The 71587-nt window shown below is 45.5% G+C and overlaps 9 protein-coding genes across 9 annotated transcripts; 4 read left to right on the plus strand and 5 right to left on the minus strand.

Annotated features, from left to right (window-relative positions):
* Positions 1 to 17112: 17112 nt before the first annotated feature.
* Positions 17113 to 19292, minus strand: MYCFIDRAFT_115582 (uncharacterized protein; the record flags this gene model as incomplete). The annotated part of the gene is made up of 3 exons (XM_007932177.1): positions 17113 to 17690; positions 17761 to 18727; positions 18825 to 19292. Coding segments are annotated over 3 exons (2013 nt in total), but the record flags the coding sequence as incomplete, so codon positions are not given.
* A 1391-nt stretch (positions 19293 to 20683) lies between these two features.
* On the minus strand, positions 20684 to 20929 carry MYCFIDRAFT_8946 (uncharacterized protein; the record flags this gene model as incomplete). The annotated part of the gene is made up of 1 exon (XM_007931399.1): positions 20684 to 20929. A coding segment is annotated over one exon (246 nt), but the record flags the coding sequence as incomplete, so codon positions are not given.
* Positions 20930 to 23929: 3000 nt separating this feature from the next.
* MYCFIDRAFT_183798 (uncharacterized protein) lies at positions 23930 to 24691 on the plus strand. The gene has a single exon (XM_007932178.1). It carries the CDS (start codon positions 24053 to 24055, stop codon positions 24239 to 24241), a length of 189 nt encoding a protein of 62 aa, XP_007930369.1. The 5' UTR covers positions 23930 to 24052; the 3' UTR covers positions 24242 to 24691.
* Positions 24692 to 25277: 586 nt separating this feature from the next.
* MYCFIDRAFT_199400 (uncharacterized protein) lies at positions 25278 to 26757 on the plus strand (the record flags this gene model as incomplete). Its single annotated transcript, XM_007932179.1, has 3 exons — positions 25278 to 26340; positions 26394 to 26631; positions 26751 to 26757. 3 exons carry the CDS (start codon positions 25278 to 25280, stop codon positions 26755 to 26757), a joined length of 1308 nt encoding a protein of 435 aa, XP_007930370.1.
* An 814-nt stretch (positions 26758 to 27571) lies between these two features.
* Positions 27572 to 29703, minus strand: MYCFIDRAFT_37990 (glycoside hydrolase family 51 protein; the record flags this gene model as incomplete). Its single annotated transcript, XM_007931515.1, has 3 exons — positions 27572 to 28686; positions 28746 to 29430; positions 29476 to 29703. The coding sequence occupies 3 exons, from the start codon at positions 29701 to 29703 to the stop codon at positions 27572 to 27574; spliced, it is 2028 nt and encodes a 675-aa protein (XP_007929706.1).
* An 836-nt stretch (positions 29704 to 30539) lies between these two features.
* On the minus strand, positions 30540 to 31742 carry MYCFIDRAFT_199402 (uncharacterized protein; the record flags this gene model as incomplete). The annotated part of the gene is made up of 1 exon (XM_007932180.1): positions 30540 to 31742. The coding sequence occupies one exon, from the start codon at positions 31740 to 31742 to the stop codon at positions 30540 to 30542; it is 1203 nt and encodes a 400-aa protein (XP_007930371.1).
* Positions 31743 to 32345: 603 nt separating this feature from the next.
* Positions 32346 to 33364, minus strand: MYCFIDRAFT_178292 (uncharacterized protein; the record flags this gene model as incomplete). The annotated part of the gene is made up of 7 exons (XM_007932181.1): positions 32346 to 32452; positions 32491 to 32760; positions 32803 to 32910; positions 32938 to 33011; positions 33061 to 33141; positions 33172 to 33213; positions 33252 to 33364. The coding sequence occupies 7 exons, from the start codon at positions 33362 to 33364 to the stop codon at positions 32346 to 32348; spliced, it is 795 nt and encodes a 264-aa protein (XP_007930372.1).
* A 593-nt stretch (positions 33365 to 33957) lies between these two features.
* Positions 33958 to 35160, plus strand: MYCFIDRAFT_37962 (uncharacterized protein; the record flags this gene model as incomplete). The annotated part of the gene is made up of 1 exon (XM_007931514.1): positions 33958 to 35160. The coding sequence occupies one exon, from the start codon at positions 33958 to 33960 to the stop codon at positions 35158 to 35160; it is 1203 nt and encodes a 400-aa protein (XP_007929705.1).
* Positions 35161 to 66828: 31668 nt separating this feature from the next.
* On the plus strand, positions 66829 to 68518 carry MYCFIDRAFT_81205 (uncharacterized protein; the record flags this gene model as incomplete). Its single annotated transcript, XM_007932182.1, has 3 exons — positions 66829 to 66880; positions 67409 to 67802; positions 67852 to 68518. The coding sequence occupies 3 exons, from the start codon at positions 66829 to 66831 to the stop codon at positions 68516 to 68518; spliced, it is 1113 nt and encodes a 370-aa protein (XP_007930373.1).
* Between the last annotated feature and the right edge of the window lie 3069 nt (positions 68519 to 71587).

The following is a 71587-nucleotide window of genomic DNA, read 5'->3' on the forward strand; positions in this document are numbered from 1 at the left end:
TAGCAGATCGAGACGTAGCATTCTACCCGCAAAACTAGGAGCTTAAGAACAAAGCCCTAACTATCTACGCCGCCGTCGTAGACGCCGTAGTAAATTTCGTATAGGTCCGTAACGATACCGATTAGCTACAGACTCTGCTGCGATATACAAAGATAGGGTATATACGCGAGTGCGACTACTATAGCTGCTACTATATAGCGCCCGAAGAGTACGCCGTAGCCGGCCTTCCGCTACCGGACCTACCGAACCCTACGAAGGAGAGGTAGCTTTTTAATAGAGTAATAGCGTATAGTACTAAGGAGTAGGTACAACGTATCGAGGCTATAGTAAAGAAGCACGAGGACCTGTAGAGGGACAAGGGCACTACGGTAGACATCCCTAAGTCCGATTTCCTAGAGGTTACGCTAAAGCTAGGCTACGAAAATGACAAAGTCCCTACGGTAGCGTATCCGCTCTGCGGCCCCGACGAAGAGGTCGTAAATAAGACCTTCGACCCTCTATACGTATAAGGAAAGATATCCTTTACTACTAAGCCTACTTAGTTCGGGTTCCTAGTTTTCGTAGTCTAGAAGACGACTATAGTAGATAGCAAGCTAGTCCGTAAGGGACGTACGGTCGTAGATATTAGAGGCCTAAACAAAATTACAGTTAAGGATTCTTACCCGCTCCCTAGATAAGAGGACATTATTAAGGCACTACGCGGCTCGACTTATATTATAACGGTAGACGTAGTGTCGTTTTTCTATTAATAGGCAGTAGCCGAGAAGGACCGTAGTAAATTTGCGATTAATAGCTACCGCGGCTAGGAACAGATATATATAGCTATTATAGGTTTCTCGAACAGCGTACAATATATCTAGCGCTAGCTTAACAAGATACTTAAGCAACACAAATCCTACTGCCGCGCGTATATCGACGATATTGTTATCTACTCCCGCACCTTCGAAGAGTACCTATAGTATCTAAACGCGGTGTTCGAGTGCCTAGTAGGTAAGAACATTAGTATCGCACCGTATAAGTCGTTCCTCGCGTATCTATCTACGAAGCTTTTAGGCTAACGAGTATTAGGACTAGGATATACTACTTATAAGGAAAAGGTCTAGGCTATCCTAGACTTGAAATTCCCTACGACCCTAAAGGACATCGAATTTTACTTAGGGCTTACTAGATAGCAACGACAGCATATTCTATACTACTCTACGATTACGATGCTATTCGAGAACCGCAAGAAAGAGCTCTTACGCTTTAGCCTAGCTAATAAGGGCAACAAGCGAAAGCGCTACGTAGCTAGGACCCTAGCCTTCGACGCAGACGAGGCACTAGAAACCGAGTACAAGGCCTTTAACATCCTAAGGCAGATGTACCGCGATATTAAGTTCTCCTATTACGCGGACCCTAATCGCCCTATATACATCGACCTAGACGCCTATATAGGAGGATTCGCAGCGGTAGTGTACTACGTTAAGGGAGATCTAGAGCCGACTATTAAGAATAGCAAGGCCGCACGCTTCCCGGCAGATTAGGTACAAGTTATTATATACCTTAGCAAAGCCCTTACGGACGTAGAAAAGCGGTACCTAGCTACCGAGCTTAAGGTTAGCAGACTAGTCTAGACAGTACGGAAGGTACGAATAATCCTATAGGCGGCACGTAAGCCGGTATATGTGTTTTCCGACTACATTACGGCCCTAGGTATTACTACGGTAGCGAGCCTAGCGACGACTACGTCTACGGACAAGCTCAACCTCCGTCTAGTGCGGGCTAGTTAGTACCTCTCTTAGTACCCTAAGCTTAAGGTATACTACCGCCTAGGACGCCTCTATAGAATACCGGACGCCTTAAGCAGGCTCGTAGCGGACCTCGACCGAGCGGCAGATTAGGCATACGATATACTAGATCCCCTAGTATACGACGATCCGGCGCCCGCGAATAATGTAATCGACGCGTACTATATATACCTATACGAAAGCGAGGGTGCGATTTGCTTTTACGCTACTATAATCGACGAGCACTCCGGCCGAACGTACATCTCTAACGAGCCTATAGTTTTCTACTCCGTACTCGTAGAACTCGCTACCGAATTTAAGGACGACTTAAAGGCAGGATATACTAAGGACCCCTATTAGTCCGCAATCCTAGCTTAGCTAAACGCCGTAGAAGAACGCCGCCTACGAGCTGCCGCTAAGAGGACCTTAGACGCTAACGACAGCCCTAATTATAAGGAAGCTAACATTATAGGCGAGGCCGAGTCGAGCCTATTAGGACTTTGTTTTTTCTTACGCGACGACCTTATCTATTTTAAGGACGACACCGACGGTAGAGAGAGACTATATATCCCCCGCTCCCTATATAAGGAGGTCTTCTAGATAGCCTACGATTATTATTACTACGTAGGTTATTACCGCACTTACGCTCGCTTGTACGCTAGTTTCTATATACGCCGGCTCGGACGCGAGGTCTCTAAGTACATCGCTTATTACTCCGAATACATCCTAAACTAGACGCTCCGCTATCCTCTATACGGCGAATTGCAGCCGATTAAATGTTAGCCTATTCTATAGTACGCTGTTACTACGGACTAGGTTTACGGCCTGCTACCCGATAAGGATAGCTACGATAGTTTCCTTACTAAGACGTGCAAGTACTCTAAGCGCGTTATGCTACGTAAGTGTAAATCAACGTAGACAGCGTAGCAGTACGGCAGCGATTAGATCTAAGGATATATCGAAATAGAGCGTAACCTTCCGGCTATTATAATCGGCGACCGGGACCCTATTTAGCTTAGTAACTTTATAAAAGCAGCCTTTAAGAAGTTAGATACGAGGTTCTTCGCAACGACGGCGTACTACCCTTAGTCGGACGGCTAGTCTAAGCGAACTAATTAGACCGTAGAGATCGCACTACGATTCTTTACCTCTAATTATTCGGACGCTAATTAGACGGACGCACTTCCGTATATCTAGGCCGAGCTTAACAACGCTAGAAACGCCTCGACTAGAGAGGTACCTAATATTCTAATTCAAGGATTCAAGACTAACTTAGACGCGCTAAACCCCCTTACCGAGCTCCCTACTAAGGACTACTTAGCATTAAGATAGGAGGTACGCGATTAGGCTACGGACTCTCTTACGTAGGCGGTAGCAATAATAAAGGACCGATACGACTGTAAGCATCGCCCTATTTCCTTTAAGACGGGCTAGAAGGTACTGCTTAAGCTATATAAGGGATACCGCCTACTAGGGAACCCTAATCGCAAGCTCTCCGTATAGCGTACTAGACTATTTAAGGTGCTACGCCTAGTTAGCAACCTCGCGTACGAGCTCGATCTCCCCCTAGTAATGCGTATCTACCCGGTAATCTTAGTTTCGCAGCTAGAACTATACCCTAAGGGCCGTAACCTATACGACCGAGAGATACTAAAGCTAGGCCTAGTAGATAAAGCACCCTTCGATAACGACTACCTGTATTTAAAAGCGCTATATTACGAGATTAAAAAGCTCCTCGGACGTAGAGTCTCTAGAGGCAAGACGCAGTATCTAGTTAAGTAGCGTAGCTACAGTTACGCGTATAACGTTTAGTACGATGTCGATAACCTCCGCGACTCGGCGGAACTTGTCTAGGAATACGATCGCCTCTACCTACAATAAGCGTTACGATAGCAAGCGTTACGTTAGTAGGCGGCACGTTAGCAAGCGCTACAATAGTAGGCACCGACAGCGCCGTCCCTAAGCGCGCCGTAGTTAATAGTAGGAGAACTATAGGCTCGGCCTTCTCGGAGGCCTAGCTTGCGTAACTCCTAAAGAACGGCTACCTAGAAGGTTAACTAAGTAGTACTACACGCAACAATAGGCATCTCTATCGCGGTACGCTACGTTATAGCATTATTGTCTATAATTGAATCGCACCCTACTTTACCTTATTTTAAATCGCACCTTACTTTACTTCATTTTTGAAACGCAAATAGTTTACTTTATTGTCTTTCCCCTATTGTTACTCTAATCCGACGGGCCGTACCGCACATATAAACGGCGTAGCGCAGGCGAGGTAAAGTTTGCGTTATAATAAAGCGGAACGCCCTAGTAACGCCCTAAAAATTTTCAGCTGCTACGCATATATCAAACTTAATACGACACTAACCTCCCCCTACCCTAGCGAACCTACGACTACGTACGCCCTCTAGTAATATACCGCTACCCCGTCGGCAACCCTATTATATCGAGCGACGCCGGTACGCCCGGCGACATTACCGCGATAGTACGCTACCGCCCTTAGAATAACGACTACGGCCCGCCGCCTGTCGCCTTATACGTATACCGCTAGGACGAATTGTCCGACCCTAGCTAGACCTAGCTAAAGGAACGCCGCTATAAGTCCCTACTATTCTTTGCCTCCTAAGAGCCTAAATTCGAGCTATACGACGACTACGCTACTACGCCGATAGAAGAAGCGTAGAGACTTAATTACAGTATCCTAGTAGAGTAGGTGCTAGTACTAGTGTACCGCGAACTAGACTAGCCGCTGCGCGACTATGTCGGCGAGTTTATAAGCGCTAAGATCTAGACGCGAATCTATAATACGCCGATCCTACGAGTTCTCCTTCGCGGACGCGCTACTAAGATCTACCTAATTACGATCGCCGATTTTTTCCTATATAAGTACGGCTCCTATCGCGCCTTTATTACGCGCATCCGCGCGTAGGACTATATAGAAGCTACGGACTTCGCCTTACTACTACTCGACCCGGAGCCTAGCGTAACGGACCGCAACTTATTACGACGTATTAAGATTACACTCTAGGAAAATGCGAGCCTTCGTAGGTACGACAAGGACGACCGCTCCGAGTAGGCCCGTTTCTTTAGCGTACCGGAATTCTGCTAGTTCCTCGACTAGGCGCCCGACGCATCCGACGCTAGCGACGAAGGCGCAGTCGTTACGCTCCCTAACCCCTAGTACGCGAAGCTTTTCTATAACCTAGACGATATCCCTATATACGTACGGAACTACGACATCTATTACGCTATCCGAACGCTATTACGACTTAATATCGGCATAACTAATTACCGGGAGATAGGAGCGCTATATAGCGGAAACTACGTCTAGGTAGCGGCGCTACTATTCCGCGTACTAGTAAAGTACGGTTTCTGTTCTAACGCAATTAGCACTCTATACGAGGTACTTAAAGACATGCCTAGATAGGACAACACTAACGTTAACCTTATCGTAGTCTGCGACTAGATCGCTTAGGTCGCAGGCCGCGACGATATAGAGTAGTACCTAAATCGCGACGACCTGCTAGGTTAGTACCCCTTAGACTAGGCACTTACGGCCGAGCGGATGCGTAACTAGCAAACAGCAGCGATACACGTAAAGGCATAAGAAAAGATTCTAGCCGCAGAGCTAGTAGACCCTATTACCGGCGAAATAACCGCGCTACTATAATACTCTACGCAGATCGCGTCGACGGTAGACTTTCAAACCGAATGCTAGTACTAGCCCGAGCGTACGCTTATAGTCGTCTACGACTAAGACACTATCGTATAGAAGCGCAAAACGATTAGAGAGTAGAAGGATTATTATAATACGCTACGTAGCTACTAGGGCGACGAAGGCTTAAATCTAAACAAGAAGGCCCTACGATATAGGTAAGGCGCCGAGCTAAGCGAGACTATAGCAAATAACAAGCAAGACGCGCTAGGCATAAACGCGGCGTAAGACAAGTAAGATACTATCGAGCTACAGCCTATAACGTCTAGTACGACGATCCTAATAAAAGACACTAAGAAGTAGGACGTTATAGCGAACACCGAAGCTAATATACCGCTACCTAAGGGCCGTTACCTTAAGGACTCCCTACGGAAGCACTAGCCGACGCTAATCTAGGCGGTGCTTGCGAATGTTTTCCCGCGAAAGATAACGCTCGACGCTATCTATAAGGACGTCTAGACCCTCCTTAGATATACGACAATAGCGCGTTCCGTCGATAAGGAGCTTAGTAGGTAGGCAGAAGACGAGAACAGTACGGTAATTATAGTAGACGGCGAATAGGTACTTACCTTATATAGCTAAGTAGTATATAAAAAGGCGGTAGGCAAGCTTCCCTAGGCGGATACTAAGCTATTACGAGATCGCCTATACTAGCTAAAGACTATTAACGAGCGATAACCGCAAAAGGCTACCGAGTAGCTACGACTACTAAAGGACGTCGGTAACGCAGAGGACGCCGCTACTAACAAGTCGCTAAAGGATATACCTAAGGACGCCGACTATAAGGAGGAGACGGGTCTAGTCGCTATATTATCGACCGTAGTAGGAGGTAAGGCTCTAGAATAGGATACTAAGATGTAGGACCCTATAGAGGTATAAGAACGCAATAAAGAGCTCTAGGAGGTAGCAATAGAGGCAATTTTAGTCTACGTAACAGAGCCTATAACGGTAGCATAGCTAACCGAGGCCGTCCCTATCGCGTTCCTAAACATAAAGACCGTACTAGACGCTAAGTTCGCGCAGGAGTTACTAGAAGCCAACGTCGGTATAAGCCTTACCGAGGTAGGCGACGCGTTTATTCTAACCTTAAAAGGCAGGTTAGGGGCGAGGATTCGCGTAATAGAAACTACCTACTTTAATAACGAGTGCAATCTAGGATAGTACGTCGTAGCGAACGACTCTAAGGCAGAAACGCTCGCGTAAACGTACGACGAGGAGACCGAGTATAACGATGCCCTAGCCCCTATCGACTATAACTCCCTAGTACGCGAGAACCCTAACGGCGGCGACGACTCTCCGGCATACGTCGACGCTTACTACGACGGTAACTCTCTAGTACGCTAAAACGCGGATAATAGCGACGACTTATAGTATAGCGATTAGAACGACGGTAAGCGACCGCAATACCCGATCCTAGACGGCGTCGATATAAATAGAGATATTCGAGACGCTGTAAAGGCATTAGGCGCCCGCTAGCGCACCGCCGCCCTCTCCTATATAACGACGGTAAACGCTGTTAAGGTCGCTATAAAGGAGGACAATAACATTATCGAGCGTGTTATAATAATAGACAAGTTAGCCTATATAGGACAAATTACGCTCTAACTAGTATACGAACACCAATTCCTTAGCTCGGCATACAAGACTACTTACATAAACGAGTACTTTAAAGAATTTATTAGCGACTTTTACCCTACTCCGGTACCTAGTATAGACCTACGTAGTAGGCTCTAAGCTATATTCGACCGCGTCTAGGGATACTATAGAGGCCCGCTAGTCTTAGAACCGACCCTATTACTCTATACGCTACTATAGACGCGTACGGTAGCAGAGCACGACGCTAACCCCCTAGCCGCCGACTATAAAAACGAGATATTAGACGAGCCTACCGATTACGCTAAGCCTACCGACGACGCCGATCCTACTATCTACGATAAGCCTACTAACGATACCGAGGACAATTAGGACGCTATACAAGCCGATACTAAGGACGCTAACGTTTAGAACCTTATATAAGCCGAGGACTACGTCGATAACGCTAGCGACGGATCTGCTATCGATAACGAGATAAATATACCCGAAGGATAAGAGGAGGACGACGACAAGGAGGACGCCTTAATAGACGTAGAGGAGAACAAGCAGCGCCGTAGAGCGGCTAGAGCAGCTAAGAAGGATAAGAGTAAGGCGGATAAGGACGACGATTAGGAAGACAGAGTAGTAGACAAGAAGAAGGTACGCCGTAGAGCGGTTAATATAGATAAGGACAAGAACTTCTAGCGCTCTAGCATATAGTATACCGGTATAGAAGACTAGTTAGAGTCGCAGTATTAAGCTAATATAGCAGTACTAATATATAATACGCTAGGATTTAAGATAATAGACTATATGCTACCGATAGGCACCCGCTTGTCCGACTTCAAACTCGGAATAATATACCGCAAGGTCGACGATACTACTATCGGCTTAAAGGATCTCGGAAAGTAGTATACGTACTCCGTCGAGGTATAGGGATATCCGCGCTCTAAGCGTAAGCTAATTAGCCCGCCGTACCTATACTATAAGCAGCATCCTAACGGAACATATAAGATTGCCGCTATTGCCTATCGCACTATACTTATAGGCAGCGGCACCTTCCGCTATAAGGCCCTAGATTAGGTTACCTAGACGTATATTAATAATGTAAGCAACTAGGCGATAATTACGACCGCAATGCTACTAGACATCGAGGGCGAAACCGAGCTAGTTACCTCTTTACGCTAATAGCAGGCGCGCTAGCGGAAGTACTATAAGGACCTAAACTACGACCTATATAAGAAGTAGCTCTAAATCATTTCCCCGTCCTACCTTACCTTTAAGGCCGCTATAGTAGAGTAGCTAACGGAGATCGATATCGAGGCAATCCTAGACTACGCCCTTACGAATATGTAGGCCTATAATACGACTAACGAAGACGGTATACTAACGGATGTCGCGCTCGACTATTTCCTACGTATAGCATATCTCTAGCTACAATTAGGCCGTATGCCGAGCGCAGACCGCGATTAGGTTGCTACCCGCAATAAGAAGGGCCTACTACTAAAAGACATTAAGTACGATTACGCTACGGAGGACGCAGATCCGGTAAAGTTGTGCCGCGGACTAGGGCGTATAGGTATTACGGGACGATACTAGTCGCTTACCGACAAGCAACGCGCCGACCTATACCTCTACCTACCAGACGAGCTCGCTATAGCTATTAAGTCTAAGACGCTCGTTAGCACCGTAGCTGCTAACGAAGAAGCGCTAGCTACGCCGCAACTATCGGAGAAGCGTAAGACTAAGTCGCGGTACGGCGCCGCCGACGCCGGTACCCTTACCCTAGCCTCTAAGGGCAAAGGCAAGGCCTTCTTTCTACTAAAAGGCAAGGATAAGAACTAGAAGCGCTAACCCTTCGATCGCGCCTTATCTCTACTAGCCTCGGCACCCGCCTCGATGCCTATACCCGAAACGCTAAAGCAAGTCTAGCACGTCGGCGTACGTAAGACATAAGACAAGAGCAGCGGAACAAAGCGTAAGCGAGCTAGCACTAGTACCGGCGAGACATCTAACTAAAAGAGACGACGCTAATACGCAAACTTTATAACTAGCTCCGATACTAAGGCTACGCTAAAGTCGGCTACTAAGAAGACGCGCGCTAAACTAGTAGACTTAGACTAAGGAGAGGAGAACATACTAAGAACGCATAATACGAACGTATAATACAAATACGAGCGGTAAGGAAAACAAGCAAAAGCGGAAGGAGTATATAAGAAGGGGTTTAGCTAATATAGTACGCTAGCCTTCGTTCTATCGGACGGGGGTACTATTACGGCAGGGACGGTACGCTAGCTAAGCCCGGTATATACTTTCCGTAGAACCGTAGATACTTACCCTAATACTATACTATAGCTAACCTACTAATCGTCCCTCGCGTAATATCTACGCTCTATATCTACTACCTCCGCAATACCCTCGCTCCGCGCGCGCCTTCGTATACCTTCGTATACCTTCGCAACGCACTTTTTTCCTTAATTCGACGACTTTTATAATAGCGAGTCTACTTAACTAAGTTACGACGCCTCGTAAGAAGGGACCTAGTGCTTCTACGGGTCGCAATAAGACCGGAAATAGTAGAACGAGTATAGTATATTAACGTAAGAGGGCTACTACTACTGCCGCTAGCTCCGGTGCTAGAAAGGGCGTCGCGAGTAAGGCTCCGCGTAAGATAACGGCGGGCAAGGCTCTACGTAAGACGACAACTAGCGCTTCTACTGCTAGTAGTAATCGTACGAAGCGTCGATAGCGCCTAGGAAGTAAGTCCTATTTATAGCCGGTAGCGTAGCCGGCAGCGTAGCCGGCAGCGTAGCCGGCATTCTTACTATCTTTTTACTAATCCTTCTTTAGCCGTAGCCCTCCGTAAGATTCGGTAGTATTAGAAGAGTTCTTAGCTCCTAATCCGTAAAGCTCCTTTCTAACGACTTGTTCGCGAAATTGCCTAGGATTATAGAACGGACCTTCGCTTCTAAGCCTCCGCGATAGGCGCCCTTTAAGAGGCTATAGAAGCCTACCTAGTTCGTATCTTCGAATGTATGTTTCTCTTCTACCTCTTTTCGGACTATACTAATACTATTTTAGCGGTCAACCTTATAGCTATCTACGCGAAGCGTATAACGATTATAGACAAGGATTTCAAAGCACTCGATTAGATTCTAAAAGGCTAGAATGTCTATATTCGAGACGGTGCTAGGTAGGATAGATATTCTAGTAGAAAGGATATTCGTAGTATTATCTGCAAGCTTTTCTATATACGAAATGAGCCGCTATTATACGGCGCTATATACCGCGCTCTAAATACTCTCTAAGTATATATATATAGTATAGTATACTTTATTAGCCGTACGGAATAGAAGTCTCCTAAAATCCCGTTAGTACTAAGGAGTAAAAAGGCCGGCTACGCTGCCGGCTACGCTACCGGCTACGCTACTAGCTACGCTACTAGGTTTTTCAAAGAACTAAAAGAAGATAGACATTCCGGTTGATTTGTATTAGTTTAGATTTTTATAAAAAGAAAACAGGGAAAAATAAGGAAGGTTGAAGAGCCTAATAGTTATAGTTATAGGCACTATCCCTATTTTCTAGAGCATATTATACACCTGCCTTCGCAACTCTACCTAATACTCCCTCTAAATATCCTTATACTCTACCTACTAAAAATTCAACTAGGTACCTAGACCTGTAGCTACCTCTATATCTTTCACTATCTTCTATAGGTTAAAGGCCTCTTCTATAGCAGCCTCTACCTCCTTATATAATACGAAGTTACTACCTACCCTACCCTTTATATCTCCTAAATAACTAAGAGTTCTAAGGAACGAACTAGCATTCGGCCTTAGTATAGCGAGTAACTAGTAGAACGTTCTATAGAGCTGCCTTATAGCTCTTTTATATACTATACCGATACCGAGGGAGGAGCTATCCTAGTACTTAATGTTATCGAATAGTTCGGTAGGAAAGTGTATAAACTTCTTAAGGAGGAGGACTTCTAGGGAAATCGATGAGTTCTGCCTAGATCTAGATAAAGACATTCTACTAAGCAGTTAGGGAATTGAACCGTAAACGAAAGGATGAAATTCATACCTAAGGAGTGCAGTTTCCGAACTAAACTATAATGCCTTATATATATGTGTATATGCTTTTAATTAGTTAGTGCCCTTAGCTAATTGTCTATAGATTTAAGGTTATATAAGTACCTTTATACAACTACGTAGCCTAAGTAGGATTCGAAAATTCTATAAGTACTAAGGACTAAAAATGCCGGCTACGCTGCCGGCTACACTACTAAGTCTTATAAAGGGCTTGCTTAAAGCTACGTATACATTCGTACACTTCTTAAAAACTGATAAATTATATGGTTCGAACTAGCTACTTATATAGTTGCTTAGCAAACCAACCTAAACCAAACTAGAGTTTCGGCTTAGCAAACTAAACTAAACTAACCCGAACTACTACGGGGTCTAGAAATAGCTATAGCGAGTACGAAAGGCTGTCTTCTATTCATCGCCCTTGCGAATACGAATGCGGTAATAGGCGTCCTTAATGTCTAATATAGTATAGTAGTAGGTACTAGAAAGGCGATCGAGGGTCTTATTAATAAGAGGGAGTAGATAGCGGTCTTTAATAGTAACAGTATTAAGCCTACGATAGTCGACATATAGGCGTAGGCTACTATCCTTCTTTAGTACGAATAGGATAGGTGTACTAGCAGGGCTGTTACTATATCGGATTCGACTATTAGCTAGGTTTTCCTCTAGGTACTTACGTAGTATAGTAAGCTCTCGTTTACTAAGGTTATAGAGGGGGCTAAAAGGAACCTCCTTGCCCTCTATAATATCAATCTTATAATCCGTCTCTTTAAATATAGGCAATGTCGATGCTAGGTAGTGTTTAAATACATTAATATAGGTTTCTCAAATAGGCACTAGTATATAAGAGAGCTAATTAGGGTCTATACTATTAGGGGGTATAGGTTTATCGTTATCTCTACCGAGAAGATTAGCTATCGGATTAGCTAAGGCAGGTGTTAGGTTGCTAATAAACAGGACCCTAATATCGTTAGGGCACTCGCTAATATTAATGTGTTTAATATTCTCTTTCCTAGCGATTCTAAATCGCTACTTCTAGAGGCCTAGGTCTATAGCTATAGCGTAGTACTTAAGAACAGGGTTGCTAATAACAATAGTAGCTCCCCTATATAGGTTATCTGTATCTACTACGTAGGCAGTAAAGTCTAGTAGGCGTTTATTTCCGAGGTCGTCCTTTAGAGCTATAGGAACATAGTAGGCCCTATAGGTTAAGTGCCGAGCGTTATTAAACTAAGCAAGGGTTAGCAGGTTAGTCTTCGGCAGTTGTCGAAGGTCTAATTGCTTAGCTAGGCGATAGCTAATAAGGGTACTAACTAAATTTCCTAGATCTAGTATAACCTTAGTTTAATAGGTAGTGCCCTTCGTATCCTATATAAGGTAGGAGCGTGTTATAGCTAGTACAATGTCGATAGTCTTACGCCGTACGAGGCTAATAGTTAGTACGGCGCTTACTCTTTTTTCGAAGGTTAGCCTATAGGGGTAGCGTTAGCCGCTAAGAGGTACTTTCGGTGTTTAGCGGAAGTACGGTTAATTCGGGCCTAGTCCTTAGGTTTGTCGCATTAGCCTAGTAGATAGCTAGTACTATTACAATTGAAGCACTTTAATCCGGTTAGTAGACTACCGTAGCTGTTATTACTATTATTAGCCGAGCGGTTAGCATTGTAGGGATACGAGCCCCTTCTACGGCCCCTATCGCGGCCTCCTCTATATAGCCGGCGGCTACGGCCTCTTCTACGGTTATTGTTACTATTCCTATTATTAGTATTATTATTATAGTAGGAACCTTAGTTTCCTCCGCGGCTACTACGATTGCCGCGGTTAGTACTAGCTAGCCGGATCCTCGATTCTAGTCGTTATTAGAGCTAGATAGCTCGTTCGGCTGTTTCTACTTCGACTATAAATTAAATGCGTATTAGGTTAGCTTATTCGAATATACGGCGGCGGTTCAATTCGAGAATAAGCTCCTACCTAAGCTTAGGGCGTATTTCCGAGATCTATATAGAATTAGTCTTAGGCGGAAGTGTAAGGCGGAAGCCGAGGAGGCTTAGCGCTAAGCACGTAGCGACCCTAGCCTATAAGTGCGCCCGAGATCTACGCTTAGTAAGCGCGGATACTTCCGATCTTTTGTCGCGGCGTAAGACGCTAGTAAACGGGCGCACTAGTGTAGCGGTCTAATAGAAAGGTCGTCTTTAAGGGTTTTTAAATAGGCTTTAAATAAGCGAGCCGATTAATCGGTCTTCTATTTAGCTCGAAGATATAGGTCCTAAGTATATTGCTACCTTAGTATAGGGTTTCTAAGGGTGTCTAGTATAATAGTTTTGTAGGTTTGCTACTAAATAGCAGTCTAGTTATTAAGGGAGTCGAAATAGTTATCCTATATACGCTTTAGGTCGCTATTAATATACTATATAGCGTAGACAACTAGTAAATAGTCGTCTAGAAGAGCCCTCGGCGCATTTCGCTAGTTAAGCTCGCAATTACGTATATAATCGTTATATTGCTTGCGACTAGAGCTGTTAAATACGGTATAGTCCTTAAGTTTAGCGTCCTTCTTTTAGATAGGTAGTAAAGAAGGTCCCGCTATTAGTTTAGTTATCGGGGCTTCCTAAGGGCGACGGAGCTCGAGGAGATTATCCTTTAGCTATTATTCTTAACATAGGGTAGTAAGCCTGTTTTAAGTAGCTTCCTAAAGTCTCCCTAATAGTTAAGGGCTAAAGGCTAGTTAGCTATATCGACGGTTAACAATATTGCTAAGAATGTCGTTAATAGGCAACTCTAGGTCGTTACCTAGAATTATAGGTTCTTCGGCAGGCCTAGTAGTAGGCTCTTTAGTAGGAGGCACTTTAGTAGGTGCTTTAGTAGGCACTTTAGTAGGTACTATGCTACTAGCATTGTCGTTGCTAGCGCTGCTAGCGGTAGCACAGTTGTTGTTTCGTAACGAGCCGGCTATTATAATAGAGGGTAATACTAATAATATATTATTAGCCCCTAAAATACGGATATAGCGGAATTAGTAGATATTAGTCTAGTACGATTAACTTAGTATAATAGGCCGTATAGAAGGCCTTGCTTAATAATTAGTACGGTTGCTTCGATAGAATAGTACGTATAGGTCCCGTTCTTCGGGCGCAATATAGTTAAATTAGTCTTATTCGTAGCTATACTGCTAAAAGCTTGAAATAAGGACTATCTAGCTGCTGCCCTTAAAGGGTAGATCGAATACTATATAAGAAGGGTATATTAGTAGGTAGATAGGGTAGTAGTAGGTATAGGTAGTATTCGATAAGGAGCTAGAAGGAGAGGGAGGAAGGTAGGCAAGTTAGCCTATTACTAAGCGCTAAGCCCTGCCTAAGGCATTAAGACCCTAGCTTCACTCGAGCCTAGTTACATACTAATTACGTATAACCTCTTTAGTCCTAACAAAGCTTCGGCTAAAGGGCGCTAACGAGACGGAAGTCTAGTATTTACTAAAGAACTAGAGTACTAAGAAGTTATATTTATAGGCAACTTAGGCTCGTTTAAACAACCTAATTCTTATATAAATTCGCACTATATCGCCGCTAGAGAGGTACTATAATGCTATTAAGTACGATAATAAGAAGAACCTCGTTTAGTACTCGATATATAGTACTATTATCGAGTTACTAAAGATAGACGCTCGGCAACTATATAAGGCTAATCTTTAGCTATATAGGCTTAGTAAACGCACTTAATTCTAGAAGGTTAAGAATATGCCCTATTTCGAGAATTTACAACCTCCGGCGGTATAGGACTTCGTACGGAAGCAATTAAATATTATAGAAGAGTTAGAAGCTAAAGTAAGGCCTATATACGAGGGCCTTATACTATACCGCGATAGATACTAACCTCCTTACTATAATTGCCTACTATAGTTTTAGCAGTACCTGCCTTGTTACTATATACTACGGCATTACCTGTTTATAACACCTCTAAGCCTATAACAATAACAACTCTATATTAGCTTCTATAGCGGCTATAACTCGTAGAAGATAGCCGATTATTAGCGGTAGAGAGATAGTACTACTCTATTTATCGAAGGTTATAAGGATAAGAAGCCCTTCGTTACTAGTAACCCCTATCTTCGTAACCTACGCGCTTACTTTAACGAAGGTATTAAAGGCCTCTTATAGCACTTCTATACGGTCCGTAACGATAAGACGATCTATAATAGTACGCTTAAAGATAACTATATAAGAGCCTTCTTACGGAAGGTTAAAGATACTATATATTCGCTCTCTACGTACTTACTAGACGACTTTATATAGGAAGGGTAACTAGCGGTTGCCTTTACTAGTAAGCGATAACGGTAGTAGACTTCTATACTTCTAGCTAAGCCTATAACTCTAACTTAACCTCGCTATCTAACCCTTCCGCTACTGCTACTACTACTACTAGCGCTAGCGCTAGCGACTAAATATAGACCTCGAGCGTTTAATCTTCCGCCGCTTAATAAGACTCTCTTATTACTAATACGTCGACTGTTATAAGTTATCGACCTTCTTACGCTAAGTCTACTACCCTTTAGGCCCTTACCTTCGAAGGCGCGGCTACCGCTACCGCTACCGCTACCGCTACCGCTACCGCTACTGCTACCGCGGTAGCCGCGCGAGTCGCTTTTGTCTATATAGTCGGCTTAGCCGCTCGATTTAGATACTATTAAAGAAATAGCTAAGCTTATAAACCTTACTTTACTAGCGGCGCTAGTAAGAGAGGCTTCGCTATTAAAATAAGACCTAGAAGTAGTAGAAGACTTCCCTTAGTTAGATAACGATAACGCGATACGAGAAGTAGTAGGTAAGAGGCGGACTTCTAATAAATATAATAGTAATAAGCGTAAGAGATTAGTAGCGATAATACTACCTACTATTAAGAGGCCGAATAAGAGGAAGAATTAGATAGATAATAGTAGCGATAGCGACAACACCTTAGAAGCTATAACAGCCTAATTAGGTAAGCCGAGCTAATATACGAAAACCGAGCATTTCCGTAAGTTTAGTAGGTCCTATTTTACGCCTGAAAATCGGGACATTCCTTAGCCGGAATAGTGAGATAGTCCCGTAGAAACCCAAAGGAATAGTACGCTAAAAACCTATAACAACTAAGGCCATCTGCAGAATCACCCACAAGCTACCCGGCGTCGTGCTCATCTCATATCTCTTAATCAATGTTTCAATCATAATTCCCAACCTCCATCCCGCTGACCTCAACGATCCAAACCTCGGCTTTATCGGCCAAATGCACGAATCAGGAGCTGTCGTGCGATGCGATGACGGAATGACGACCGGAAGAAAAAAAGTCCGTCCAGATGAACATCATAATAAGGACAATGGATGTATCCGCCTTCTTCTTCACACCCGCGACCTCCAGAAGCATGTGCAAAATCCCCATAATGGTGGAGAAAGTCCACGACGCTTTTTCTCTTCCGCCTCATCTTCTCGCGGTGCTGCTGGGTCCAGCTGAGCCGATACTTCCTCTCGCAAGCTCTGATTCACCTGATCCATGACAGGACCATTCGTCAAAGGTGCTCGTGCTCGTGCTCGTGCTTGCCAAAGCGTGCCAGGTGATTGCTTGAAGCTGGAAGAAGGCCCGTATGGCAGGCAAGCTCGAATTTCGGAGCCGACCCGACCCGACGCAGCGCAGCCTTCACGCAGCCTAATCGCCTCGCACCGCAGATCCCGTGTTTCGCGTGGCGTGCTTAGCATAGACACATCGGCGGAGTCAGCGGTCATTGTGATGCATCGCGCCGACGTTGCAGCACTCGATGAGCGTTGCGTGCGACAGCTTCCGGAGAGGAGTCCCTTCCGGATTGAGCGCAAGGAGATCTTTAGAATGTAGGTTCTTTCCAAAAATTCTCACAGCCTCTTTCCAACCGTTCGTTCTATCGTACATGTACACGTTCTGATCTATCGTCAGCACCAGACTGCCGCTTCCTAACCCCACCCCCAGCATACATCCTCCCCTCAACAAGCGGCAGCACAGGACCAGAAGTAAAAGAACAATGCCCAATCTCATCCTCCCTCTCACTTTCCACCTCCCCCCACTGCACCGGCAAATACGCAGCATCAGCATCGTCCTGCGGGCGATGACAAGCGGCTGCGATGGCTACAGAGCAGGAACTCGCAATGGGCATCTGACTCCCGAATTTGCGGAAACCCATGGCTAAAGCCACGAATAGAAGTACAATGCCGATGAGCATGGTGACGAGGATGGGTGGACAGCTGTAGCCGACTGAGGACATATCGTCGCCTTCCGTGGGGTTTCCGTCGTAGTATGTGTTGATTCTTGCGAGGAAGATGGATTGGGAGATCATCCAGTGCAGCGTTGCGGAGATGAGGAGGAGAGGTGCTGAGTATCGGAGTGGGAGCTGGAGGTAGTAGGTCGATCTTTGTTGTCCGTGAGGATGGCTGACGCGAAGAGGTTTTCGGCGTAGAGCGTATGAGGACCATTCTTTTGCGAGGAGCATCGAGCTTAGAAGGCTGTTGTAAAGCAGATAGAGGAACGAAGCGATTGCTTGCGGCAAATTGGCTGGAGTCATGTCAGCGGATGTCATGTCACACCACCACCACCATGACACTTTCTTTCTGATCTGACTTACCAAGCAGGATGGAGCTGATCAACCCACTTGCTCCACTCTCAGGAAGTTCAGTAGAAATGAATGCTCGCGAGTCGATAGAACCGAATCCGATGCGGAAAGGAGATGCACCATCACCTTGAAGCTGACTGGTACCCATGCCGAGAAGAGAGGCTGTTGTAATTATGGCGGAAATGATCAGCGTGAATGCAGTAATCCAGCGCCCTTTCGATGCTGCTCGGAAGAACCATGTAGTCTTTTCAGGGTAGAATGTGACAGGCATAGGATCCGTATTCGGCTTCTTCTCGTTCGGGTTCAACTTCCAGCTCTTGATGTCCTTTCGACTCATCAGGCATCGTCCTTTGGTAAGATCGTCCGGTTGGTCAAGGTAACTGGCGACAGCATCGCCGACCGTGACCAATGTAGCATCTTTCTGTTGATACAGCGTGACAAACATGGCTACGCTTTTCAGGACGTTCATCACAATCACCGCGACAAGAATTTGTACGCTGAACTGCAATTCACAGTGGCTGGGCGTGATTTGACTCAAGCAGTAATCAATCTTCCGCCCGTTAATGGTCCAGTTGTCAACGTGCTTCTTGAGCGTACTTGTGGCACATTTCAGTTGAAACGTGTGGGAGGAGTTGTAATCGTTTTCACACATCCACCTGTATCGCAGCTCGCTGTCGTAATAATCTGTGGTACCTTCCACCATAAAAAGAGTCTCGTTCTTGGCCTGATCTCCAGTCTCGGTAGTGATGGTCAGGAGATGGTTTCGGCCAGTCACAAAATTAGTGCCGTAGGCATTGATGCAGTCCGTGTTATTCAGGCGTTCGACGAGAGTCTCGTTGTCGTAGTTCTGACCCCACCACTTCTGAAGTGAAGGCAGGAAGGATGTGTCAGATGGCATTGTCACGTAGTATTCATCATCGTCAGGCGTCACTGTGCTTGGAGGATTGACCAAAGGTATCTTCGTGGAAAAATTGCCGCCCTTCAGCCATTCCGGATTTACTGTAGCCATAATGTATTGGTTTGACTGTCTGAAAGTCAGTAAAATGCGCAAAGAATGAGTGCTACAATTTCCCCACATCGATTGTCTTGAAGGCTGCAGAGTTGTAAAGCAGGTGAATCGGCACACTGCTGACCGCCAGAATCCACCAAAGTACAATGCGCAACCACTTGATGCGGGAGAGATTGCGAACGCTGGCGACCCCAATATCCACCCAATCTCCCTTCGCGTGTGCTCGATCGACTTCTGCGCGCGTTGGAGCAGCGAGGGCCTGCATGGTGTAGTTGCTCGCCGATAGAAGCAGGGAGCTCAGGCCGTTGATCAGAATATGCAGCCACGTCGTCCAATGGTCCACCACTTCACAAGAACCCTCATACGCGACTCCAATGCCATCAAGGACAGGGAACTTCGCCGCGGCAGCGATGAGCAAGATGGTATTCATCACGCCCACCGTTGTTGCGGTCCATGCGCACACTCTCACACCAAAGTGCCATCCTGACAACTTCCTCTTCTTCTGGCTTCGCAGTGTCGAGGTGATCGAAAGTCGTGGGTCTGATCTCAGTGGTGGACTGCTGTCTGCACTATTCTTCTGACCCAGGTCGGAGAGAGCGTGGTGGTGTGATACCAGGCCCTTTGTACCGTCATCGACACCATCCCAGAATGTGTTCCCGTCTATGGAGATGTAGCTGGGTGCTCTGCACAATGATTGTGCAATTAGCAAAGTTGTATTTGATGTTGCGCACGATATGTGGAAGTTTAGTACGAGGACGAGGCGCATTCAAGCGGGAGGATTCGGCGTGCTTGCACGATGTCTCTCTCGTATTCGCGGGCGCAAAACATACCTCTCTGGTGGTATCTCAGTCAGATCTAGTTCTTCAAGCTCTTGCCCGTATTCGTGTCCATTATAGCTCTCGCCAACCTTGTGGTATCTCGAGGATGGATCTCCTGGGGCACTCATTGCCAGCCTCCGTTCGCTGCTCCAGATCGTCCAACATAGCCGGGAGAACAATTCTCAGCGAGCAGCAGCAGCAGCAGCAGCAGCAGGAGGATGCCACCAGGCCCGCCATTGTGAATCGCGGCATTAACGTTATTGTTCAGCTGAAGCCGTCTAGCTTGAGACGATCTCTCTTGGTGACGTGCTTCGACCCCGAAATGTTACCGTCTCTGCACCTCTCTGCACCTCCGTCCGACTTTGCTGAATCCTGAAGGATGCCAGCACGCCACGAGCGGGTTGGCGTCATCTCCAGCAATGTGCCGATTGGCTGTTCCGAGAATCTATTTGGAGAAAGCCGAAGAAGAAGCAGCCCACGCTTGAGTCACGAAATATGCCTTGTGATGCTCTGACTATTGGTCTCTATAGATGCACAGGTTCAGAGTCATGCCATCGCAGGTGGAAGATTTGATAACATCGATGGAATTAACAGACGCTGGTGGCGGGAGAGGAAGCTCGAGATAGTGATGATGAGTGTCTTGAATTTGGATACTGCCAGCTACGGTTTCCAATGAGCACGCGCATCGCGCTGCAAAATCGTCAACAATATACCCACACGAGTTTCCAGCATTGGCTCGTAGCACTCGCTTCATAATCCTTTCATGCCCTTCTCTGCTCGCTCTGACTTATTCAAGTTCTGACCAGCTGTCTCTGAATATCCTCGTTATACTTGGTCGTAACATTGGCGGGATAGGCTTTGAGCCCCTTCAGCCAGCCGTTGCCCTCTCTGTTCAACTTCCCATGAGGTTGCTCGCCCACTCCGGTCATCTCGCGACTGAATTTAGACACACTCATCTTGTAGCGAACGTATGCTGGCGTGTCTGGCTCGCGTAGCAAACGCTTCATGGCATTGCCGGTACTGCCTGCAAAGAAGGCGTTAGTAGGCAACAAGAGGAAGATGGCCACAATCTATACTCACAATCACCGCCGAGAATCCATCGGACCTCCTGAGCCCGTGTCATGGCGACATTCATGCGCTTGTCATCATCCACGAAGCCAATATCAGCTCGCCGGGTACGTGGATCATATTTCTGCACTGAGCAATCGATGATGGTGACGGGAGATTCGGTGCCCTGAGAAGAGTCGATCGTGGCGATTCTAGGTAGCTGCGAGTCCGGAATGCGGTACTTGCGCTGGATGTAGCGCATCGCGTCTTCATAGCAGAGCTTGGCCTCCTTATAAGCACAGATGACAAGGACCTTCTCGTTGGTCTTCTCGACGAAGTAAGCTCGTAGTTTCCAGAAAATCTTATCGCAAAAGAAACGAACGTGCTCCTACATACATGTTAGTTGATTTCAAGATGCTTGAGGTGGGTACTCACCAATACGAAGGCAGAGCGCTTCGAATTGTCCCGCTTGCCATTGATCTCCAAATAGTGTGTTCGTACAATTTTGTCAAGTTCGGTCTCGGTCTGGAGTGGGTCCCTGAACACAGTTCCAAGGTCCTCCAATATCTCGGTGAGGCAATTGAACAGTCCTGGAAATTTCTGCCGCAGAGTGAGGTACGTACTTGGCCCGTTGCGCATGCCCGGCGGGTAGAATTCCTTGAACGGCCACGCCGCAATATGATGGCTCATACGATGCTGTTCAAGAAGCTGCACGCATGGAAAGCCTTGGCGCTTGAGGCGCGACATCAACGGGATGCTGATCCGATCGTTGAAGGGATTGAAGACCATGCGGCCCGAGGCGCCGGTGTTGCAAGGCTCGAGCTGTCTTTCATCTCCAAGCATGACCATGCCGTGAATCTTCTGGCGCCACTCAGGATGTAGGAGTGCGGAAACGGAGTCGATCTCGTTGTCCTTGCAGGCCTCGTCTAGGACGACCACAATGCCCTTAGTCACAGTGCCATGCTTATTCGCAGCCCAGTTTTCGACGATATCGGAGCATCGCACGTTGCCTGTAGTCGTACAAACCATGCGAACATGGGCCAGATAGTGTGCTTTGCAGAGGTTGTACGACATCTGATATCGCTTGACTTGCCCTTGGTCACCCCAACGGAATGAGCCATCGGCGGCTCCCATCATGCATTGACGAAGAATGCTCCAGACGTCGATTTTCTCGCCGGCCTCCATGCCCGGAAGTCGGTCCCACAGCTCATAGGTTTCGTCTCGGGCGGCTCGGAAGACCTGCGCCGGTAGACCATAATCACGGTGAGAGGTGTACTTGTCATCTGAATACTGCAAGTCCGACCGGACCATCTCGAAATCGAGGATATCTCCGGCATCGTCTTCCTGAGTCGACTCCGGAGTGTGGATACAGGTTTGGCCGTTTGCAATCTTCGAAGGGCTGAAATCCGCTGAAGTGGGATACACGCGCGTGGCCTTGACCGGAGAGTTGGAGTGATTGCCAAACAGCTCCTTCAGCTTCCCGATGAAATCTGAGAGGTTGCTGTTGGCAGGCGCGAGCACTAGAACGTGAAGGCCGATTTTGTAGAGAAAAACGCAGATAGCCTGGATCAGCAGCGTCTTGCCGGTACCAGCAGGCCCAGAGATGAGAACGATACCTCCGACCGCTTCACGAACGCTGATCAGAGCTTCCAACTGCTCTGCATTCCATTTACGCCAGCGCAGCATCCACGTGAAAGCTTCTTCTACCACTGCATCGACCTCTTGGTACGACGATAAAGTGTGTGACCAGGGAGAGCTCTGGTCTACTCGAATGGTGTGGCCTGTGGCGAGATCAATTGTTGGTAACGACTCGTGATCTTGATTGAGGATCACCGTCTGCCAGCGATCGGCGTGCATAATGTTTCGGGACGTTTCCAACTTGTTCATTAGCTGCTGCTCGGGCATGCGAGGGCTGAATTTTGCCCGAATAGCCCGCCAGTCGACGTTGCTGTGAGTTGGTCTTGCTGCAGCGTCTCTCACTGCTGCGTTTGGTTTCCGAAGCACGAACAACGCGTCGTGTGCCCAGTCGATACTGATTGGTACCGGGCTCCTCTCGCAGACCATTCGCTGTTCTCCGTGCTCTGGTGACAACTCGAAAGTCACGTCGGCTAGGAAGCGATCGGGAAGGTCGAATTTGACAATGCCATCAGGGCCGCCGAGCAGTCGAAAAGGCGCGAAGCGGACAGCAAGTGCCACGGCACCGCCAACACGGTAGAGAACGCCTCGATGAGCGACCGATGCCCACTCCTTCAGGGACACCTCTTGTTCAAGCCAAGCTACGCGGGTTGACTCATAATACTCAACCGAGGCATGTGTGGCGCTCAAGAATGTATCCAGGCCGGCGATGGGCACCATCGGGTATGGGGCAGCAGGGTGGCTCATCAGTTCCGTAAGATCGCGCTGAAGGGTCAAAGGACGAAGTGCGGACCATTCTGGTGCTGACAAGGATGGCAGAGGCATCTCGGTGAAGTATGGGAGTATGGTTGAGAAGGGATAGCGGTCATCTTGGAGCGGCGTGTCAAAGCGAAGTCGCATCGCTTTCGGGGTATTGGCGAGATAGGTTCGCAATTCGTCCAGGACCTGCTTGCCCGCAGGTCCAAGTTCCGCAACCCCGAGGATGCGCGCCCAGTTGAGGCCCTGAGAACTCGCCCCATTTGCTACAAATCTTGCCTCGTCGGAGCAGGAGCCGTGGCGCTCGACGTCGCGGTGGAAGGTGAGGCCACCAAGGCTCGTCTGGCAGTTGAAGAACGGGAACTCCAGAGCAACCAGCAATTTCTGCTCTCTCCAGACGCACTCCAGTCTCAGGGTGGGGGCAGTGAGCTGCAGTCGGATGTCAGCAGAGTCGCTTCGTACGCGCCTGAGAGCGACTTACCAAGCGATTGGCAGTGAGATACAGCTGATATTGAGGCGAGCCATTGAAATCACGAGGTGGGAAGCAGGCGCCTCGTGCGATGAGCGTGCAGGGCTTGGCTGGGTATGCGATGCCGGTTAAATGTGCGACGAGCGACGTGGGATGCGGGCGGTACAGCGGTGCCAGTTGCGTGCGGGCGGTGATGGCACTGCCGGTGAGGGCGTCGGTGAGCTTCTCGCGGTATGCGAGCACTTCTGACAATGGCGGGGCCATGGCGATGTTGTTGTATGGTGGAGGGTTTGCAAAGCGCAAAAGCTGAAACTGAAGTGCAGGCAGCGGAGGTGAGGGTGAGGGTGGCTCGTGCTCGTGCTGTCGTCGTCAGCACCTGCCATTTCTACTCTCATATGCGCGACCGTTGCAAGCTTGACTTCACTTTGAAACGCTTCACCTCCCTTCGAAGAAGCGTCACACCTCGCATCGCGGCTTCCACGACGGCGATGGTCAAACAATGGGCCTACCTCGAGGGAGCAAGCCAGAGAGGATGGAGTGCATCTTCAGCGCCTGAGCAGCAGTGCTGAGATGTCGTTGACATGGGCAGCCGCAGGTTCTCGCGCGCTCTCGACAGGTGTTTCCATGGCCCTATATCCCATGCCATGCCATGCCATGCCATCCCATGCGGATTCCAGCCGATCAGTCGACAAAGCAATGCAATTCATCGAGCAGGTTCAGATGTCTTCGAGATGTAGAACGGCCCGCATGATTCCCTGACCGTGCATCCGGTATGCCTTCTGAGTTCTGCATCTTCTCCCGTCCCTCTTCCATTCCATGCTGCACATATGTCGCCGCACTTAGCCCTACTGTAGGGAATCTACGATGGTCTTCCTGGAAACACCAGTGCGACTGGTCAGCAAGAAAATGCAAGCGATATTGGCTCGCGGTCCTTGTTGGCGCAAGTCTACGGCAAACCGGCGCCTCGTGACATGTCTTCGCTTCCTCTTTTGCATACACGGCCCATCTTTATGCCCTCGATTAGATGCCCAGAGCCTACCACCTAGGCTGGTATGGTATTGCTCGCGCTACATTTGTGTCATGCTGCCAGCTCCACGTCGCGAACAGGCCACGCCGTTCCCTTCCATATCCTTTTGTACCACCTGGCGACTTGTCCGGTGCAGCCAAAGCAGACTCACGGAAGTCAAGGTCAGATCTAAACGGGTGGCATCGAGCAGTGCCCGTAATGCTTTTCAGAGAGAGGATGATGGAGGTGAAGTCGGGCGAGCCAAGTTTCACAATCGGATATGCAGTCCTCCGTACACTAGAATACGTCACCCGACCATGCTGGCTGTTCCCTGCTGCGCTGCAGCCGCTGCTCTAGACCGTCGGACCTGGTCCGTCCAACACATGATTGATGCGAGATAGGAGGAGTGAGGCGCGCTCGGTGTGCGAGAATATTCTCCTCTTGGACTCATCATTATTTCTTGGAGCCCAAGTGTCGAGGGTGCTGCGCCCATCCGACTGCACCGCTGCACGACAGCCCGCCCGAAGCGTCACTCTGGCTGCTGCCCAAGCACCGCTTTGACCTGGTATCCTGGTCCACGAGGCGCCCTGCCACCGCGCGCTGTCGTAGGTAGAAGAACGGGCAATCGCCCACGCACTTCCCTCCAATCCTCCACACCCGCCAGCGCCTTGCATGCGAGCGAGCTGACTAGCCAGCAAAGAGCAGCATATATCCCGCCTTTCCTCCAGCGGTAACGAGTCAGCATAGGGAAGTACGTCGCACAGGGCTGCTGCTGCCAACAAAGCAACTATGTCGCGCTTCCGTCCCGACGACGACGATCTGGCTTACGGCGACATTCCGCAAAGATGGGATCGCGAGCGCTTCGAGCGATTCGGGTCGCGGGCTGGCCCACCTCCCGGAAGACGAGTTGAGGATGACTACTACTACCATGAACGAGAGCGAGCAGGACACCGAGACGTCGCGGTAGCCGAGCGTGTGGAGAGTCGTGGTCCGAGAGGACGATGGGTCTTCGAGGACGATCGAGAGATTGACGAGAGGCGAGAGCCGTCACGAAGGCGGAGACGTACAGACAGGGAGTTATTCGGAGATGTCGACCCACGCGAGATTGCCGACATGGCACTGATGCCTTACCGACGCAAAAGCATAACGAGGGAAGACTTCGATATCGATCAGCGTGTTCGACCTGGTCTGCTGAGGAGGCAGAGTAGCCTCGACACTTTCGACCGACGCAGACGTCATGACGACGAGCATCGCATCCCACCATATACCCCCGTGCCCCTTCCAATCCGCCGACAAAGGCCATGGGAGGGATACTATGAGCCAGAAGACTATCGCGAAGTGGAAATCCAGCGTGAGCGCTCGGTGCGCAGGCGTCGAGCACCAAAGAGTGAGCGTTCAGTCAAGGAGAGCGTCAAGTCACAGAGCTCTAGCAGCTCCAGCAGCAGCTCATCATCTGAAGAGAGCGTGGCCAAGACGGAGAAGACTAGCAAAACCAAGTCTCGTGCGCCTAGTACTAAAGCCAGTACCAAGGCCAAGAGCAGTCGTGCTACTAGCGTGCACGAGAGCATTCACGAGACGCATATCTCGGAGTCTTTACCCCCGGCACCACCACCACCCGAACCAATTACAGAAAAGAGTGTCCATGAAACGCTCATCGAAGAGAGCATACATGCAGTGCGCAAATTCAAGAAGGGCAAGACGCGGATGCCGAAACGCCTTGTGAGGGTCGAAGCGATTATGGATCTTGGCTACCCATTCGAGGAGGAGGAAGATTTCTTCGTGCTTCAGATTGCTCTTGAAAAGGAGCAGATCGACGAGGTTATTCAGATCAGCGAGACGTACAAGAATGGAGGTGAGTTACTACGATGCTGTGAGCACTGTGTGCATATACTGACAACCTTGCAGAGAAAAAGAAGGTCTATCGCTTCGAGGAGAAGATCGAAGAAGGATCGCCCATCCCAGCTCCGCCAGTGGGCGAACACGAAGAAATTCAGCGCACTGAATGGATCAATCCACCGACCGTCATCGGGCGTCGTGGCTCTCCAAGTGCAAAGAGTAGCATTAGTCAAGTGCATCGCTCACGATCACGACGACCATCTTCGCCAGCCACTTATGTGGAGAAGCGTGAAACCATCATCGAAGAGTCTGCTCCTCCGCCGCCAGCGCCGCCACCAGCGCCAGAGTTCTACGAAGAGAAGAAGACCATCATTGAAGAGCGCTTGCCTCCTGATCACCATCATGCCGGCTCTCTTGTCCTAGCAGAACGTGAGCATCGCTCTGACCGCGACATCAATGCAGAGATCCGGTACCTGGAGGCAGAACGGCGTGCTCTCCGCCTCGAGCGCGAAGCCGATCAAAAACGCGATCTCGCGCTACGTCTCCGCGAACGGCCAGTCGAAGAGTTTCAACTTGTGGAATATCGAGATCGCAGTCGACCAAGACAAGAAATGGTCATCTACGAACGCGAGAGAAGTCCGGCGAGAAACGTTGTGCGCGTTGAGAAAGACAGGAAAGGTAGGATGGCTCTCGTGCGATCCTCGCACTGAAAAGCAGGGGTGAGTATTATTACTCACTGCTTCCATCCGCATTCGAGAGTAAGACATTGGCTGACAGATGGCTTGTGTTTGCAGAAAGGAGAAATGCGAAGATCATCGCTGCGGCTATGGCTACTCTGACTTAGTCCTCGTACACAGGTGGAACTCGTGGCGTGCATTTGAGAATGGGAAGTGTAGATGCCTCGCGGTCATACATATGGAGAAGAACGGCGGCTGACGTGACTGGAGACTATATGGTACTTTGAAGCAAGCGAAGTTGTTCAGTATTGTTATCGAGAAGGGCCGCACTCTAGTTTGGGAACCACTACACATCTTTTACGATATTATGAGCATGATCATGCATTCGACACTTCCGCCGCGAAACGTCATTTGGTCTTTCGAGGAGCCTTCACCTGCTTCACAACAACATTCACCAATGCTGGCTAGAATAAATGACACGAGCAGACGATTAAGGCATTCAAGGCATTAGGATTTCTCATATTTCTCATAATCATCAAGCATACATACGTAATTCCACTCCCCTCTCAACTACCACACCTTATGATCTCTCCACCCTCCACAATCATATCCATCCGGCGTCTTCACCTCCAACACCGCAACCGAATACGGCGGCAAACTAAACTCAAACCCTCCCCCCTCCCCACTCACAATCCCCTCCACATGCGTTTCCACAACATTCCCACCAAGCGGCTGACTCGAATTAAACGGCGCAGTCAACCACGTCAAATCCCCCATCCTTCCCGCCACCTCCATCCCCTCAAACTTGACCGCAAACGGAACATTTTCCGTCGCATTATACACCGCAGCCTTCAGCACCCAACTCTTCCTCCCTTTACTCCTGCCCCCCACATAATACATCGGATCGTAAACCGCGCCATCCATGGGCAAAATCTCCGTCATCCTCACCCCGCTCAGCAGTTTGATCACATGCCAACTCGTCGACAGAGTCGTATGTTTCGGGTCCGCGTCGAAAGAGATGAGGTCGGGGATCCATTGCCAATGGTTGAGATTCTGGAACATGGGAGCGTAAGCGGCTCCGATAATTTTGTCGGCGTTGCGTTCTACGGCTCCCAAGAGGAAAATCGCTTCGGCGACGCTTCCGTCCCAGAATGGTGCGCCGGCTCGCGGCGCGCCGTCTTCCCAGGTGACGTCTGAGCGGTTGTAGCCGTCGGGTTCGACGACGGCGAATTCGCCGAGGAGCAGGGGGTGGGCGGAGGTGTAGTTGTCGAATTGGTTGAATTGGGAGGACATTGTGACGGGGAGGGCGTATTCGTGGAAGTCGCCTGCTGCGCCCGGGAGGCCCGGGTCGCCGGAGGGTTCGTAGACGTTGTAGTAGGAGGAGATGAGGGTGATGTTGGGGTAGCGGGGGGTGATTGCGTCGTAGAAGGCTTTGAAGCGGTAGGAGCCATAGGAGGCTTTGCCGCCGCTGAGACTGTCTTCGTTGCCTACTTCGATGAATTTGATGCTGAAAGGTTCCGGGTAGCCGAGAGAGGCACGTTTGGAGCCCCAGGGGGTGCTGGGAGAGCCGGTGAGGAATTCGATTTCGTCCAGGGCGGATTGGATGTAGGGTTTCAGCTCGTCTTCTGAGAGGGCTGTTTTGTCGAGCCAGAGACCAGCCCAGACTGCGAGGACGGGTTCCATGCCTATGATAGATTCCGGTTAGTCTTGAATGGTCGAATGAGATGGCCGTGTGATTTCTTACCAAGATCCTGTGCCCAGAGCATATACTCCAGCAGCCCCAGTCCATTAGTGTTGATGTACCCCCACGTGCCAGGATAACTACGTCGATCTTCCAAAGGACCAATCGTCTCAGTCCAATTCCACCAGTACGGGCTTCGCACACCTTCGACGTTGTTGCCTCCTGGTGCTCGGAAGAAGGAAGGTTTCAAATCACTCATGGCTTCCATCAGATCGCTTCTCAATCCATTCTTGCGGTCCTTGTATGTCGGTGGGAACAAGCTGATGAGATTGAAATCGAGGCATGAACCAGATGGTGCATCCCAGGTGAAGGCAAGGGTGTTGTTTGAGTCTGGAGCAGTTTCTGGAGGGCTCAGAGTGTAGTTGTACTGCGTCCAGGAATCTGCTGTGGAGGCAATCGATACGGAAGCTTCAGCCCAGGACTTGTTGTGGTAGCCTTCGAGTACTGACTGAAGATTGATTGTGATGTTTCCGTTAAAGCTGCCATGGATCCAGAAGCTGCCCGAGTACTTCCATCCTGCATAGACTGGGAAGCCCCAGTATCCTGCGTTCGCGAAACCGACACTGCTCCCAGACGCATTGACACGCATCGATGTCGGTAGAGCTGCGGAGAGAGGCGTGGACAGATTGTGAAGAGAGAGCTGAGAGCTTCCTACTGCAGACCAGAAGCTGAGATTGGAGGGAAAGACCTGTTCATGTCAGCCAATGCTCTTTAGGGTTGATGAGATACTAACGCCATTGCCTTGAAAGGCACGATTCTGGACCAATTCCGCATATACGCCCCCATCTCCACAATTGTTGAGGTCTTCGAACATCAATCCATACTGGTAAGGGGAAGTAGCATTGCCACCGCTAGACTTGACAGTGATCGACACGTTTGGCGTGGCATTGTCGTACGTGGATTGTGCCAAAGCTGGTGCTATCGATGCCGCCCAGAGGGCGAGCCAGAGTAGTACTGCCATTTCAATTCTTCCAAACTGCAAGCCTGACCGACGCTCTCTAGACACAGGCCGACTCTGGGAGGCAGATGCTTTTAAGCTCGATGCCGCGTGCGGTCCACGAGCATAACATTGTCCCGATATCTCGCCAGAAGTCCATAGTCGCAGATCCTTACGCATTGGCAATTTGGCATTGAGACAAGCATTGTGGAGAGCGGCTTGGTGCCCGCTCCTGCAGGAACAACTCCATTGTGGAGGGACAAAACCGCGGCCGCACTGTCAGGCTTTTCCACCAATTATTGTAAGGCAATTCAAGTGAAAGATATGTGGAGGAAATTATTGCGGGGTATTCTAGACCAGGACTCGTGGTGGAGGAGGGCTATCCTGCACGAGTGCCGAGAAGCCACGGATAAAGTGGATAAAGTCCTCTACAGCAAACGAACCATCCCCTGTAAAAACTCGTCGCTGTTCGGCGTTCGTCGGCAAAACTAGGATGTCGACTAGAGCGGTGATTCTGATTGCACGAATCCATCAGATCTAAGCCGTACGCAGCATTTAACAGCAATTCTTGCTCCACTTCAGTTCGTCGGACTTAACCAAGGACTTCGTTAAGGGGATAAACGGCAAACTTTTGGAAAAAAGTGAGACAAGTGCGCTTGACCACGCTAAACGCGGAGTTCCCTCGCGTGTCAATACGAAGGTCGGTGCCAGGGGAGATCGGAATGGCCCGATATACCATTGCAGACCTCCTCGGGAGTCGGGATCTCGCTGAAAGATCTAGTCCTTGGTCCCAGGTACTTCCAAGGAGTCTGTCGCGTTCAACTCCATCAGTACGAGAGCCACATCCCGCCTAAAATGCTTCAGGCAGAAGACTGCCCTTTGACCATTAGCACCTTTACTTCGAATGGCTCCGCAACGTCCCTCCCAGCCTCAGCCTTCAAATCGCGATAGAGCTCCATACAAGGCGCCTCGCTGAGAACATCCTCGATGTCATGCGTCAGACGCAGTGTTTTATCGCTTCCCCAAGTTTCACCAATCGGTCTGCTCGCGAACATGACGTAGTTTCCACACTCCAGACAGTATCGCTTCAGGCGCGGGATAGCCTCGATGACCTGGATCATGCTCTCGAAAAGCATGTTGGGAGTTCCGGACTGTGATCCTGCATGCATGACATAGTCCTCGTTAGAACTTAGCCGCCATTCCACGACGAGGTCTTCGAGCTTGGCGCAGAGACGAAGACGCTTGCAGAAGCCCTCGAAGCCGGCTGAGGTAATGATGTGGAAGTTCATTTCTTCCTCGCTGGGAGTGAGCTCTGCTGTAATGCCGGTATGATGGTCAGGCGCTGGTGCCCACCCCTCCGTAATGCAGCATATCTCCAGAAAGGCTCCTCGAGCTGCGAAAGTGCTGATGACTTCGCTCTGCCGATCATGCTTCTCAGCTGGTGGGGAGGCTCCCCTAGCGCTCTTCACCGTCTCAGTTGGGAGCGCTTTGCTCATGTTGCCTACTAGGCGTTTCGACGAGTCGTCCAGATTCTTGAGTGTCATGTCGATTTGAAGGTGGACTGGAACATGTTTGTCCAGAACTTCACGCCATTCTTCCCCAATCTGCTTGTTAACCAGAAGCATTGACATATGCATATCCTCCTCCCGAACACGCGTATACCGCCGAGCGCCTTTACAGATGACGGCGCAGCAACAGTAGCCGTGCTTTCCAGGATCCGTACACGAGTTGGGACTGGAAGCTTGGCAGTGTCCAATCGCTTCGTTGTACACCATATCTCGAAGCTCGGTGGGAAGCGCAAGGAATGTAGTCTCGCCGTAGACATAGAGCGCCTCGTATGGGTTGTTATTGCTGTCACCCGTGGCCTGACGAATCGGGCTCATTGAATCGGCTTGCTTTCTGGCCAAAGCAAAAGGTGTCGATATTCTTTTTTTGATGCGCCGGCCACGACGAATGACATCGAGGTGTAGCACAGCAAAAGGATTGCCCTCGACATTAATGAGGCGACCTCGGCTAATGTCGCGATAGCTGAGCGCAATATCCTCGAGTGACGTGGAATCCATGATTGCGGTATGAATGATTTCGGAAAAGAGTGCAGCCAAGGGTTGAGATTGTCGAAGCTGTATGCGGAAGGAGAAGTTGAAGTCAGAGGAGGAAGTCAAGTATGTTAGTAAGTGTAAGCTCGAGACGCAAGGACCATTCTCAAACCCGCTCTTATTCACTTGTGCATGTGCGGATGATGGAGTTTCCATGTGCAATTACATGTGATCCTTCCACGGGCAATTACATGTGATCCTTCCACGTGCAATTACATGTGATCCGTCTCTTCGGCCATAATCACTCGTCGATATATCAGCCAAAGCTTCGCGAAGCATAATGAGCATCCATTTGGCATGGACTCTGAATTCATGCTGCGAGCTTGATTCGGGAAATAGGTGAAAGTTCATCGCAGGTTGAAACGGGTCATATTTCTCCCCTGCAGAGTTGGCTCCGGCAAATTCGCAAACAGAACCGATTGTAGTTGCGTTCTCCTCGGGCTATGTGCTCGACCTTCGCGGTCCTGAGAAAGCGAGAGCCTATATTCGTGGTATAATATATAGACGCAATCTTGTGAGTAGTCCTAAAGTCCGCCGCATAGAATGATTAAGTCTGTCTGATGCATGTAGTTAGAAGGAGGTCAGCGAAGGCCAGAATGTCTGTGGTGAATGCGTGTAGCAATCGCAAAGGTTTGCGTGTGTGATCAATCTTTCTTTGCTGCGCTTGCTCGCTGAGACTCGCGTCATGATTGATAAGGAATGTCGCAATGCCCACTCATAGTATAGTCAGACGTGGTTGGAATTCCGGGATGCAGCCTGCCACTAGTGTCCGGCTTATAGCAACCAAGCAGAAGTGAATGATCCCGACGAGTGGTCTGGCCGTGCAGCGTACTTCCCAGAGTGCACCACGAGGAGCCAGACATGCGGAAGCTGTCAAGGCCGAGCTTCTGGATCGCTCGCGGTGCTTTTGTTGAACAATGCTTCTCGCGAAGGCTGGTCAAACTCGGGCGCCGTCTCATGCAAAGGAGCGCGGCCATAGGGCTTGCTTACAGCGAGAGGTGTTGATGGAGTGAAGCGAGTGTTGCACTGTGCATCATTGTAGGGCGCTTCTCCATTGGGGGTTGATATGGCCATGCTTGATGTGCTTGATGGATCAAGAGAGAAACAAACGTGAAAACAACCAGCAGGTTCACGGCTACGGTCAGCCGCTAGCGCTCCAAACTTCGCAGCTCATCCCCTTTTTCTGGTCTCCTACCAACCCCTACTCTCCTCATCTTGATCCTTATGGACAATGACCTTTCGAACCATCGTCGTTTTTACATTTCTTATCCCCATTACAATTCACGCTACAAGCACAATTTCCACCGCTCTGACAACCTTTTGATACCGTAGCTTTAGGATATTTTTTGAAGTATTCGACGCAGACCTGGCCGCAGTTCGTCAACTATTTCGAGACGTTAGCCGAGCCAGCCAGCCGACGCACGAGGTCGAGTAGGCACTAGAGTAAGAAAAGCTAGTAGAGAGAGGAGGTCGCACCGAGCAAGCACACTTGCCGCCAGTACATGTACCAATAACGTTGGCGGCTTGATTAGTTTGGGCCGCCGATTTACAGCCTGCTTGGCAATCTCTGTTGGATGTGCACTAGCCATCTAACGTTAGTAAGGAAAGCTGTATTAGAAGGGATGCGGTAGGTATATACTGGGTCTCCGTCGTCCCTAATACCAATTGAAGCTTGAGCTATATTGCTTAATGCGAGCAAGACGGCGATAGTTTTGAATAGCATAGCGAGTAAGGAATGATGGAGAGAATGAGGTATGCTCTACCATACTAGAATATAATAATGTACAGATCTCTCCCTTTCATGGATGAGCATGGTATGTGTATATATAGTAATCGATTCGGGAGCATACTGTATATGCCGAACTCTATCTTGGGTTGCTCACTGGGATTATGCCAGGATTGCGTACACTGCCGACAGTTCGGTACATGAGTGCATTTTCATGCGCGTTGGAACTGCCGAACTGGGTACGAAAATTGCAAGCACAAAGGGATGGAACGGTGAGGTCTGAAGCATCTGGAAGAGGTAGCCGGCTAGCCACGACCCTTGTTGGAGGCGCAACGCTAAAATCGCCACCGCAACGCGACGCGACTGCCACTGCCACTTTACGCGCTGCGCTCCCCTGTCTTGCTCTTGCTCTTGCACGCACACCTTCCACGCCAGAGAGCGACATCAGTCATCAGAATGGGCGCTCTCAATCTCGCAGAATGGCAGAAGCTGCCCGTCAGTCTGTCGGAGCTCTGCATCAACACCACCCTCCGCTGCGGGCAGTCTTTCCGATGGCGCAAGAACGACAGTGGAGTCTGGTCTATGGCCCTTCACAATCGCATTCTGTCCCTATACCAAGACCCCGAGCACCTCTACTACCGCTCGCTTTCGCCCGCCGACCTGCAGGCTCCTATGACCCCTCCGTCGTCTAACCCGCCTTCCCTGCCGGACATCAAGGATGATACTCGAGATCTGGTTCGGCACTATTTGAACCTGGAGCCAACCCTCACCACTCTCTACGCGCAGTGGAGTTCTGCAGATGCCAACTTCGCAAAGAAAGCGCCCAAGTTCACGGGTGTCAGGATCTTGAGACAGGACGCTTGGGAAGCACTGATTGGCTTCATATGCTCTTCTAACAACAACATCATTCGCATATCGCAGATGGTCCATAAGCTCTGCGTCAACTACGGACCTTTGCTCGGCTATCTGGATGAGGAAGCATACCACGACTTCCCTGAGCCGAAAGACCTCGCGCAGGATGGCGTCGAGGCAAAGCTTCGTAGCCTGGGATTTGGGTACAGGGCCAAGTACATCTACCAAACAGCTTGCATGGTAGCTGAGAAGCCGAAAGGATGGCTAGATGCTCTGCGCAATCCTGAATCTCCTGCACTGGGTGTGAAGCCAGAATTTGGAGGAGAAATGCTTCCGGAAGGCCGGGAAGGGTATCGTAGAGCTCACGAGGAACTTCTAACTCTTCAAGGCGTTGGACCAAAAGTCGCCGACTGCGTGGCGCTCATGGGACTTGGCTGGGGCGAAGCTGTGCCCGTAGACACTCACGTATGGCAAATTGCGGTGCGAGATTACAAGTTTGGGAAAGGCAAACATACCAGCCTTACGAAAGCGACCTATGATGCTGTCGGAGCAAAGTTTCGGAGTCTTTGGGGCAAGGAAGCTGGTTGGGCGCACTCGGTACTTTTTACAGCTGATCTGCGCGCTTTCAGCGAGAGGTTGGTCGCAAAGAAGGAGGAAGTCGAAGTGAAAACAGAACCAGGCGCTGAAGTGATCAAGACCGAAAAGAATGTCGAAAAGGCAATCAAGCGAGAACATGAGGACGAGGAAGCCCAAGTACTTGAATTCGAAGAGAAGGTGGTCAAGACAAAGCGTCGGCGCAGGAGTTGAAGATTTGTGCACATACCAGGAAACCTCCATGCTGACCGAGCTACTTGTTACGTTACCAATGCCACTGTACTGCGTATTGTGCTTCAAGGGACCGGTGCCAATGCCCGCCAAACTACATCGTATGTCTTCTATCCAGGATCGTACGAGCAGGATAGAATTGGAAGCAGGCGTGCGGTCGAAGAGGCAATGAAGAGAAACGTTCACACTTCAAAATGACCATCCTCGCTTGGTTCGACATACTCCGGCCAAGGGGACTATCCGGGGTTGCGTCAGCCCACTTCACCCCTCGCCCCAGCTCGGGGATTTAAGCCATACGTAAAATCGCGATTTGTTAGTAGGCCACACGTAAAACTCGACACTACGGTATATTATAGAGCATATAAGCCGGGAAATTAATAGTAAGTACGATTACAGTTAAGAAGAAGGCATATTGCGACCGTATATATCAAATTAGACTATATAGACCTACTATTACTATACTATTAACGGCCTTCGCGCATACGCCGCGCTAACTATATAATCGACTACTTTACAAGTCGGTCTATATGTCCTTGTTTCTACCTCTTATTAGCTATTATAGCTACTATCTTAAGTGTCTTCTTCTAGCTTAATAGGGTTGTCTTTATAGCTAGCGACCTCGCCTCGATAATAGCTAGTTTTCTTCGAAGGCTCGTAGAAGTAGCGCTTCCGCTATACCGACTCGTAACGACGGCGAGGGTATATTAAATAAGGCTAAAGTGTAGTATATAGACCTTTATTAAGTACTGCCTTATCTTGTTATAACTAGTCGAGTCGAGTATTAGGCTCTTACGCAAATAGGCCGTTTAATCGTCGCTTAGGCTTAACGTTAGTCTACGTTAGAAGGTCGCTTTCGTCGTAATTGTAAGTACGGCTCGGTAGAGACAGTATTATTATCGGACTCTAGGTATAGGTAATGTCGCCGCTCTTACTCGTTATAGTATAGCGCTTATAATCGCTAAGAATGTTAGCGTACGGATTACTAGTTTTCTTTAAGGTAGAGGTATTATCGGAAGTAAGAAGGCGCTTATCGAAGACACGTTATAGTAGCTTATCGATAGGTTACAATTAAACGTCTAACTACTTAGTCTTACTATTGTTATTAAAGACAATATAGAAGGCCTTACTATACTTTAATCGATAGGTGCGCGCCTTGTTATAGGCCCCCTTAGCCTCGCGGAGCATCTTCTAGTATCTATTGTTAGCTAGGTCCTTATCTTGCTAAGTAAGTTGTAAGCGCAATTTATTAGCCTTAATAGTACCTGCTCGAATAAGCCGATTAGGCTATTCCTTCTGCTACTTCTTTACTCGTTTAACAACGCTCGTAGACTAGTATTTACGCTTGTATTCTTTACCCTTATAGATAGCTATATTAACTAATATATTATACGCCTCTTCTACTTGTTTTATAGGTAACGAGGAAAACGGGTTAAATAATAGTAATATACCCTGCGGGGCTGTCTTTAGATAAGAACGTCGGAAGGCCTTACGGGCTTCTATAGCACTACGAGACGCCTTAATCGTACGAGGGCTAGTCGTAGTATTAAGGAGCTATTATAGCAATTCGGGGGTCGGTGTTCGCTAAGGCGGCAGAGGCGGTAATAATAGCAGACCTTAAGCAATTAGGTTTTCGAGATCCCTAATATAGTAGCGACGGTTAGCGAGATACTAGCCTTCTAGATCGATAATAGTAGGCTTAGTAGAACGTTCTTCCTCAACCGACGCGATATACTCCTACTAAGCCGCCTCCGCTATTGCTAGTAATTCCTTATACTAGGCCTCCTCCTATACTAATTCGCCCTTAATTACTTGCTAGTTCTAGTTATAGTTAGTAGCTCTATACTAATCTCGAATATGCTTACAAGGAACCTCCCTATTAAGTAGGAATATACTAGTCTTCCGGAATGCCGACCTTATATTATAGGAGGTGAATGTTTTAGCCCGAATAGCTAAGAGGGCCTCGATAAACTTAGGTATTCTAAACTCGCTAACTCTACGGTATATAGCGTCTAATACCGCTTACCTATACCTTAACTTATACACCTAGAAGAGGACAATATCTAAAGGCTATATAAAGTGTAAGGTATGTAGTTGTAGGCCCTATAATTGGATCTTATATCGCTTTGCAAAGGCTATAAACTCCTTAAAGCAATAAGAGCCGTAGTTGTCGCATAGGAGCACCCTCTATTCTTCTAGATCTTTAGGCCTCGTCTTCCGCTTAAACTAGCGGATATAGTGCATTGCGGTATCGTTAGTTATATAGCTAGACTTATTAACAGTAATGAAGAAGTTGTCCTTACCTAAGAATAAGGGCGTTAGTTAGTAAGCGAGTAACGTTGTTATTGCCTTACCTTCTTTTAGCACCTACCGCTCTTAAACTATTATACCTTTAATAATTAACTAATAATCTATTACCTTACCGAAGGCGTTAACGGTCTCGACGATAGTTACGTACGGACGGTTACTATTATACTCGGTCTAGGCGCGCCGCTTCGTATCTATTATAACGATATACTTATTACTACTAATTCTAATCCGGAAGCTAGTCTCGTCGAAATTCTATAGGTGTTAGGGCTAAAGAGGCTATACGTAATTAGCATGTAACTAGGCTAAGTAAAGCTAGGGTCTTAGTGCCTTAGGCAGGGCTTGGCGCTTAGTAATAGGCTAACTTGCCTACCTTCCTCCCTCTCCTTCTAGCTTCTTATCGAATACTACCTATACCTACTACTACCCTATCTACCTGCTAATATAACCCTTCTTATATAGTATTCGATCTACCCTTTAAGGGCAGTAGCTAGATAGTCCTTATTTCAAGCTTTTAGCGGTATAGCTACGAATAAGACTAATCTAACTATATTACGCCCGAAGAACGGGACCTATACGTACTATTCTATCGAAACAACCGTACCAATTATTAAGCAAGGCCTTCTATACGGCCTATTACACTAAGTTAAGCATACTAGACCGATATCTACTAATTCCGCTACATCCGTATCTTAGGGGCTAATAATATATTATTAGTGCTACCCCTTATTATAATAGCCGGCTTATTACGAAACAACAACAACCGTGCTGCCGCTAGTAGCGCTAGCAATAACAACGCTAGTAGCGCAGTGCCTACTAAGGTACCTACTAAAGCACCTACTAAAGTGCCTCCTACCGAAGAGCCTACTATAGGACCTGCTAAAGAAGAACCTATAATTCTAGGTAATAATCTAGAATTGCCTGTTAACGATATTCTTAACAATATTGTTAATCGTCGATATAGCTAACTAGCCTTTAGCCCCTAGCTAGTAGCGAGACTTTAAGAAGCTACTTAAAACAGGCTTACTGCCCTACGTTAAGAACAATAGCTAAAGGATAATCTCCTCGAGATTCGCCGCTTGTAGGAAGCCCTAATAACTAATGCTAAGCTAACGATAATAAGTCCTCCTCTACCCGTCCCTACTTAAAAGAAGGATGCTAAACTTAAGGACTATACCGTGTTTAACGGCTCTAGTCGAAAGCAATACAACGATTATATACGTGATTATAAGCTTAACTAGCGAAACGTACTAAGGGCCCTTCTAGATAACTACTTATTAGTCGTCTATGCTATGCAATATATTAATAGAGACCTAAAACGCACCTAGGATAACTATTTCGACTCCCTTACTAATTAGACCGCTATTTAGTAGTAAACCTATAAGACTATTATGCTAGACACCCTTAGAAACCCTATACTAAGGCTATCTCCGGTTTAGACCCTTGCTAACTAAGCGTAAGGAAGTGTGGTAGGTATAGGTCTTCTGCCTGCCTTCTACTACTATGCTCCTTCTACTACTACTACCACTACTACCAATCTATATCGGACTACTACGCGACCGGACCTACACTACTATACTAACCTCCTTGCGCTAGCAAGGGTCTAAGGACAAATGTCGCAAAGCTATAGAGGCAGTCCTTATAAAAATACTAGGTTATTAACTAGCGTGAAATCTCGTAATTTAGCACTCGTATCTTATTGTCCTATCAATTCTGAGTCATTCTATATATACAGTATTTAAATACAACGTATAGTTGTTGAGAAAATGAGTAATATTTAACATAGGTAGCTGCAGGTATGCGACGGGTTAGTGCAGTGTCTAACTACCTAACATCTAATACACGAAATACACATATCTAAGACTAGGAGATTGTAGAGCGACCATTTCTAAATACTGTTTGTATAGACTATGTATGTCCCTAATGCCTGCCTGCTAAATGCTAGCCCTCGAGCGAAGCTAACTTGTTTGCTAGAATTAAGACCTTCGAATATCGATAAGCGACAATGCGGAGGTTATAGAGCGGCCATTTCTAGATTACCTTAATGCGAGCGATATATGCGTAGAGCGTAGTGTTGTTGTATTATATCTAAGTAGCGGAGGCTATTTAGCTAGCTTGAATCTATCGACAAAAGCTAGTACTATAGGCTAGCATTATAGACTAGCATTATAGGCTAGCACTATAGGCTAGCACTATAGGCTATCGTAGATTATGCTTATCGCTAATTGCGCTCCGTTCTACGCTAAGCAGTAGAAGATTCTCGTACACGGCTTCCTGCAGGTTGTCGTTTGTCGCGCTAATTGATATCGTATATACCGCATTAATCGATCTCGTGTTTATAGAGGTGCTGCTACTGCTAATGCTGCTACTACTGTATATTGACGAAGTCTTGTCGGCGTTGCGACTAATCGTACTGTCTTTGCATGTGAATCGTAAGTCGTAAACTAAGCGCTTTACACTTCCTTAGTTAAGTAGGTCCAACTAACAAAGCCTTGCCGCTTTGAGCTACAGGTGTAACAATAGCACGGACGCCCGTTCTTCTGCCTGTATTTAGCACTCGCACTGCCGCTAGCGCTCGCGTCTAACACTCGCATCTAACACTCGCATCTAACACTCGCATCTAGCACTCGCACTGCCGCTAGCACTCGTACTGCCGCTAACACTCGCGTCTAGCACTGTTATTGCCGCCAATATGTCTAACTCTAACTCTAACCTACCTAACGCGCTATCCGGTCTAGCGCCGCTATACCTCGACCCTAACCTCTTATCCGAGCCGCTGTCTAAAATAAACTTAGACTCCGATTAGTAGGCGGAGATGTAGGCTGCGCTTAATGCGGACCTTGCCCTTTAGTAGAACGAGCGCAATAAGCGCAATAAAGACGAAGCGCGTCGAGAGGCATTGTTGCAAGCGGTCGCTAATAAAGACATATACGAGCTAGAGGCGTATAAGTAGGATAAGATAAGCGATAATAATATCGCATTAGAAGAGGCGGAAGAGGCTCCTATTAAGGAAGATAAGGCTATCAATCCATTTAGCGATAACGATAACGAGGATAGCGATAATAGTAATAAGTAGGCGGATAATAAACGAGCGGAAGATACTAGCGGTATAGCAGCTCTACGCCGCCAGACTCGATAGCAGGCGAGACTAGCCGCCGCCGCCGCCGCAGGTCTTTAGCAAGGCGGAGATCGCGGCAATCGGACGACTCGAGGCACTTAGCGTATCCGTAGCTATCGTCGTACCCGCGAGCAGAAGTACACTAATATCTTCGGAGAGATGAAGCGCGCTAGGTTGCCGCTAAAGCAGTAGATAATAATGTTTAATAGGTATAGCGAGAAGCTAAACAAGACCTATCGCAACTATATTCGCTAGTCTATAGCCGCACTAAAACATAAGCATATCGTCTTAGCTCGGGTTATTCGTAATAAGCTAAAGAAGCTTATTAGCAAGCGATTCTTTAACTAGTACAAGCTAGAGGATTCGATATAGGAGGTTAACTTGCGGGAGATATACGGTATTATCGAAGAGGTAGCGCTAACCTAGGTTAACCTTCTACGCAAGCTGCTTCTAAATAAGAAGGTCTCGATCGATAAGGAAGATATATAGCTTCTATACAAGCAGGATCGCCTCCGTAAGCGCATCGCGGTAATAACACAGATAGCTGTTCGTTCGATCTCGCTAAAGAAGGCGTCCGTATTTGGCAAGCAATTCGGCCTGTATTTAGTTACTAGCGGTGTGCTATACTATGTTATTAGTATTATTAACAATATAGGCTTGTCTAGCGCCGCTCGCACGATCTAGGTACTAATGCGGAAGACTAAGGCGGTTTAGGACTAGCGCGTTATTGTAATGGCTCGTAATAAGCGGAGTTTCTCGGTATACGACAATCTCGTAAAGCAGAAGAATCGCAAGGGTGTCTAGAAACAAGGCGATCGCACGGAGATACTAAACATAACCACATTATACATTAGCATTAATAAGCGCATCCTAGAAGAAGGTCTAACCAAGGATATACTAAATCTAGACCTATAGCTTAGCTATAAGCATATACTAGACAACCTTACCGATAATGCGAAGGATAGGACTCGTAAATACCTCTCGCTATATTATATAGACTAGGCATTAGGTGTTGTATTCGGACCGGAGCTAAAGGCGGTATTCGAGAACTACGACTTCGACGAACGATACCGTTCTATCGCAATGCGTAATGTTAATGCAGCTATTAGGCTTAGTACTTAGTACGTCTAGTAAGGCACTAACATTAAGCGCTTTGCATAGCTAGAGATAGATATAATAGATCCGGAAGATGCTAACGATCTAGTGCTAATAAAGCTGTCGATGAATAACGAGGTATTAATTGCCGGATCTAAGGAGGTACTAAAGGACATCTTCCTTAACAATATGCAGCTTAATAAGGATAAGGACTTCGGCAATCTAGATCCTATTCGAGATAGGAAGAGTCGTCTATATCCAATCGTTAGAGACTAGATAACATGCGCTCGCTTTAACAGTTGTTAATTAGAGGGTGTTAAGTTAGAGCGTCCGTACGATCGATACAACTAGGGCGTTATTATACCTAGTTGGTTACATATCTGCATAAATAAGGCATTCGGCATTGTTAAGACCCATTTCGATAAGAACTCCGAAGAAGCGCGGCTTGCTTATTATCTAGTCGACGATGCTTTGTTCTATACGATAAAAGGTATTAGTAAAGACAACCCGAAGTACTTCCTTATCTTAAACCTACTGTATCGCATGTTCCGCAGCCGCATTGTTGCCTTATTCTAGTACGAGCTAGACTTAGAGGGTTTACTAGACTATACTAATAAATCAAAGAGCCGCATCGAGGTGTTAAAGACTACTGTTTCGAATCTAGATCCAGATTAGTATTTTCGGTTGGTTAAGAACATCTAGAAGAAGGCGTTTACTAAGGAGGCATAGTAGAACAAGTATACTAATGAGGATGAGGTGCTTATACAAGATGCCGACTATACTACGATATACCGCTTACTAATGCAGATCGAGGAACTAATAACTATACGTACCGCTATTCGGAAAATAGACGTCGGTTATCTTAAGCGGATAGTCGACTACCTAATCGTTCTATTCCTTGGTACTAACTAGACTAATTACGCTAAGCATATGCTAGAATTCCGATAGTTGCTATAACAGGATTATATATTAGGGTACTCGTTAATAGCTATATCTGTCGTTAATCTATCTAGCAAGAGAGGCAAGGGCATCGCTATAGATAAGGAAATTGAGCTTATTAATAACGACCTTACGCTAGACCTAAACCACTTTAGCAACTCGACCTATAATATAGCCGCTATCGCTCGCAAGAAGGCTAGAAACCGACGTACTGCTCGTGCCCTAAAGAAGATGTTCACGTCCGCGATTAGCATAGAAGGCACTAATTACTACACTAACAAGAACGCCGTAACTGATGTAATAAGCATAGCAGACAAGCTATTCCGAGATAGGCTTACGGAGCGACAGCCGGTTAGTAATAATATCGATAAGGACAACCGTGCCCTCTTAGATAATATCTAGTAGATAGGGATCTAGAAACTGGTACTAGCAATCAAGGCTCTAAACGAAGCATACCGTACGCGCTCGCTGTACGTAACACTTAGCACAAGCGAGGCAGCTAGTAATAGTGTAGATAGTATCGATAGCGCAGATGCTCGTAGGCATAGCGGAGATTACGGGCTACTTAGTACTAGCGCTGTTAACCGGGTAGACGAGCTATACATAAATGCTAATAGCTTTGCTTAGCTAGGCGATGCTCTACCTCTAGCAGGATATATCTAGGCCTTAGGCGGAGATAGCAATAGTAATAGCAGTAGCAGTAGTAGTAGCAATAACGGTAATATTAATAGTAGCAATCTCGGCTTCTTTACTATAGCTAGCGCTATGCTACACAACGCAGCACTCGCGAATTCAGATATCCTTTAGTCTAATAACGCCGCGCGTAACCTAGTTCGCGATACAGTACCTAGCGATAACGAGAACGACCCAACAATCATCTATAGCGCTATCTAAGAGACCGCCGCTACTACTAGCTATTTCGATCATACCGACTTCTAGGATCTAGACTTAGATAAAGACGAAGCTCTTGCTACGGCGTTAGCAATAGAATAGGGTTTGTAGAGGATACAATTAGAAAATTCGTATCGAATACTATGCTAGAAGGACGACGTTAGAACAATAGACAGCGAGTATAGATTAGTAGATTGAGATGATGTTTCTCTACTTCTAGTTTCCGTCGTTATCGTATTAATCACTTTTGCTAGCGCCAATTGCTAGAAACGCGCTTAATCGACGTATCTCGTGCTAGCTAGCCCTAGACAGTAAGTAGCTTCTCGATAAAGTCAACTAGATAGGCGTCCTTCTAGCTAGCTAGCTCTAGGAAGGTCGTAGAAAGATAGCTCTAGTAGGTTAGTAATAGCTCTAGGAAGGAAGGTCGTAGAAAGATAGTTCTTATATAGGTTCCTAGATAAGATCGCGGCTTCGGCTAGGCCGCTAGATAACCTGTAGCAGGATAAGGTGCATCTAAAGAGATAGTACCAATTGGAGTTTACTATCTAATAGCTATCGCAGCTTGTTCCTACTACTATATACTATGCTCGACCTAGGGCCTATTACGCTACTTAGGACGACGGAGCGGCCTTAGGCACAATCTATTATATGCTAGCGTCTAGTGAATAATGTCGCTCTTGCCGTAAAGGAGCGGGTTAGTTAGTAAGGTAATATATAGCCGTTATTGCTGCCTATTGTCGACTACGTAGCTTAACCTTACCTACGTAGATAGACCTTCGCTTTCTAACTTCAACTTCTTCTTCTTCTTCTTTACATTAACTATACTGTATGCCGGTATCCGCCTTGCGCGTAACTAGCGATAGTGAACACCTCTACCCCTATTAATATACTAGCTGTCTGCGTATTCGCTTCGGCGTCGATATTAATAGTGTCGATACCTCTTTATCGCAAGTAGAAGTAGCTCTCTACTACGATTAACACTATTCCTTGCTAGTTCTGCGACTTGCTACCGATAGAACCGCTTAGAATTGGTCGAGGTCCCTTAATAGGTGTTGTTTGTTTAGTCCTTCTTAGTCTCTAATAGGCTTTGCCGAAAGGTAACTCTCCTAGCGAGTAGGTTTAGGAATCAATCGCAGTCTTAGTGTAGCTGTTCTATAGTAGCATTGCTATTAGGTGATTCCGTATTAGATAGTCTTCTTATCTATTGCTATAATAGGCTTTCTATATTGGGCTCTTCTCGGGATACTACACGTATATCTAGTTAAGCTTAGTATAACGCAGCCTTTGTAAATTCGGCGATTAGGAGCGTACGATATCGGATATAGCCTCTAGGTAGCGAGCTGTCAATGCTGTAGTTCCGCGGTACGAACAGGCGTCCTTAAGTAAGACGTCTTTATAAGGGCACTACTATACGACTGTAGTAAGCGCATCGACTCTGCTAGACAACTATAGTGCGTACCCCCCCTTCCCTCCGAGCGTATTAAGACTGTTATATACCTGCAGTGCGCATCCCTATCCGCGAGACCGAGCGTATTAAGACTGCTCGAAGTAGTGCGTAGCACGTATTAGGCTTCTAGGGGCATATCTTTTTAACACTGTCTTTTTAACAACTTTAGGCGCGGTTCGACTATTGTTCTCTAGGTAGCTTTAGTTAGTACCTAGTTTCTAACTCTTTGAGTTCGCTAGTGTTATACGCTTAATAATGCCTGTTCCACTCACTTCGGTACTATAGTTAGTAATAGAATGCGTTAATAGCTAGCGAGAGAGCAAGCTTATAGGCAATGTATACTTCTAGTATGCTTCTTATAGTATGCTCCTAGCAGGCCCTTAAACCGCTAGTTATATTAGATCCCTGTAAACGCTATTGTTTATTTCTCTGCCTTATATAGCAACTAAGGCCTCTAGTTTTAGGGAGAGGTTCAAAGGAGGGCGAGGACGTAAGAGGTCGCTTCGGCGGTTCTCGAAGAGATGCTATTCATAGCGCTCGTTATATATTATCGCCCTACGCTTCTATTCTACTATATATATTGTAGTGCCTGCTAACTAGAGCATATAGTGCAATAAGTATAGTATTCTAGTTGGTTGTCGACTTCTTTATAGCCAACTCTAGCCTCTTCGCTTCGATATAACCTAAACAACCGTCGACTTCTTTATAGCGCGCTTTGCTAGAAACGCGCTCAATCGACGTATCTCGTACTAGCTAGCTAGCTAGCGCGTCGTATTAATGTTGGAAGGTATAGTAAGCGAGGACTTCTCGAGATAGGACATTAGTATGCCTAAGGCGACCGTCGTTATCGTGTTAGACACTTTTACTAGCGCGCTTTGCTAGAAACGCGCTTAATCGACGTATCTCGTACTAGCTAGCTAGCGGGCTAGCGCGTCGTGTTGTTGTTAGCAGTATCGTATTATAAAAGCTCGTAGTCTCGAGTTAGAAGGAACTAGGATTCGGATCCCGCTAAGACTCCGGTTTTAGTACGGCAAAGCGCCCGATTAGCGGGAACAGGCATCGCGACTTCTTCCTTTTACGGATCGCGACCTCTTCCTTATTATCATTCTCGAGCTAGCAATATCTCTATCTCTGCGATATTACAAGGCGACAGCGACATAGCATCCTTATTACGAGCCTATATAGCATCTTTATTACGAGACGACTCTTTATCCTTAGACTTAGACGACTACCTTAGCGAAGAGATAAGGGCTGCGGTTGTTCTAGGTGCGAAGCGTAGTACTAGTATAATATAGCAGGAGATTGCAGAGATATATAATGCTGCTAGAGAGCCTGGACAGCCGCCTAGGAGCTAGTATGCTATAGCATAGTATATTTATCGACTTGTATAGAAGTATACGAAGATAGATGTAGAGGCAAAGGCAAGGGCAAGGGGAAAGGCAAGGGGAAAGGCAAGGGGAAAGGCAAGGGGAAAGGCAAGGGCAAAGGCAAAGGCAGCAACGAATGTTTATATTAAGGTTGAGGAACGAGAAGGAGAGCAAGAGGCTAATAAAGATTAGTTAACTAGTCGAGATTAACTAACTAGTCGAGATCAAAGGGCAGTCTAGGATGCTATTAAAGGATTCAATGCCGCAGTATAGAGGGCGATAGATACTCTATAGTATACGATCTTGCAGTAGTAGCAATAGTAGCAATAGGGCTCCTTACGAAAGGGCAAGGAACGTGCAACCTAATGTGTCTTCTCTTGGCACATCTACTCTACTACTGCGATAGCAGCAGGATAGTCTTACGCTGCATTTAGTTCTCGCCTTTTGCCCTACCTAGTTTATTAGCCTCTGCCTAGTTTATTAGCCTCCGCCTAGTTTATTAGCCTCCGCCTAGTTTATTAGCCTCCGCCTAGTTCATTAGCCTCCGCCTAGTTCATTAGCCTCCGCCTAGTTTATTAGCCTCCGCCTAGTTTATTAGCCTCCGCCTAGTTTATTAGCCTCCGCCTAGTTTATTAAGTATAGCATAGTCTGGCCCTATCGCTGCCTACGAGCCCGAGTTAGACTCTCTTCGAGCAGATTCTTAGGTAGAATGTCCTTACTAGCTAAGGCAAGATTCTCTCGTGCTTTAATAGTTAGCGAGCGGCTGCGGCGTAGGCGGGTACTTATAGCATTACGAAGTATAGACTTAGCGACCGATATTAGAGTGCTATATTTACTGTCTTTATCGTTCCGCTAACGGCGTAGGGTCTGCTAGGTTAGAGTGCGAGTAGATAAGGAAGCAGTACTGCCCTAAATAGGATCTCCTATACGCTTGCCTATCGCCTTCTTAGTAGCTAGTTACGACTGCGACTTCTTAGCTTTCCGATTGCCTATAACGGCCTTCTTTACTAGCGATATATTAGTATCGCGAGACTTGTTAGAGTCCTAGCGCAATTGGCGGAGGCGTTCTTATACTGTTAGTAGTACTAGCTAAGCAGCGGATTGATCGTTAGTAGTACTATTATCCGTCTCTGCCTCCGCTGCTTACTTGCGCTCGGCCTGCTTGCGCTTCCGCTCTTTATAATACTTCTCCTACTCCTCGAAAGCCTTGCGAAAGTTACGGTTAATACATGCAAGGAGCTTACTAAGGCCTAGCTTGCTACGGAGGTTTTCGCCGCTAGCCTAATACTAGGTATCAAACCTAGGCGCACTATCTAGCACTTCCTGTCTACTTATTCTAGTAGACGCCTCTTCCGCATCGCTAAGTGCTAGATGCCGCATTACATTACAGAGCTCCTAAACATACCGGTTATCGATAAGTGTATTAGATAGGAGGTTGAAGAAGTATATATTAAACCGGCCGCTAGCTTTATTAGCCTTGCGATCGAAGAACTTCTATAGGTATAGCAGTAAGAAGGACTGCTTAGAACCCTTCTATAGTGCGACTAGGGCTTTTAGTAGATGTAGCGCTTCTATATCCTATTAGAATACCGAGTTAAGATCGCGATTACAGACTATGTTACAACAATCCTTCGGATCTAGGCTCTCTTTAGGATCCTACATACGGAGGTGTTCCTAGTATCGCTTATTTAGTATAGCGCGTAGGCAACGAGGCGTTACTATATACTAGCTATTAAATAGTAGGCGGAAGATATCGGGGATCTTATTACGCTTTTCTATGTCACTCTTAGACTAGTTCTTGCGAGCAGAAGCGGCATTAGCAGCATTAGCTACTGCTGTTTCTTAAGCTTCTCGAGCGGCCGTACCTCTCGGCACTATAATAGTAGTGTCCTTATTATCCTCGTCCTAGTCGCCTCTATTATCTTTACTAGGGATCTCTGTGTTGCGCAAGCCGCTTAGTCGATATAGCTAGTATGCGATAGCGCCCTACGCGAGCTGCTTATACTAGTCGGCATTGGCCGGTCTATCGTCTCGATTAATAACAGAGGCATAGTTAACACTATCTAGAACTCGCTTTGCCGCATTATCGATATACTAAGGGAAGAAGAAGATAGCATATAATCGCTGTCCTACGCCGAGCTTGCGACTAGTACGACTAGCTCGCTACATAGCATTATCAATATCCTTAGTAATAGGCAGCTACTACATAATGACAAACTTAATGTCGCTAATGTTGGTGCCTATAGCAATTGCTAGAGTGCCAACTATTATACGCGTCGACGACCGAGCACTAGGCTTCTTAAACTTATTATATCGGACCTCCTTATCGTAATTAGCGACGTACGCAGTATAAAAAGCGACTACTTTGTACACATTATAGCTAGTGTTGTTCTAGGCATACTTCTTAGTCGGATCTTCTTAGTCTGCTATTATCTGAACAAGCTACTAGCGCAGAATATGAGTTAGCTTGTCGACCTTGCTACGGCTATTAATAAATACAATCGCCTTGTCGATATTCGCAGGTATAGCCTGTCTATCGGTAACGGCCTTCTTTAGCAATAGATACAGCAAGTCGAAATCGCTACGGTTCTTTTACGGGATAGTCTTAAAGATGTACGTAGTGTTAATGCGGTCAATGCTCGTATAGATAACCTTAGTCTTAAATGCCTCGCGGCCATTATTACGGAAACCGCTATTCTTTAACACAAACTCTAAGGTTTCCTATAAAATAGTCGCAGAGGTACCTAGCTAAAGGGTATCGGTACGAAACAGGCTGCGAAGCGTATAGATTTGAGCAAACTCCTCGCGGAAATCCTTCTACTTATGCACTAAATGCAGCTTATTAATAGTGACTAGGCCGATGCGATTACTAATCTTCTTAAACACCTCTCGCAATTCTAGAGTAGACGCTTGTTCTAGGCTATAGAAGATATAGTAGTATTTGCTAGCAACGATATTATCGTACATCTTCGGATCCTTGCGCTTAGTCTCTACAGAGATTATATAATAACGCACTAACTCGACGCTGCTATCTCTAGTAACTATGTTCTTCTATACGAGATCACGTATAGTCTGATCGATATCGGCCTTCTATTCTTTACTAAGGCGGTTTAATAGAATGATCTAGATGTTAATACGACCAGTTAGTATAGTGTATACCTAGTAGACTAAGCTCTTGCTACTACCGGTCTTCTCGATCATTACAACATCCGTCCCTGCGAATACTAGGTTATATAGCACCTCCTATTAGAGATCCGATGGCTTGTATCCCTTACTAGGATAGAAGGCATTAAGCACCTACTATAGGCTATTCTTGATAATGTCCCGCTAGACAGGAATCGCCTCTCGCTTAAGACTAGCATCCTATACCAACATTTGAATCTCTTCTAATATAAATGGCTTGTCTAGTATATAGTCAGTCGCGGCCTAGAAGAAGGCGGTCTTCTACTATGAATCTTCCGGAAGAGCTAGCTTCTTAGTAGACCAATTTGGCTGCTAGCGGGTGTGTACTTTACGAGATGGTAGGATTAGCATAGCGTGCTATACGCCCTATTACAGCGGCGGCTGCTGCTACTGCTACTACTGCTAGCGGCGCAGGTCGTACGTATTTCCTAGACGCCCTGCTGTATTCTTGCTAGCCTGCTGCTTCTTCTTCTATTGCTATTCCTTGCGACGGCCCTTGCTAATATTAGTATTCCTACTAGTCTGAAGAAAGCTACCGCCTATATAATAGACTGGCTCTAGAGTCGCAATGCGTAGAGGCGGGAGATTAGACTAATACCCGCCTAGGTTAGATTCAGCCTAGTCGTACTGTTTATAACAATAAGTGTAGAGGTGGCCGCATTTATATTCTTCGCTATCGCTACTAACTACGATATCGTCGTATTTAATGCCCTCGATCTTATCGACCTCCCCCTAAGTTAAGTCTATTAATAGATGCTAGCGCGGTAGACCTTAACGAGCAGCCGTACGCATTAACTAGCGGCGGTACGTACGCTATCCGCGGACTATGCGCTAGAGAGTCGGACCTTTAGCCTAATAGGCAAGCTAGCGCTAGCGGCGCTGTTCCTCGAAACGAACATGCTCCTCGAAGCGGTCGGTAATAATAGGCTCTTCTAGGTCTTAACGAAGGACAGTATTGCTATTACTAGTAGCGAGGCAGGCCCACTAAGGAACTTCCTCGGTAGCTATACTCTAAACTAGGCGATAGAGCAGGAGTGTTCTACTGTTGCGCTGTTTAAGGCGGAAGTAGTCTACTATCGCGCTATATCTGGAAATTAAGGCGAGTGTTAGAGCTGTATATATATGTGTGTGTATATGCGTATACGATGTCGGAAACAGTAACGGAGATGCGAGATGAGTGTGCGCGATGTTTGAGTAGGCGAATGTAAAGCGTATAGACTAAGACAGCCGTATTTTAGCCTATTCTACCCCGACAGGCCTAGCACACAGCAACGCGACACTTTCGCGTATAGCAAACACTTAGAGGTTAGAGAGCGGCCAATTCTAAGGGAGCGCGCATATTTCGTTTAATGTAAATAGCGTTAGTTAGTGCCGCGACAAAGGCTATTCGGATACTATTCGCATAGCGTTTGTTACAGAATAACGTTTTGTAATTTTCATTTCTGTATCTTTAGAAATACACAATTCATTGTATAAGCAAATATCTTTATCTATATTATACCTAGGTGCGATTCTAACATCACTTTTAGTAAAAATGTATAGTTGTTGTACTATTTAACATATCCTGTATACTATAAGGATAGAATAGCTAGATTGCGACATTTGTCCTTAGGCTCTTTACGAAGACATCTCTACTAGCACTATACTATATCGAGAAGAACCGAGATCCGATCGACGCTAAGAATAGGATAGAAGGTGGAAGGTAGAAGGTGGAAGGTAGTCACGACAGATGGAAGGTGGGTAATATCTACAAGAAGAGCCTAAGAAGGAGGTAGTACTAAGGCAACAACATACTTAGGACTAGTACCTTCGAGCTAAACAAAAGACTAATTAATCGGCTCGTTTATTTAAGGCCTATTTAAAGACCCTCGAGGACGATCTCCCGGCTAAGACTAATTCTATATAGATCTCTAAGATACGCCTAAAACTTAGGTAGGAGCTTATCCTTAAATTAGACCGCCGTCGTGTATTCGAACAGGCCAATCTAACGCGTATTTAATTCATAGTCGAAGTGGAAATAGCCGAACGGGCTATTTAGCTCTAATAACGACTAGAATCGAGGATCCGACTAGCTAGCACTAACCGCGGCAATCGTAGTAGCCGCGGAGGAAACTAAGGTTCCTACTATAACAACAATGCTAACAATAGGAATAGTAACGACCGTAGAAGAGGCCGTAGCCGACGGCTATATAGAGGAGGCCGCGATAGGGGCCGTAGAAGGGGCTCGTATCCCTATAATGCTAACCGCTCTACTAACAATAACAATAGCTACGGTAGTCTACTAACCGGGTTAAAGTGCTTCAACTGTAATAGTACTAGCTATCTACTAGGCTAATACGACAAACCTAAGGATTAGGCCCGAATCGACTATGCTACCGCTAAGTATTGTAAGCACCTTTTAGCCGCTAATACTACCCCTATCGGTCCTTCGAAAAAAGAGTAAGCGCCGCACTAACTGTTAGCCTTGTACGGCGTAAGACTATCGACATTGTACTAGCTATTATACGTACCTGTCTCGTATCGGACTCGTATAGCAACAATTATAGAACTAAGGTTACGCTAGACCTAGGAAATTCAGTTAGTGCCCTTATTAGCTATCGCCTAGCTAAGCAATTAGACCTTCGACAATTGCCTAGGACTAACCTACTAACCCTTGCTTAGTTTAATAACGCTCGGCACTTGACCTACGGAGCCTACTATGTCTATATAGCTCTAAAGGACGACCTCGGAAATAAACGCCTACTAAACTTTACTGCCTACGCGGTAGACATAGATAGCCTCCTATCTGACATTGTTATTAGCAACCCTGTTCTTAAGTACTATACTATAGTTATAGACTTAGGCAGTTAATAATAGCGATTTAGAATCGCTAGGAAAGAGGACATTAAACACATCGATATTAGCGAGTGTCCTAATAATATTAGGGTCCTGTTTATTAGCAACCTAACTCCCGCCTTAGCCGATCTAACTGCCGACCTACTCGGTAGTAATAACGATAAACTAGTGCCCCCTAATAGTATAGATCCTAAACAGCTTAAGCGCATACTAGAACCTATTCGAGAGACCTATATTAATGTGTTTAAACACTACTTAGCATCGATATTGCCTATATTCAAAGAGACGGATTATAAGATTAATATTATAGAGGGCAAAGAGGTCCCTTTTAGACCCCTCTACAATCTTAGTAAACGAGAGCTTGCTATATTGCATAAGTACCTAGAGGAAAACCTAGCTAATAGCCGGATACGGTATAGTAACAGCCCTGCTAGTGCCCCTATCCTGTTCGTACTAAAGAAGGATAGTAGCCTACGCTTCTATATCGATTATCGTAGGCTCAATGCTGTTACTATTAAAGATCGCTGTCTACTTCCTCTTATTAATAAGACCCTCGATCGCCTTTCTAGTACCTACTACTATACTACATTAGACATTAAGGACGCCTATTACCGCATCCGTATTCGTAAAGGCGATGAATAGAAGATAGCCTTTCGCACTCGCTATAGCTATTTCGAGTACTTAGTTATACTACTTAGGCTAGCTAATACCCCTGCTATATTCTAGTCCTACATTAATCGGGCCCTATTAGGCCTATTAGATTACCTCTATATAGTTTACCTAGATAATATCCTAGTTTATACACACTTACCTAACATTGTAGAATACTAGGCTATAGTACGAAAGGTCCTCGATCGCCTACGGGCCTATAGCCTATATTGTAAGCCTTCTAAATGCACCTTTGCTACTAAAGAGGTGTCCTTCCTTAGCTTCCTCGTATTAACCGAGGGTGTTAAGGCTAATCCTAATCGAATTAAGACTATTACTAAATAGCTAACACCTACTAGTATTAAAGAGCTTTAATTATTCCTAGGTTTTGCTAACTTCTACCGTCGATTTATCGAAGGTTACTCGCGGCATGTAATGCTACTAACGGAACTTACTAAAACTAAGGCTAATCTATCTAGAGAGTTTAAATAGACTAATAGAGCATAAGCCGCTTTTGACGGTCTAAAGTAGCGCTTTACTAAAGTCCCCTTGTTACACTATTTCGTACTAAATAAGTAGATCCGAATTGAGACTAACGCTTTATAGTTCGCTATATCGGCTATTATATCCTAGCAATCAGATAATAACTATTACTAGTACCCGATTGCCTTCTTCTCGAGGAAGATAATCGATGCTAAGCGTCGCTACGAGACCTACGAGTAAGAGCTCTTAGCTATTGTCGAGGCCTTTAAGTATTAAAGGTATTACCTCGATAGGGCCTAATATACAATATAGGTCTATATAGACTATAACAACCTCCGTAGCATTACTAAGGTTACTAGAGTTATAGGTCGATAGGCTAGATAGGCCGTCTACCTCGCTAGGTTTGATTTTAATGTGTTATATCGGCTAGGCGTAAGCAACCCTACTAATAGCCTATCGAGGCGACCTAATTACGATAGCGGGACTTAGCAATCTATTAATTTATTGTTTCTAACCCTATAGTATAAGATTGCTATAGCCCGTATTATTAATAAGCACGCGTAGGATAAGCGGCTTACCGGACTCCGCGACGGCTTAAAGCATATTAATACTCTTACTGTATTAATAGTGCGTATTAAGGCAAGGGCTAAGGACACAGATAGAAGAAGTTATAATAACTCCCTAGTCGACATCGCAATATATAGTAATAGCGATAGCACTAATACAGTTAATCCGGCTGCTAGTACTATTAGATGCATATAATACGTACCTCGTTTAATAGCGAGGGTGCTATTAAATAACCTTATAAATAGGGATAGTCAATCGTTTATAGATAAGCTATTACGGGCTTAGTAGAGGGACGCCTTTGCTACTAAACGTATCGACAAGCTTGTAAGTAGGCGAAAGACTCGATCTAGTAAGAGTAACAACTAGTCGATCGATAACAAAGGTTATTTAAAGTTCAAGGGCAGATACTATATCCCCGCTAAATATTCGATCCGATAAGAGCTTCTTAAGCGATACTATAATAGTAAGCTTGCCGGTTACTATAGTATAGAGAGGTCGTACGAGCTACTATCGCGTATATACTACTAGCTAAATAGTAAGCGGGATATAAAGGACTACGTAAACACGTATACCGTGTGTTAACGAGTTAAAGCACTAAAGCACTTACTATTTAGCGAGTTATCTTTACTCCCTATTCTAAAGAAGCTATTTGCTAAGCTTATAATAGATTTTATTATAGGCCTCCCGCCTACTAAGCGTAGGGGCAGCAAGGATATATATAATGCTATCCTAGTTGTCGTAGATCGGTTTACTAAGGGCGCTCGTTATATTCCTGCCCGAAAGGATTAGACGGCTATTAACCTAGCTAAGTCGTTATAGAACAATATCTTCTGTAGCTATTAGGGAACCCCTAAGGGGATAGTCTCCGACCGGGGCTCGACATTTATATCTTACTATTAGAGTAAGATTTACCTATAGCTAAGACTTAAGTATCGCCTATCTATAGCATTCCATCTATAAACAGATAGTTAGACTAAAAGGTAGAATGCTACCCTATAGTAGTACCTGCGTAGTTATATTAACGAGAACCCTAACGACTAGGTTAACCTCCTATAGCCTATAGAATTCGTATACAACAATAGTATCTACTTATTAACTAAGGTGTTACTATATATAGCTATAATAGGCTAGAACGCTGCTATGCTACAAGACCTATCGCTCGAGGCCGAGCGTAAGGAAAGGGAAGCGGGTTAACCTAAGATACTAGCGGCTATTAAGAGGGTTTAAAAGATGCGAGAGATTTACGCTAAGATAGCTAACAAACTAGCAAAGGCCTAGGCATATTAGAAGGCCTACTATAACAAACACTATACGCTAATAACTTTCAAGCAAGGCGATATAGTTATACTAAGTACTAAGAACCTCCGTATCCGCAAACACCTATTACCTAACGGCAAAACAAGGCCTAAGCTCGTACTAAGATATATTAGGCTATTCCGTATCCGAGAACCGAAGGGCAATAGCTAGGCCTACTAGTTATAGCTTCTACCTTATTATACTATCTATAATACCTTCTATATCTCCCTCCTTAAACCGTACTACTAACGCGAAGGCGATAAAGCGCCTACTAAGTTAGAAGAAGTCTTAGCTAATAGCGAAGAACTGTAGTCTATAGAACGTATCCTAAACTATCGGACTAGGCAAGGCAAGAAGGAGTACCTATTAAGATAGCAAGGCTATTTACTAGAATAGGACTTATAGGAAGCTAAAAACTCCTTTAAGGATATAACCGAGTTGTTAGATAAGTATTGGACTAGCGTAAAGGATAAGAAGAAGGCCAAAAGCTTATAATGTTACTATTAAGGCCTAAGATTAATGCTACCCCCGGGGTACTATTAGCTAACTAATTAGAAGCAAGCAATTGTTAGCAACAAAGGACAATAAGACTATACTACTATAGTAAACGCGCACCGAGTGTTAATAAGCGCGCTACGACGCGTTAACTAATTGCCTGCTCTTTTAAGGACTCTACCTCTTTACTAACGCGCCTTATAGGTCCCCCTCTTGTTCCCTTATTCCGTCGAGGCCTCGAGGCCTAGGCAATCGGCGCGGCCGGCGCGGCTATATTAGTAATAGTATTGCGGGGTATATCGCTAGTTAAGGAAGGAAGGATATAGCTATATTAGTAACAGTGTTGCCGAGTTATTATTAGTTAAAAAAGAAGATTAGAAGCGAGGTAAAGTTAGCGCTAAGACGACTAGCGCCGCTATTGTTAACATTACCTACTATTGTTACTACGCCTATAGATACAACCTTACCTACACTACGAGCCTAAGGCGCTACACTAACTAAGTTAAAGCTTAAACCTATCAAAAGTTTAATTAAAACTTTAAGGCTAAGTTAAAACTTTAAGCCGCTTAAAAGATTGAGTAGACTAATAGACTAACTAACTAAGGGCAAAACTATAGAGCTAAGCTAGCCGGGGTCGATCTTGCGGATAATAGGTTACTCCTCGATCTATCTAACCCTTTAAGCGAGGCGAACCTCTACTACTACACTTATAATAGCCTTTACCTATAGAAACTAGACGAGCTATGTTTTTTAAAAGATAAGATAAGATTAACAATTGAAGGCTACTAAACCTAACTAATTAGGGCTAGTGAAACTACGATAGTAAATAATAGTCCTCGTAATAATAAGAACAACCCTCGGAACGGACAAACCCTCGGAGCGGACATTTCTAGGTCTTTTAGAGTAGACGTAGAGAACTCGGAACGACATTACTTAGAACGGAGGTAGTGCTACAATACCTCGTACGCCTACCTATTATAGTAGGGAAGGCGCGCTCGTATTATAATTAGTCGATAGCCCTTAATTCTTATAGCTTTATATCCCTTTACTTTATTATATACAAGGATAGCGTAGTTAGAGTTAGACGTTGTATTAGAAAGTAAGGTTTAATATAGTTATATAATTAGGTAGTTAAGTGTTCAATTTAGCGCGAGCTAAGCAGTCTATTAGACTTACTAAGTTAGTAGTAATAGAGGTCGAAATTAATAGGCTACGAGGGCGCGGCCTTTAGAAGGGAAGCGTATATTAGGGCTAAAGAGGCTATACGTAATTGGTATATAGTTAGGCCGAGTAAAGCCGGGGTCTCGGTGCCTTAGGTAGGGCTTGGCGCTTAGCGTTAGGCCAACTTGCCTGCCTTCCTCCCTCTCCTTCTAGATCCTTATCGAATACTACTCGTACCTACTACCACCCTATCTACCTACTAATATACCCTTCTTATAGTAGGGAAGACGCGCTCGTATTGTAATTAGTCGAAGGCCTTTAATTCTTATAGATATATATTACTTTATAGTTTATTGTATATAGAGATAGCGTAGTTAGAGTTGTATATTATATTGTTTAGAGGTAAGGTTTGATATAGTTATATAATTAGGTAGTTAAGTATTCAATTTAGCGCGGGCTAAGTAGCTTATTAGACTCGCTAAGTTAGCGGCAATAGAGGTCGTAAAACATAGATAGGCTATAAGGGCGCGGCCTTTAGAAGGGAAGCGTATATTAGGGCTAAAGAGGCTATACGTGATTAGTATGTAACTAGGCTAAGTAAAGCTAGGGTCTTAGTGCCTTAGGTAGGGCTTAGCGCTTAGTAATAGGCTAACTTGCCTACCTTCCTCCCTTTCCTCCTAGCTCCTTATCGAATACTACCTATACCTACTACTACCCTATCTACCTGCTAATATAACCCTTCTTATAATAGGTTCCGCGGCTTTATACTAAGTCGCCTTATTATAGCCTCGAAGCGGTTAAACTAGCTCCTTATCGTCGAAGGGTCGTAAGCCTCTTTACGCTATACCTCGATAGGTTTAGACTTAACTTTACTAAGTCTATAGCGCTTAAGAAAGCGGTCCGCCTAATCTACGCTAAATAGTAGTATTATATCTCTCGAAACCCCTTCTAGTAGTAGGCTTACTAGCATCTCTATCGCTATAATAGCGATTAACGCTACTAGTAGGAATATGCCTATTACGTCCCTCTCTCGACAATAATCCGCTAGAGCTAGCTCTTAAGACTTATCTAGCTTAGTGTTCGTCTGTTAGGGCCAAAGAGGCTATACGTAATTAGCATATAGTTAGGCCGAGTGAAGCCGGGGTCTCGGTGCCTTAGGTAGGGCTTACCGCTTAGCGTTAGGCTAACTTGCCTACCTTCCTCCCTCTCCTTCTAGATCCTTATCGAATACTACTCGTACCTACTACTACCCTATCTACCTACTAATATACCCTTCTTATACAGTATTCGATCCACCCTTTAAGGGCAGTAGCTAGATAGTCCTTATTTTAAGCTTTTAGCGGTATAGCTACGAAAACTATCGATTTAACTATATTGCGCCCGAAGGACGGGACCTATACGTACTATTCTACTAAGAATAACCGTACCAATTATTAAGCAAGGCCTTCTATACGGCCTATTACACTAAGTTAATCGTACTAGACTAATACCTACTAATTCCGCTATATCCGTATCTTAGGGGCTAACAATACATTATTAGCGTTACCCCCTATTACAATAGCCGGCTTATTACGAAGCAACAACAACCGTGCTGCCGCTAGCAGCGCTAGCAATAACAACGCTAGTAGCGCAGTGCCTACTAAGGTGCCTACTAAAGCACCTACTAAAGTGCCTCCTACCGAAGAGCCTGCTATAGGACCTACTAAAGAAGAACCTATAATTCTAGGTAATAATCCAGAATTGCCTGTTAACGATAATCTTAACAACATTATCAATCGTCGATATAGCTAACTAGCCTTTAGCCCCTAGCTAGTAGCGAGACTTTAAGAAGCCACTTAAAACAGGCTTACTGCCCTATATTAAGAATAATAGCTAAAGGATAATCTCCTCGAGATTCGCCGCCTATAGGAAGCCCTAACAACCAATGCTAAGCTAACGATAATAAGTCCTCCTCTACCCGTCCCTACTTAAAAGAAGGATGCTAAACTTAAGGACTATACCGTGTTTAACGGCTCTAGTCGAAAGCAATATAACGATTATATACGTAATTGTAAGCTCAACTAGCGAAACGCACTAAGGGCCCTTCTAGATAACTACTTATTAGTCGTCTATACTATGCAATACATTAATAGAGACCTAAAACGCACCTAGGATAACTATTTCGACTCCCTTACTAATTAGACCGCTGTTTAGTAGCAAACCTATAAGACTATTATGCTAGACACCCTTAGAAACCCTATACTAAAGCAACAATATGCTTAGGACTAGTACCTTCGAGCTAAACAAAAGACTAATTAATCGGCTCGTTTATTTAAGGCCTATTTAAAGACCCTCGAGGACGATCTCCCGGCTAAGACTAATTCTATATAGATCTCTAAGATACGCCTAAAACTTAGGTAGGAGCTTATCCTTAAATTAGACCGCTATCGTATATTCGAATAGGCTAATCTAACGCGCATTCAATTCATAGTCGAAGTAGAAACAGCCGAACGGGCTATTTAGCTCTAATAACGACTAGAATCGAGGATCCGACTAGCTAGTACTAACCGCGGCAATCGTAGTAGCCGCGGAGGAAACTAAGGTTCCTACTATAACAACAATGCTAACAATAGGAATAGTAACGACCGTAGAAGAGGCCGTAGCCGACGGCTATATAGAGGAGGCCGCGATAGGGGCCGTAGAAGGGGCTCGTATCCCTATAATGCTAACCGCTCTACTAACAATAACAATAGCTACGGCAGTCTACTAACCGGGTTAAAGTGCTTTAACTGTAACAGCACTAGCTATCTACTAGGCTAATACGACAAACCTAAGGATTAGGCCCGAATCGACCGTACTACTGCTAAGTACCGTAAGCACCTTTTAGCCGCTAATGCTACCCCTATCGGTCCTTCGAAAAAAGAGTAAGCGCCGCACTAACTATTAGCCTTGTACGGCGTAAGACTATCGACATTGTGCTAGCTATTATACGTACCTGTCTCGTATCGGACTTATATAGCAACAATTATAGAACTAAGGTTACGCTAGACCTAGGAAATTTAGTTAGTGCCCTTATTAGCTATCGCCTAGCTAAGTAATTAGACCTTCGACAATTGCCTAGGACTAACCTGCTAACCCTAGGTTACCCTTGCTTAGTTTAATAACGCTCGGTACTTAACCTACGGAGCCTACTATATCTATATAGCTCTAAAGGACGACCTCGGAAATGAACGCCTACTAAACTTTACTGCCTACGCGGTAGATATAGATAGCCTCCTATCCGATATTGTTATTAGCAACCCTATTCTTAAGTACTATGCTGTAGTTATAGACTTAGGCAGTTAATAATAGCGATTTAGAATCGCTAGGAAAGAGGACATTAAATACATCGACATTAGCGAGTGTCCTAATAATATTAGGGTCCTATTTATTAGTAACCTAACTCCCGCCTTAGCCGATCTAACTACCGACCTGCTCGGTAGTAATAACGATAAACTAGTGCCCCCTAATAGTATAGATCCTAAACAGCTTAAGCGCATACTAGAACCTATTCGAGAGACCTATATTAATATATTTAAATACTACTTAGTATCGACATTGCCTATGTTTAAAGAGACGGATTATAAGATTAATATTATAGAGGGCAAAGAGGTCCCTTTTAGACCCCTCTATAACCTTAGTAAACGAGAGCTTGCTGTGTTACGTAAGTACCTAGAGGAAAACCTAGCTAATAGCCGGATACGGTATAGTAACAGCCCTGCTAGTGCCCCTATCCTGTTCGTACTAAAGAAGGATAGTAGCCTACGCCTCTGTATCGATTATCGTAGGCTTAATACTATTACTATTAAAGATCGCTATCTACTTCCTCTTATTAATGAGACCCTCGATCGCCTTTCTAGTACCTACTACTACACTATATTAGACATTAAGGACGCCTATTACCGCATCTGTATTCGTAAGGGCGATGAATAGAAGATAGCCTTTCGCACTCGCTATAGCTATTTCGAGTACTTAGTTATGCTATTTAGGCTAGCTAATGCCCCTGCTATATTCTAGTCCTATATTAATCGGGCCCTATTAGGCCTATTAGATTACCTCTATATAGTTTACCTAGATGATATCCTGGTTTATATACACTTACCTAACATTGCAGAACACTAGGCTATAGTACGAAAGGTCCTCGATCGCCTACGGGCCTATAGCCTATATTGCAAGCCTTCTAAATGTACCTTTGCTACTAAAGAGGTATCCTTCCTTAGCTTCCTCGTATTAACCGAGGGTATTAAGGCTAATCCTAATCAAATTAAGACTATTACTAAATAGCCAACACCTACTAGCATTAAAGAGCTTCAATTATTCCTAGGTTTTACTAACTTCTACCGTCGATTTATCGAAAGTTACTCGCGGCACGTAATACTACTAACGGAACTTACTAAAACCAAGGCCAATCTATCTAGAGAGTTTAAATAGACTAATAGAGCATAAGCCGCTTTTGACGGTCTAAAGTAGCGCTTTACTAAAGTCCCCTTGTTACACTATTTCGTACTAAATAAGTAGATCCGAATTGAGACTAACGCTTTATAGTTCGCTATATCGGCTATTATATCCTAGCAATCAGATAATAACTATTACTAGTACCCGATTGCCTTCTTCTCGAGGAAGATAATCGATGCTAAGCGTCGCTACGAGACCTACGAGTAAGAGCTCTTAGCTATTGTCGAGGCCTTTAAGTATTAAAGGCATTACCTCGATAGGGCCTAATATACAATATAGGTCTATATAGACTATAACAACCTCCGTAGCATTACTAAGGTTACTAGAGTTATAGGTCGATAGGCTAGATAGGCCGTCTACCTCGCTAGGTTTGATTTTAATGTGTTATATCGGCTAGGCGTAAGCAACCCTACTAATAGCCTATCGAGGCGACCTAATTACGATAGCGGGACTTAGCAATCTATTAATTTATTGTTTCTAACCCTATAGTATAAGATTGCTATAGCCCGTATTATTAATAAGCACGCGTAGGATAAGCGGCTTACCGGACTCCGCGACGGCTTAAAGCATATTAATACTCTTACTGTATTAATAGTGCGTATTAAGGCAAGGGCTAAGGACACAGATAGAAGAAGTTATAATAACTCCCTAGTCGACATCGCAATATATAGTAATAGCGATAGCACTAATGCAGTTAATCCGGCTGCTAGTACTATTAGATGCATATAATACGTACCTCGTTTAATAGCGAGGGTGCTATTAAATAACCTTATAAATAGGGATAGTCAATCGTTTATAGATAAGCTATTACGGGCTTAGTAGAGGGACGCCTTTGCTACTAAACGTATCGACAAGCTTGTAAGTAGGCGAAAGACTCGATCTAGTAAGAGTAACAACTAGTCGATCGATAACAAAGGTTATTTAAAGTTCAAGGGCAGATACTATATCCCCGCTAAATATTCGATCCGATAAGAGCTTCTTAAGCGATACTATAATAGTGAGCTTGCCGGTTACTATAGTATAGAGAGGTCGTACGAGCTACTATCGCGTATATACTACTAGCTAAATAGTAAGCGGGACATAAAGGACTACGTAAACACGTATACCGTGTGTTAACGAGTTAAAGCACTAAAGCACTTACTATTTAGCGAGTTATCTTTACTCCCTATTCTAAAGAAGCTATTTGCTAAGCTTATAATGGATTTTATTATAGGCCTCCCGCCTACTAAGCGTAGGGGCAGCAAGGATATATATAATGCTATCCTAGTTGTCGTAGATCGGTTTACTAAGGGCGCTCGTTATATTCCTGCCCGAAAGGATTAGACGGCTATTAACCTAGCTAAGTCGTTATAGAACAATATCTTCTATAGCTATTAAGGAACCCCTAAGGGGATAGTCTCCGACCGGGGCTCGACATTTATATCTTACTATTAGAGTAAGATTTGCCTATAGCTGAGACTTAAGTATCGCCTATCTATAGCATTCTATCTACAAATAGATAGTTAGACTAAAAGGCAGAATACTACCCTATAGTAGTACCTGCGCAGTTACATTAACGAGAACCCTAACGACTAGGTTAACCTCCTATAGCCTATAGAATTCGTGTATAACAACAGTGTCTACTTATTAACTAAGGTGTTACTATGTATAGCTGTAATAGGCTAGAACGCTGCTATGCTACAAGACCTATCGCTCGAGGCCGAGCGTAAGGAAAGGGAAGCGGGTTAACCTAAGATACTAGCGGCTATTAAGAGGGTTTAAAAGATACGAGAGATTTACGCTAAGATAGCTAACAAACTAGTAAAGGCCTAGGTATATTAGAAGGCCTACTGTAACAAACACTGTGCGCTAATAACTTTCAAGCAAGGCGATATAGTTATACTAAGCACTAAGAACCTCCGTATCCGCAAACACCTATTACCTAACGGCAAAACAAGGCCTAAGCTTGTACTAAGATATATTAGGCTATTCCGTATCCGAGAACCGAAGGGCAATAGCTAGGCCTACTAGTTATAGCTTCTACCTTATTACACTATCTATAATACCTTCTATATCTCCCTCCTTAAACCGTACTACTAACGCGAAGGCGATAAAGCGCCTGCTAAGTTAGAAGAAGTCTTAGCTAATAGCGAAGAACTATAGTCTATAGAACGTATCCTAAACTATCGGACTAGGCAAGGCAAGAAGGAGTACCTATTAAGATAGCAAGGCTATTTACTAGAATAGGACTTATAGGAAGCTAAAAACTCCTTTAAGGACATAACCGAGTTGTTAAATGAGTATTAGACTAGCGTAAAGGATAAGAAGAAGGCTAAAAGCTTATAATGTTACTATTAAGGCCTAGGATTAATACTACCCCCGGGGTGCTATTAGCTAACTAATTAGAAGCAAGCAATTATTAGCAACAAAGGATAATAAGACTATACTACTATAGTGAACGCGCACCGAGTATTAACAAGCGCGCTATAACGCGTTAACTAATTGCCTGCTCTTTTAAGGACTCTACCTCTTTACTAACGCGCCCTATAGGTCCCCCTCTTGTTCCCTTATTCCGTCGAGGCCTCGAGGCCTAGGCAATCGGCGCGGCCGGCGCGGCTATATTAGTAATAGTGTTGCGGGGTATATCGCTAGTTAAGGAAGGAAGGATATAGCTATATTAGTAACGGTGTTACCGAGTTGTTATTAGTTAAAGAAGAAGATTAAAAGCGAGGTAAAGTTAGCGCTAAGACGACTAGCGCCGCTATTATTAATATTACCTGCTATTGTTACTACGCCTATAGATACAACCTTACCTATACTGCGAGCCTAAGGCGCTATACTAACTAAGTTAAAGCTTAAACCTGTCAAAAGTTTGATTAAAACTTTAAGGCTAAGTTAAAACTTTAAGCCGCTTAAAAGATTAAGTAGACTAATAGACTAACTAACTAAAGGCAAAACTATAGAGCTAAGCTAGCTAGGGTCGATCTTGCGGATAATAGGTTACTCCTCGATCTATCTAGCCCTTTAAGCGAGGCGAACCTCTACTACTATACTTATAATAGCCTTTACCTATAGAAACTAGACGAGCTGTATTTTTTAAAAGATAAGATAAGATTAACAATTGAAGGCTACTAAACCTAACCAATTAGGGCTAGTGAAACTACGACAGTAAATAATAGTCCTCGTAATAATAAGAACAACCCTCGGAACGGACAAACCCTCGGAGCGGACATTTCTAGGTCTTTTAGAGTAGACGTAGAGAACTCGGAACGATATTACTTAGAACGGAGGCAGTACTACAATACCTCGTACGCCTACCTATTATAGTAGGGAAGGCGCGCTCGTATTATAATTAGTCGATAGCCCTTAATTCTTGTAGCTTTATGTCCCTTTACTTTATTATATACAAAGATAGCGCAGTTAGAGTTAGACGTTATATTAAAAAGTGAGGTTTGATATAGTTATATAATTAGGTAGTTAAGTGTTTAATTTAGCGCGAGCTAAGCAGTCTATTAGACTTGCTAAGTTAGTAGCAATAGAGGTCGAAATTAATAGGCTACGAGGGCGCGGCCTTTAGAAGGGAAGCGTATATTAGGGCTAAAGAGGCTATACGTAATTAGTATATAGTTAGGCCGAGTAAAGCCGGGGTCTCGGTGCCTTAGGTAGGGCTTAGCGCTTAGCGTTAGGCTAACTTGCCTGCCTTCCTCCCTCTCCTTCTAGATCCTTATCGAATACTACTCGTACCTACTACTACCCTATCTACCTGCTAATATACCCTTCTCACATCGTCTAAGAATAATTAAATAGCGATCTACGGCCCCTTAACCGCTAGTAAATACGATAATATAGGCTAGTTGCTTTCTTACTCTTATAAAGCGCTCGAATACTAACCTTCTTATTGTCCGATTTAGCCTCTAACTCGCGGTACCTCGAAACGACTCGATCTACTACCCTCTCTATCCTCTCTATCTTAGTTAACTACTTAGCTTATATTTTTTTTACGTTTTTACCCTTATTACGCCCTATATCGAGTTTTATATACGATCCGTATAGTAGAATATAAGAAACAGGAGGAATACACGCTTTAGAATAAGGTAGACGCGCCTACTAAGGATTATATAAGAAATAGCGATAGTAAGGTCTATAGCTACTATACACTCGGATAACCTTACTAATACGATATTTAGACTCGCGGTTTAATACTGTATAGACCTAGATACCTATATAGGACTGGAACATCGACAGTATCGAGTTTTACGTATGGCCTACTAGGAAAAGGCGATTTTACGTATGGCTTAAACCCCCGCGACAGCGGGTATGAAGTGACTGACGAAACCCCGGATAGACGACGTAAAACCGGGGATCTCCCGAGCCAGGTCGAGAACAAGTTGCACGTCTTCTTCTGCAGATGCTCCGTCGCTCGATCTTCAATCGATTCACCGCCCGTGACACTTGCTCAAAACCTGCAAGATTGTAAGAGCGCCTTCATCGCCCGACTTGGCCCTAGCCAGTCTCGTAATACCGGCACGAACTCCGTCTCAAGGCCACGATTCGGCAGTTTCTGTGGATCTTTCAGCCTGCGGACTTGCTCTGCGAGTTCGGCTCGCTGTAGCATGGACAGACACTATGGAGCAAGCTAATCCCGGTATGACGGCCCATCAGCCACACTCAAAACCAACATCGCTGAAGACACCACTGTACCAGTTGAATGCTTTGCCCTTATGTCCTATAGAAGCTACATTGCTTGTCAACACTAAGCTATTCCTCCACATCCTTGACACATCGATGATGGCTCTTGTTCTACTCAATGGTATATCCGCCGCACCATTCAAGACGTGAGGTCCTTCGCAGCGGTAAACTTGCTACATTGGTATGATTCGATCGTATGCCTATAGTTGGAAGCTGAGCAAGTTAGAATGTCGCAGAGTCTTGACGATATCGATTCAAGTGGTTAAGCGATCAAGAGAAGACGTGGGAAGAGTGGACTTCGAACCTGCCGCAAGAGAGCACTGATCAATGGAGACGTTAGCTACTGCGGCTGGTTCACCGATGGCGGTTCCACAGGTCCGAGAGCGTGCTCCTCTGGCACTTTCACTCGACCATCATCTTTCAACTTGAGGAGCGGCGGACAGTGTGCTGTGTACAACGGAGAGGGCTGTTCAGGCACTGTTTCTTCGATCACGGCCAACTCTTGTGGATTTGCCAACAGCGGCAGCTGTGGCAGCATGAAGTGCTGGAATATCTAAGCGTTTGGAAGTTTTCGGAAATTTTTGGACGGAAGGACAGAAAGTGGTGACGATAGAAGACTGAGAGGCAGACGTTCGTTTAGTGTCCACAATAGTCTAGGCGGCCAGGCCTGATTATCGACAATGCAGGAGTCACTGAGTCAGTTCCCGCAAGGTCCCTCAATCTTGGCGTTTGGTAAGTTAATAATATGAGTTGTTCCAGCATTCCTTGCATCGCTGGAGAACATTGGGCTTGGCAGTCTTGGCTGGTGGCTTCCCGCCAACACAACAAAGAAGGCGGCAAAGACTTCCGCATTGGTGACAATCATCCTCAATTCTGAGGCCTCTGCCATGGCGTCAACTCACAGAGCTCCTACCATCTCCCGAAAATTGCCATTATACACAGCGAGCCAAATGTCGCGAACAGAAATTTCGGAATGGTATGGTCAAAGCGTGTCTTAATCAGCAGGCGCACAAACCACCACATCTTACCTCGAGAACACTGAATTCAATATCACAAGCTTCATCCGTATGATACAACCCCGTGCCGAGACGTTAAGGGGATCACTTGAACCCTTGGATGCGCACTTACTTGGAACGTGGCACTGCACTTGCCTCGTGCTTCACTCCATCGATTGTCACGAGCTGGTCCTTCCGAAGCGTGCACTCACCGCGACTTCATCGTAAACATCGAAAATTAATCCTGCACCTACAATACAACCAGATGCTATAAAGCAAACACCAAACTCGAGTATGGCATCGCCAGCTAGCTCGCAGACCAATTCCAGTGTCACCTCGCCCGAGATCAAGGTCACACCAGATCATGGCGAAGGTGGCGACTTGCAACTATCTCAGCCAGCGACTGGTAGCAGGGCCGTTAGCTGTGAGGAGAACGGACCACCTTCAGGATCACCATCAAGCACGAAAGCGCCACCATCCAATCCGACTGCTACTTCCAAGCAGAACAAGCCGGACTTGAAGCTAGATGTCAAGCCAGAGTTGAAGAGACAAACCTCGGGCTATGGCTCGCTGAAAATCTTCAAAGGCCTTGGAAACAACGGCAATCGCTCCTCGAGCAGTCTTTTTCACCGTAACGAGAAGTCGTCTGCGCCTCACAGGTATGCATGAGCATGACAGAAATCTTAGCTCGTCCAACTAACGATTTAGCCTCGGAAGCGGTAGCGGCACTCAGAGTCCAACGCCAGAGACACCCAACGTCAAGGCTATCTTCTCCAAGAACACTTGCCCGGACCTTAACTCGGTTAATCGCGCTCTGGAAGAACTTCGTATTCAGTCTCGATCCGAAGACGATCCATTCGTCAAACATCTCTCTCGCCTCCAATCTGAGATCCGTAGTGCTGAGCAAGACTGCAAGAAGCTGCTGTCCCTCGCCATGCAAGAGCGTGACCTAAGGCGCTACGAGGTGTGTCGCGGTCTCTGCATTCGCATCGTCCACAATCAGCACTCCCAAGCCGACACTAAAGTCTATGCCTACAACATTTTGGCCACCCAAGCTTCACCAGGCCAAGCAGGAAAGTTCCTGGATGAGGCGGCCAAGTTGGTGCAAAGGGACATTCCAAGTCCTGATAAGGAGAAACTGATGAGCGTGATCGCTTTACTTCGTGCTGGAGCCGTTGCTAAAGACACCAAATCTAAGACCAATGGCAACGTTCCGAGTCAGGAGAATGACTCTTCTACCGCCTCCAAAGCTCCTCCAACAGCCTCTGGAGGTCTGCGAGTTCCGGCGGCAAGTATGCCATCGGGAGCTATGACGCCGAAGAGTGAGAAGATCTTGCAATGGGCAGCTCCGCCTAAGAGAGCGGATAGCGTTTAGAAAGGGCCCGCAGCTGAGGTAAGAAGACCGAGTGTGAATCAGGCCGCCGACGTTTGCTGACTTGCGTTCCGTCTTAGTCGGATGCTGTCCCGCAAGATGATTGTACTTGTAGTGAAGTGATATTAGCGAGGCGTCTGGAGTTTCATGAACCGCATCGTCGGCTTCTGGGAACAGCGAGCTGGAACGGATATCAGCCGGCTGCCATGAAAAAGCTGAGGGAGATGCACTGATACGATTACATCAGATGTCGCGTCGAACTCGATCTAGCTCTGCCGCTCACATAGACCATAACTTAGATAGATTGGGCCGAGCTGTGCTCCATCGAACATTCATTCGGCCAGCATAGTACAGTACTTCATTGACTATTGTACACCTTCTTTCAAGAACCGAAGGAACACAAGGTTCCTAAGGCCCTGTCTGCTTGCCACCGATTATAGCAATAACTGTCAGGTTATAATAACCTTATAACCGCAGTCGATTATAGCCTCTTATAATCGATTATAACCAGACAGCGCTAGGTGTTATGTATCTACTTTTTAAACCTCTCGGTACTGCGGCTCGGCTTCTTCTATCTCTTTACCTAATTCAGCTCTTATATAAGGATTGTCGCTCTACGAGAGTGTATTCGAGCGGTGTAGAAGGTGTATTCGAGCGGTATAGAAGGTATATTCGAGCGGTATACGAGGGCGTATTCGAGCGGTGTATAAGCGAACCCGGAGGGAGGAGTACTACTAGTTTAGATAGTGTTTTACTATATAAATATTAGTATAGTAAAGCAGTGAGTCTCTCTATTAGTTTCTACTAAGTAACCGCTTATAATAGCATCTTAATCCGCTTAACTTAAGACGCCGAAGACTACTAAGAAGCCTTCTACTAAAGGGGCTCGTAAACGTATAGTAACAACGAGTCAAACACCTACTCTAAAGCAGGCTCGGATAACGCCTATATACTAGACGACTAAATAGACTAAATACTTCCTTAAGCAGTTGTTAGAGCTTTAGAAGGTTAGCCGTAGAACAGATACTAATAATTTCTAGATTAAGGACCTTCGTAACGTCGCTACCCTTATAAATAAGAGGTTTAGTACTAATCGCAATAATGCCGCTTTAAAGAACAAATAGGGTTCTATTAAGAGAGATTAGGGTGTATAGGTTGCTTACCTAAAGTATATTAGCGGTTAGAATAGTATGCCTCTAATAGCTAAGTCGGATATAGAAGACGACTACTTTAGCGCTAATCTAAGGTATACTACCTTCCGTAACGAATTGCCCGATTATTATAAGATTATAGACGAGTTAATCGGTTAGGAGATAGCGGTAGGCGACTATATAGCTACTACTAAGGAACTAGCGGAAAGTAGCGCATCCGGCGAAGAATCGGAAGATAGTAAGGACGACGAGGTAGTAGAGCTATCGGAGCAGTCGTTTACGGAAGAGCAATTAATAGTATTAAAGGCCGCGAAGGCGTAGGAAAAGCACTAGAAGAAGATGCAGAAGGAAGCTAATCGTGTCTATAAATTAGTAGATAAAGCCTCTTAGAAAAACACTAGTACCGCTAAGGCCTTATAGAAGGCATTCGAGCCTCTCGTTCTAATAGTAGCGGAGGTTGTAAAGGACGGAAAGGAAGAGCGCGCCCTTGCGAGGAAACAGGCTAATACTACTACCGCCCTCGCGAAGAAATAGGCTAATAATGCTACTACTAGCTCCGCCGTTAGAATAGTAACAAAGCGCTTATTAGACCCGAAGATATAGGCGAAGAATGAGTTACTAATGCCGTATAGGATGTTGTTAGTAAGAGAGGTCGCGAAGAAGGGCGCCGATTACGACTACGTAGAGGTAGCGATAAGCCTTACTAGTAAGTGGTTTAAGGAGTATTTCTACGCCGTTTTAATAGATCTGCGCGCTAACGACCGTTAGAATAATTACCTACGGATAATAGAGGGTAGCAATATATAGTATAGTTAGTAGCAATAAGTAGTAGTTAGTAGGAAGGTTTAAGAATAGTAGGAGAATATAATATTATTAATAATATTTTGCTTATAAATAGGCGGTTAGATACGAGAATTCGGCGTATAGGAACAATCTTTCGACTGAAATGCACGCTAACGTCTATACTATCGATTTGTATAGAGGTATTATTAATTTTTGCTAACAAATTACGGTTACGTACAAGGTGCTATTATATGTAAAAAAGCTATCTCCCCTCGACTCGAATACTAATATCTTAAACTAGTGCTAAGAACCTGCTATTTAACCCTACTAGAATTTCGATAGGAGAACGAGAGTATATTAAAGAGGCGCTAGTAATGTCCGAATATACCCCCTTCGAACTCGGAGACGACTTCCTTACCAAATTTATTACTAAAACTAGCCTGCGCTGTTCGTATAGACATCTAACGACTATCCGCTATCCTTGCTATATCCTTCGCTATACTCTAACCGGCAGTTCTTGCTTCTGCGCCCTTATATCTATACCTGTCTTTGTCGACTACGCCTTATAGTTAGCCTATATCCATTTCGCTATCCTATTACGATAATCCGCCTAACTTTTATTAGTTATACCCCTAGTATACCGCCTATTATCCTCGTAGACCTCCGCTGTCTAATTAGCCTCTCTTTCGGCCTCTAACTCGGCATTAGATAGTACTAGTTTAGGCTCGCTCGATAGCGGTTGTCTACCGTTAGAAATAATAAAATTATAGATAATAGTATAGGTAGTAATAAACCGATTCTGCTATTAAATAGTCTACCGATTTAGACTGTCTCGAATAACCTTAAACCGCCGATTTAGTACGCTAAAGGCACGCTTAATACAGTTACGAAGCTAAGCATATCGGAGGTTAAATATCTCTTTATAATTAGTAGGTCGTTCTTCCGCTTTACCCTACTCTCGAAGATAATACCGTACTCTTTAATAAGGTACTAGAAGTCGTCGATCTTTAAAGGAATAACTACCGTCGGTAAGGTAGAAGTATCTATCTAGTACTTAGAAGCCTAACTAATAGGCCTTCCTTAATATAGTACTGTCTATCGTAGAGCCTTCGTAACTAGTTATTAAAAACAAGAAGCG

This window comes from Pseudocercospora fijiensis (genome assembly GCF_000340215.1).
Source record: "Pseudocercospora fijiensis CIRAD86 unplaced genomic scaffold MYCFIscaffold_8, whole genome shotgun sequence".
NCBI lineage: Eukaryota > Fungi > Ascomycota > Dothideomycetes > Mycosphaerellales > Mycosphaerellaceae > Pseudocercospora > Pseudocercospora fijiensis.

What these genes read in the sequence shown, in the direction of transcription:
- MYCFIDRAFT_183798 (XM_007932178.1), top strand. Translation starts at nt 24,053, where the DNA reads ATGTCGTTGACATGGGCAGCCGCAGGTTCTCGCGCGCTCTCGACAGGT.